The sequence below is a fragment of the Chanodichthys erythropterus genome, chromosome 20 (assembly GCF_024489055.1).
Source record: "Chanodichthys erythropterus isolate Z2021 chromosome 20, ASM2448905v1, whole genome shotgun sequence".
Taxonomy (NCBI): Eukaryota; Metazoa; Chordata; class Actinopteri; order Cypriniformes; family Xenocyprididae; genus Chanodichthys; species Chanodichthys erythropterus.
The window spans coordinates 3,019,994-3,092,082 of NC_090240.1; the positions used below are offsets into that span (position 1 = coordinate 3,019,994).

Here is a 72,089-nt window from a genome sequence, read left to right on the forward strand (position 1 = left end):
CAAATGGCAGCAAGAAGTGTATCACTTTTAAAATGCTTTGAGATCACCCTCTTATTTTTACCTGATTTGCTTCAAACTTCATCAGTGTAATGTCAATACACAGCAGATGTAGACCTATGACAGGATTTTTGATATTTGAAATATTGTTGCCATGGCAACAGGTCAAACTGTAATAATATTCTTGAGTGTTTTTGAGGCTCTTAACATGCTTCAAATTGCATGAAACTCGACACACACATCAATATTGTCAACCAGTAGACATGGACAAAGCCATAGAAATGGGCGTGGTGGAGGGGCTCAGTAGCGCCACCTTTTGACAAAAGTGGGGGTTAGTTTTTCCTACAGTCACCAAACTCGGTACACATATTATTCTCATCAAGCCGGACAATTTTCTAATTTACATTCATTAGCTCCGACCAACAGGAAGTCAGCTATTTTGGTTTGAATGTTAATTTTTTGAAAAAACAGGCTATGAATTTTATACTACTACTCCTACAGGGTTTATCCAATTTACACCAAGCTTTTTTTAACTTGTTGCTAACACATTGAAGTTGTTTAATTGCAAACGGATTTTGGATATCTCAAACGGTTTGGCCGTGGCGAGGCAACGAATTTATGGCAAGAAAAGGGAAACAAAGTGTTATAACTTCTGCATACATTAATTGATTTTGATGAAACTTTGGCTTAGTCTTCGTTGTACAAGGCTGATCACATGGATTTGACTATTGTGATTCAAAGTCATAGCGCCACCAACTGGAAGCAGAAAATGTGTCACTTTCAGCATACATTGAGATCACCCTCTTATTTTTACCTGATTTGCTTCAAAATTCATCAGAATAATGTTAAAACTTGGCACATGTAATCCTTTGAAAATGGGCAGGGAGGAGGGGCTCTATAACGGCACCTTGTAGTGCAGTAAATGTGGAGTGAATTTGACATAGTCCTTTGATGTTTAACCGTTTTAAGTGCCTATTGCCCGCTGTGCACAGTTGCCCTGAAGCCACCGGGGTGGCGGTGCCACCGGGCTTGGGCCCGCCATCGCTGCTCGCAGCTATATTTATTATTATTTTTTTTTTTTATTTTTTTTTTTTTCCCGTCTTCCGGGGCTTTTTGGGGGCCTTAACATGCTCAAAAACTCTTGAAAATTGGCACACACATTGGAATCCGCGGCCATTAGGACGCCGGAGAGGCTGGTACCTGGGCGTGGCAGGGGGGCTCGACAGCGCCCCCTTGAAAAAAGTCTGAAAATTTGGTCCATATATTAAACATGCTTGCACGTATTAGTATGAAACTCGGTACACATATAGACCTCATCGGGCCGAACAACTTTCGCGCTCTAAGTTAATCGCCACGCCAACAGGAAGTCAGCTATTAAGGGTTGTTTGAAAAACGCATGCTCTGGAATTTGATATACTCCTCCTAGACGATTAATCCGATCGCCACCAAACTCGGTCAGCATGAAGTCAAGACACTGATGATTAAAAATTGCCAGGGGATTTTTGATATCTCGAACGGTTTGGCCGTGGCGAGGCAACAAATTTATGGTGAGAAAAAGGAAACAGGAAATGTGTTATAACGTCTTAATACATATATTGATCTTTATGAAACTTCACGAGTGTGTTCGTTATAGGAGTCTGATCACATGGATGTGACTATTGTGAGTCAAAGTTATAGCGCCACCAACTGGCAGCAGGAAGTGTATCACTTTTTGAAATGTTTTGAGATCACCCTCTTATTTTTACCTGATTTGCTTCAAACTTCATCAGTGTAATGTCAATACACAGCAGATGTAGACCTATGACAGGATTTTTGATATTTGAAATATTGTTGCCATGGCAACAGGTCAAACTGTAATAATATTCTTGAGTGTTTTTGAGGCTCTTAACATGCTTCAAATTGCATGAAACTCGACACACACATCAATATTGTCAACCAGTAGACATGGACAAAGCCATAGAAATGGGCGTGGTGGAGGGGCTCAGTAGCGCCACCTTTTGACAAAAGTGGGGGTTAGTTTTTCCTACAGTCACCAAACTCGGTACACATATTATTCTCATCAAGCCGGACAATTTTCTAATTTACATTCATTAGCTCCGACCAACAGGAAGTCAGCTATTTTGGTTTGAATGTTAATTTTTTGAAAAAACAGGCTATGAATTTTATACTACTACTCCTACAGGGTTTATCCAATTTACACCAAGCTTTTTTTAACTTGTTGCTAACACATTGAAGTTGTTTAATTGCAAACGGATTTTGGATATCTCAAACGGTTTGGCCGTGGCGAGGCAACGAATTTATGGCAAGAAAAGGGAAACAAAGTGTTATAACTTCTGCATACATTAATTGATTTTGATGAAACTTTGGCTTAGTCTTCGTTGTACAAGGCTGATCACATGGATTTGACTATTGTGATTCAAAGTCATAGCGCCACCAACTGGAAGCAGAAAATGTGTCACTTTCAGCATACATTGAGATCACCCTCTTATTTTTACCTGATTTGCTTCAAAATTCATCAGAATAATGTTAAAACTTGGCACATGTAATCCTTTGAAAATGGGCAGGGAGGAGGGGCTCTATAACGGCACCTTGTAGTGCAGTAAATGTGGAGTGAATTTGACATAGTCCTTTGATGTTTAACCGTTTTAAGTGCCTATTGCCCGCTGTGCACAGTTGCCCTGAAGCCACCGGGGTGGCGGTGCCACCGGGCTTGGGCCCGCCATCGCTGCTCGCAGCTATATTTATTATTATTATTTTTTTTTTTTTTTTTTTCCGTCTTCCGGGGCTTTTTGGGGGCCTTAACATGCTCAAAAACTCTTGAAAATTGGCACACACATTGGAATCCGCGGCCATTAGGACGCCGGAGAGGCTGGTACCTGGGCGTGGCAGGGGGGCTCGACAGCGCCCCCTTGAAAAAAGTCTGAAAATTTGGTCCATATATTAAACATGCTTGCACGTATTAGTATGAAACTCGGTACACATATAGACCTCATCGGGCCGAACAACTTTCGCGCTCTAAGTTAATCGCCACGCCAACAGGAAGTCAGCTATTAAGGGTTGTTTGAAAAACGCATGCTCTGGAATTTGATATACTCCTCCTAGACGATTAATCCGATCGCCACCAAACTCGGTCAGCATGAAGTCAAGACACTGATGATTAAAAATTGCCAGGGGATTTTTGATATCTCGAACGGTTTGGCCGTGGCGAGGCAACAAATTTATGGTGAGAAAAAGGAAACAGGAAATGTGTTATAACGTCTTAATACATATATTGATCTTTATGAAACTTCACGAGTGTGTTCGTTATAGGAGTCTGATCACATGGATGTGACTATTGTGAGTCAAAGTTATAGCGCCACCAACTGGCAGCAGGAAGTGTATCACTTTTTGAAATGTTTTGAGATCACCCTCTTATTTTTACCTGATTTGCTTCAAACTTCATCAGTGTAATGTCAATACACAGCAGATGTAGACCTATGACAGGATTTTTGATATTTGAAATATTGTTGCCATGGCAACAGGTCAAACTGTAATAATATTCTTGAGTGTTTTTGAGGCTCTTAACATGCTTCAAATTGCATGAAACTCGACACACACATCAATATTGTCAACCAGTAGACATGGACAAAGCCATAGAAATGGGCGTGGTGGAGGGGCTCAGTAGCGCCACCTTTTGACAAAAGTGGGGGGTTAGTTTTTCCTACAGTCACCAAACTCGGTACACATATTGTTCTCATCAAGCCAGACAATTTTCTAATTTACATTCATTAGCTCCGACCAACAGGAAGTCGGCTATTTTTGTTTGAATGTTAATTTTTTTAAAAAACAGGCTATGAATTTTATACTACTACTCCTACAGGGTTTATCCAATTTACACCAAGCTTTTTTTATCTTGTTGCTAACACACTGAAGTTGTTTAATTGCAAACGGATTTTGGATACCTCAAACGGTTTGGCCGTGGCGAGGCAACAAATTTATGGCGAGAAAAAGGAAACAGGAAATGTGTTATAACGTCTGCATACATATATTGATCTTTATGAAACTTCACGAGTGTGTTAGTTGTAGTAGTCTTATCACATGGATGTGACTATTGTGAGTCAAAGTTATAGCGCCACCAACTGGCAGCAGGAAGTGTATCACTTTTTGAAATGTTTTGAGATCACCCTCTTATTTTTATCTGATTTGCTTCAAACTTCATCAGTGTAATGTCAATACACAGCAGATGTAGACCTATGACAGGATTTTTGATATTTGAAATATTGTTGCCATGGCAACAGGTCAAACTGTAATAATATTCTTGAGTGTTTTTGAGGCTCTTAACATGCTTCAAATTGCATGAAACTCGACACACACATCAATATTGTCAACCAGTAGACATGGACAAAGCCATAGAAAGGGGCTCAGTAGCGCCACCTTTTGACAAAAGTGGGGGTTAGTTTTTCCTACAGTCACCAAACTCGGTACACATATTGTTCTCATCAAGCCAGACAATTTTCTAATTTACATTCATTAGCTCCGACCAACAGGAAGTCGGCTATTTTTGTTTGAATGTTAATTTTTTTAAAAAACAGGCTATGAATTTTATACTACTACTCCTACAGGGTTTATCCAATTTACACCAAGCTTTTTTTAACTTGTTGCGAACACATTGAAGTTGTTTAATTGCAAACGGATTTTAGATATCTCAAACGGTTTGGCCGTGGCGAGGCAACGAATTTATGGCGAGAAAAGGGAAACAGGAAATGTGTTATAACTTCTGCATACATTGATTGATGTTTATGAAACTTCAGGAGTGTGTTGGTTGTAGTAGTCTGATCACATGGATGTAACTATTGTGAGTCAAAGTTATAGCGCCACCAAATGGCAGCAAGAAGTGTATCACTTTTAAAATGCTTTGAGATCACCCTCTTATTTTTACCTGATTTGCTTCAAACTTCATCAGTGTAATGTCAATACACAGCAGATGTAGACCTATGACAGGATTTTTGATATTTGAAATATTGTTGCCATGGCAACAGGTCAAACTGTAATAATATTCTTGAGTGTTTTTGAGGCTCTTAACATGCTTCAAATTGCATGAAACTCGACACACACATCAATATTGTCAACCAGTAGACATGGACAAAGCCATAGAAATGGGCGTGGTGGAGGGGCTCAGTAGCGCCACCTTTTGACAAAAGTGGGGGGGTTAGTTTTTCCTACAGTCACCAAACTCGGTACACATATTATTCTCATCAAGCCGGACAATTTTCTAATTTACATTCATTAGCTCCGACCAACAGGAAGTCAGCTATTTTGGTTTGAATGTTAATTTTTTGAAAAAACAGGCTATGAATTTTATACTACTACTCCTACAGGGTTTATCCAATTTACACCAAGCTTTTTTTAACTTGTTGCGAACACATTGAAGTTGTTTAATTGCAAACGGATTTTGGATATCTCAAACGGTTTGGCCGTGGCGAGGCAACGAATTTATGGCGAGAAAAGGGAAACAGGAAATGTGTTTTAACTTCAGCATACATTGATTGATGTTTATGAAACTTCAGGAGTGTGTTGGTTGTAGTAGTCTGATCACATGGATGTAACTATTGTGAGTCAAAGTTATAGCGCCACCAAATGGCAGCAAGAAGTGTATCACTTTTAAAATGCTTTGAGATCACCCTCTTATTTTTACCTGATTTGCTTCAAACTTCATCAGTGTAATGTCAATACACAGCAGATGTAGACCTATGACAGGATTTTTGATATTTGAAATATTGTTGCCATGGCAACAGGTCAAACTGTAATAATATTCTTGAGTGTTTTTGAGGCTCTTAACATGCTTCAAATTGCATGAAACTCGACACACACATCAATATTGTCAACCAGTAGACATGGACAAAGCCATAGAAATGGGCGTGGTGGAGGGGCTCAGTAGCGCCACCTTTTGACAAAAGTGGGGGTTAGTTTTTCCTACAGTCACCAAACTCGGTACACATATTATTCTCATCAAGCCGGACAATTTTCTAATTTACATTCATTAGCTCCGACCAACAGGAAGTCAGCTATTTTGGTTTGAATGTTAATTTTTTGAAAAAACAGGCTATGAATTTTATACTACTACTCCTACAGGGTTTATCCAATTTACACCAAGCTTTTTTTAACTTGTTGCTAACACATTGAAGTTGTTTAATTGCAAACGGATTTTGGATATCTCAAACGGTTTGGCCGTGGCGAGGCAACGAATTTATGGCAAGAAAAGGGAAACAAAGTGTTATAACTTCTGCATACATTAATTGATTTTGATGAAACTTTGGCTTAGTCTTCGTTGTACAAGGCTGATCACATGGATTTGACTATTGTGATTCAAAGTCATAGCGCCACCAACTGGAAGCAGAAAATGTGTCACTTTCAGCATACATTGAGATCACCCTCTTATTTTTACCTGATTTGCTTCAAAATTCATCAGAATAATGTTAAAACTTGGCACATGTAATCCTTTGAAAATGGGCAGGGAGGAGGGGCTCTATAACGGCACCTTGTAGTGCAGTAAATGTGGAGTGAATTTGACATAGTCCTTTGATGTTTAACCGTTTTAAGTGCCTATTGCCCGCTGTGCACAGTTGCCCTGAAGCCACCGGGGTGGCGGTGCCACCGGGCTTGGGCCCGCCATCGCTGCTCGCAGCTATATTTATTATTATTATATTTTTTTTTATTTTTTTTTTTCCCGTCTTCCGGGGCTTTTTGGGGGCCTTAACATGCTCAAAAACTCTTGAAAATTGGCACACACATTGGAATCCGCGGCCATTAGGACGCCGGAGAGGCTGGTACCTGGGTGTGGCAGGGGGGCTCGACAGCGCCCCCTTGAAAAAAGTCTGAAAATTTGGTCCATATATTAAACATGCTTGCACGTATTAGTATGAAACTCGGTACACATATAGACCTCATCGGGCCGAACAACTTTCGCGCTCTAAGTTAATCGCCACGCCAACAGGAAGTCAGCTATTAAGGGTTGTTTGAAAAACGCATGCTCTGGAATTTGATATACTCCTCCTAGACGATTAATCCGATCGCCACCAAACTCGGTCAGCATGAAGTCAAGACACTGATGATTAAAAATTGCCAGGGGATTTTTGATATCTCGAACGGTTTGGCCGTGGCGAGGCAACAAATTTATGGTGAGAAAAAGGAAACAGGAAATGTGTTATAACGTCTTAATACATATATTGATCTTTATGAAACTTCACGAGTGCGTTCGTTATAGGAGTCTGATCACATGGATGTGACTATTGTGAGTCAAAGTTATAGCGCCACCAACTGGCAGCAGGAAGTGTATCACTTTTTGAAATGTTTTGAGATCACCCTCTTATTTTTACCTGATTTGCTTCAAACTTCATCAGTGTAATGTCAATACACAGCAGATGTAGACCTATGACAGGATTTTTGATATTTGAAATATTGTTGCCATGGCAACAGGTCAAACTGTAATAATATTCTTGAGTGTTTTTGAGGCTCTTAACATGCTTCAAATTGCATGAAACTCGACACACACATCAATATTGTCAACCAGTAGACATGGACAAAGCCATAGAAATGGGCGTGGTGGAGGGGCTCAGTAGCGCCACCTTTTGACAAAAGTGGGGGGTTAGTTTTTCCTACAGTCACCAAACTCGGTACACATATTGTTCTCATCAAGCCAGACAATTTTCTAATTTACATTCATTAGCTCCGACCAACAGGAAGTCGGCTATTTTTGTTTGAATGTTAATTTTTTTAAAAAACAGGCTATGAATTTTATACTACTACTCCTACAGGGTTTATCCAATTTACACCAAGCTTTTTTTATCTTGTTGCTAACACACTGAAGTTGTTTAATTGCAAACGGATTTTGGATACCTCAAACGGTTTGGCCGTGGCGAGGCAACAAATTTATGGCGAGAAAAAGGAAACAGGAAATGTGTTATAACGTCTGCATACATATATTGATCTTTATGAAACTTCACGAGTGTGTTAGTTGTAGTAGTCTTATCACATGGATGTGACTATTGTGAGTCAAAGTTATAGCGCCACCAACTGGCAGCAGGAAGTGTATCACTTTTTGAAATGTTTTGAGATCACCCTCTTATTTTTACCTGATTTGCTTCAAACTTCATCAGTGTAATGTCAATACACAGCAGATGTAGACCTATGACAGGATTTTTGATATTTGAAATATTGTTGCCATGGCAACAGGTCAAACTGTAATAATATTCTTGAGTGTTTTTGAGGCTCTTAACATGCTTCAAATTGCATGAAACTCGACACACACATCAATATTGTCAACCAGTAGACATGGACAAAGCCATAGAAAGGGGCTCAGTAGCGCCACCTTTTGACAAAAGTGGGGGGGTTAGTTTTTCCTACAGTCACCAAACTCGGTACACATATTATTCTCATCAAGCCGGACAATTTTCTAATTTACATTCATTAGCTCCGACCAACAGGAAGTCAGCTATTTTGGTTTGAATGTTAATTTTTTGAAAAAACAGGCTATGAATTTTATACTACTACTCCTACAGGGTTTATCCAATTTACACCAAGCTTTTTTTAACTTGTTGCTAACACATTGAAGTTGTTTAATTGCAAACGGATTTTGGATATCTCAAACGGTTTGGCCGTGGCGAGGCAACGAATTTATGGCAAGAAAAGGGAAACAAAGTGTTATAACTTCTGCATACATTAATTGATTTTGATGAAACTTTGGCTTAGTCTTCGTTGTACAAGGCTGATCACATGGATTTGACTATTGTGATTCAAAGTCATAGCGCCACCAACTGGAAGCAGAAAATGTGTCACTTTCAGCATACATTGAGATCACCCTCTTATTTTTACCTGATTTGCTTCAAAATTCATCAGAATAATGTTAAAACTTGGCACATGTAATCCTTTGAAAATGGGCAGGGAGGAGGGGCTCTATAACGGCACCTTGTAGTGCAGTAAATGTGGAGTGAATTTGACATAGTCCTTTGATGTTTAACCGTTTTAAGTGCCTATTGCCCGCTGTGCACAGTTGCCCTGAAGCCACCGGGGTGGCGGTGCCACCGGGCTTGGGCCCGCCATCGCTGCTCGCAGCTATATTTATTATTTATTTATTTATTTATTTTTTTTTTCGTCTTCCGGGGCTTTTTGGGGGCCTTAACATGCTCAAAAACTCTTGAAAATTGGCACACACATTGGAATCCGCGGCCATTAGGACACCGGAGAGGCTGGTACCCGGGCGTGGCAGGGGGGCTCGACAGCGCCCCCTTGAAAAAAGTCTGAAAATTTGGTCCATATATTAAACATGCTTGCACGTATTAGTATGAAACTCGGTACACATATAGACCTCATCGGGCCGAACAACTTTCGCGCTCTAAGTTAATCGCCACGCCAACAGGAAGTCAGCTATTAAGGGTTGTTTGAAAAACACATGCTCTGGAATTTGATATACTCCTCCTAGACGATTAATCCGATCGCCACCAAACTCGGTCAGCATGAAGTCAAGACACTGATGATTAAAAATTGCCAGGGGATTTTTGATATCTCGAACGGTTTGGCCGTGGCGAGGCAACGAATTTATGGCGAGAAAAAGGAAACAGGAAATGTGTTATAACGTCTTAATACATATATTGATCTTTATGAAACTTCACGAGTGTGTTCGTTATAGGAGTCTGATCACATGGATGTGACTATTGTGAGTCAAAGTTATAGCGCCACCAACTGGCAGCAGGAAGTGTATCACTTTTTGAAATGTTTTGAGATCACCCTCTTATTTTTACCTGATTTGCTTCAAACTTCATCAGTGTAATGTCAATACACAGCAGATGTAGACCTATGACAGGATTTTTGATATTTGAAATATTGTTGCCATGGCAACAGGTCAAACTGTAATAATATTCTTGAGTGTTTTTGAGGCTCTTAACATGCTTCAAATTGCATGAAACTCGACACACACATCAATATTGTCAACCAGTAGACATGGACAAAGCCATAGAAATGGGCGTGGTGGAGGGGCTCAGTAGCGCCACCTTTTGACAAAAGTGGGGGGGTTAGTTTTTCCTACAGTCACCAAACTCGGTACACATATTATTCTCATCAAGCCGGACAATTTTCTAATTTACATTCATTAGCTCCGACCAACAGGAAGTCAGCTATTTTGGTTTGAATGTTAATTTTTTGAAAAAACAGGCTATGAATTTTATAGTACTACTCCTACAGGGTTTATCCAATTTACACCAAGCTTTTTTTAACTTGTTGCGAACACATTGAAGTTGTTTAATTGCAAACGGATTTTGGATATCTCAAACGGTTTGGCCGTGGCGAGGCAACGAATTTATGGCGAGAAAAGGGAAACAGGAAATGTGTTATAACTTCTGCATACATTGATTGATGTTTATGAAACTTCAGGAGTGTGTTGGTTGTAGTAGTCTGATCACATGGATGTAACTATTGTGAGTCAAAGTTATAGCGCCACCAAATGGCAGCAAGAAGTGTATCACTTTTAAAATGCTTTGAGATCACCCTCTTATTTTTACCTGATTTGCTTCAAACTTCATCAGTGTAATGTCAATACACAGCAGATGTAGACCTATGACAGGATTTTTGATATTTGAAATATTGTTGCCATGGCAACAGGTCAAACTGTAATAATATTCTTGAGTGTTTTTGAGGCTCTTAACATGCTTCAAATTGCATGAAACTCGACACACACATCAATATTGTCAACCAGTAGACATGGACAAAGCCATAGAAATGGGCGTGGTGGAGGGGCTCAGTAGCGCCACCTTTTGACAAAAGTGGGGGGGTTAGTTTTTCCTACAGTCACCAAACTCGGTACACATATTATTCTCATCAAGCCGGACAATTTTCTAATTTACATTCATTAGCTCCGACCAACAGGAAGTCAGCTATTTTGGTTTGAATGTTAATTTTTTGAAAAAACAGGCTATGAATTTTATACTACTACTCCTACAGGGTTTATCCAATTTACACCAAGCTTTTTTAACTTGTTGCTAACACATTGAAGTTGTTTAATTGCAAACGGATTTTGGATATCTCAAACGGTTTGGCCGTGGCGAGGCAACGAATTTATGGCAAGAAAAGGGAAACAAAGTGTTATAACTTCTGCATACATTAATTGATTTTGATGAAACTTTGGCTTAGTCTTCGTTGTACAAGGCTGATCACATGGATTTGACTATTGTGATTCAAAGTCATAGCGCCACCAACTGGAAGCAGAAAATGTGTCACTTTCAGCATACATTGAGATCACCCTCTTATTTTTACCTGATTTGCTTCAAAATTCATCAGAATAATGTTAAAACTTGGCACATGTAATCCTTTGAAAATGGGCAGGGAGGAGGGGCTCTATAGCGGCACCTTGTAGTGCAGTAAATGTGGAGTGAATTTGACATAGTCCTTTGATGTTTAACCGTTTTAAGTGCCTATTGCCCGCTGTGCACAGTTGCCCTGAAGCCACCGGGGTGGCGGTGCCACCGGGCTTGGGCCCGCCATCGCTGCTCGCAGCTATATTTAGGGCCCAAGCGAAAATTCGCGCAGGGCCCTCTTGTTCTTCTAAGGATTATTATTATTAGGGCCCAAGCGAAAATTCGCGCAGGGCCCTCTTGTTCTTCTAAGGATTATTATTATTTTTTTTTATTTTTTTTTTTTTTTTTTCCGTCTTCCGGGGCTTTTTGGGGGCCTTAACATGCTCAAAAACTCTTGAAAATTGGCACACACATTGGAATCCGCGGCCATTAGGACGCCGGAGAGGCTGGTACCCGGGCGTGGCAGGGGGGCTCGACAGCGCCCCCTTGAAAAAAGTCTGAAAATTTGGTCCATATATTAAACATGCTTGCACGTATTAGTATGAAACTCGATACACATATAGACCTCATCGGGCCGAACAACTTTCGCGCTCTAAGTTAATCTCCACGCCAACAGGAAGTCAGCTATTAAGGGTTGTTTGAAAAACGCATGCTCTGGAATTTGATATACTCCTCCTAGACGATTAATCCGATCGCCACCAAACTCGGTCAGCATGAAGTCAAGACACTGATGATTAAAAATTGCCAGGGGATTTTTGATATCTCGAACGGTTTGGCCGTGGCGAGGCAACGAATTTATGGCGAGAAAAAGGAAACAGGAAATGTGTTATAACGTCTTAATACATATATTGATCTTTATGAAACTTCACGAGTGTGTTCGTTATAGGAGTCTGATCACATGGATGTGACTATTGTGAGTCAAAGTTATAGCGCCACCAACTGGCAGCAGGAAGTGTATCACTTTTTGAAATGTTTTGAGATCACCCTCTTATTTTTACCTGATTTGCTTCAAACTTCATCAGTGTAATGTCAATACACAGCAGATGTAGACCTATGACAGGATTTTTGATATTTGAAATATTGTTGCCATGGCAACAGGTCAAACTGTAATAATATTCTTGAGTGTTTTTGAGGCTCTTAACATGCTTCAAATTGCATGAAACTCGACACACACATCAATATTGTCAACCAGTAGACATGGACAAAGCCATAGAAATGGGCGTGGTGGAGGGGCTCAGTAGCGCCACCTTTTGACAAAAGTGGGGGTTAGTTTTTCCTACAGTCACCAAACTCGGTACACATATTATTCTCATCAAGCCGGACAATTTTCTAATTTGCATTCATTAGCTCCGACCAACAGGAAGTCAGCTATTTTGGTTTGAATGTTAATTTTTTGAAAAAACAGGCTATGAATTTTATACTACTACTCCTACAGGGTTTATCCAATTTACACCAAGCTTTTTTTAACTTGTTGCAAACACATTGAAGTTGTTTAATTGCAAACGGATTTTGGATATCTCAAACGGTTTGGCCGTGGCGAGGCAACGAATTTATGGCGAGAAAAGGGAAACAGGAAATGTGTTATAACTTCTGCATACATTGATTGATGTTTATGAAACTTCAGGAGTGTGTTGGTTGTAGTAGTCTGATCACATGGATGTAACTATTGTGAGTCAAAGTTATAGCGCCACCAAATGGCAGCAAGAAGTGTATCACTTTTAAAATGCTTTGAGATCACCCTCTTATTTTTACCTGATTTGCTTCAAACTTCATCAGTGTAATGTCAATACACAGCAGATGTAGACCTATGACAGGATTTTTGATATTTGAAATATTGTTGCCATGGCAACAGGTCAAACTGTAATAATATTCTTGAGTGTTTTTGAGGCTCTTAACATGCTTCAAATTGCATGAAACTCGACACACACATCAATATTGTCAACCAGTAGACATGGACAAAGCCATAGAAATGGGCGTGGTGGAGGGGCTCAGTAGCGCCACCTTTTGACAAAAGTGGGGGGGTTAGTTTTTCCTACAGTCACCAAACTCGGTACACATATTATTCTCATCAAGCCGGACAATTTTCTAATTTACATTCATTAGCTCCGACCAACAGGAAGTCAGCTATTTTGGTTTGAATGTTAATTTTTTGAAAAAACAGGCTATGAATTTTATACTACTACTCCTACAGGGTTTATCCAATTTACACCAAGCTTTTTTTAACTTGTTGCTAACACATTGAAGTTGTTTAATTGCAAACGGATTTTGGATATCTCAAACGGTTTGGCCGTGGCGAGGCAACGAATTTATGGCAAGAAAAGGGAAACAAAGTGTTATAACTTCTGCATACATTAATTGATTTTGATGAAACTTTGGCTTAGTCTTCGTTGTACAAGGCTGATCACATGGATTTGACTATTGTGATTCAAAGTCATAGCGCCACCAACTGGAAGCAGAAAATGTGTCACTTTCAGCATACATTGAGATCACCCTCTTATTTTTACCTGATTTGCTTCAAAATTCATCAGAATAATGTTAAAACTTGGCACATGTAATCCTTTGAAAATGGGCAGGGAGGAGGGGCTCTATAACGGCACCTTGTAGTGCAGTAAATGTGGAGTGAATTTGACATAGTCCTTTGATGTTTAACCGTTTTAAGTGCCTATTGCCCGCTGTGCACAGTTGCCCTGAAGCCACCGGGGTGGCGGTGCCACCGGGCTTGGGCCCGCCATCGCTGCTCGCAGCTATATATTTTTTTTTTTTTTTTTTTTTTTCCGTCTTCCGGGGCTTTTTGGGGGCCTTAACATGCTCAAAAACTCTTGAAAATTGGCACACACATTGGAATCCGCGGCCATTAGGACGCCGGAGAGGCTGGTACCCGGGCGTGGCAGGGGGGCTCGACAGCGCCCCCTTGAAAAAAGTCTGAAAATTTGGTCCATATATTAAACATGCTTGCACGTATTAGTATGAAACTCGGTACACATATAGACCTCATCGGGCCGAACAACTTTCGCGCTCTAAGTTAATCGCCACGCCAACAGGAAGTCAGCTATTAAGGGTTGTTTGAAAAACGCATGCTCTGGAATTTGATATACTCCTCCTAGACGATTAATCCGATCGCCACCAAACTCGGTCAGCATGAAGTCAAGACACTGATGATTAAAAATTGCCAGGGGATTTTTGATATCTCGAACGGTTTGGCCGTGGCGAGGCAACGAATTTATGGCGAGAAAAAGGAAACAGGAAATGTGTTATAACGTCTTAATACATATATTGATCTTTATCAAACTTCACGAGTGTGTTCGTTATAGGAGTCTGATCACATGGATGTGACTATTGTGAGTCAAAGTTATAGCGCCACCAACTGGCAGCAGGAAGTGTATCACTTTTTGAAATGTTTTGAGATCACCCTCTTATTTTTACCTGATTTGCTTCAAACTTCATCAGTGTAATGTCAATACACAGCAGATGTAGACCTATGACAGGATTTTTGATATTTGAAATATTGTTGCCATGGCAACAGGTCAAACTGTAATAATATTGCCCGCTGTGCACAGTTGCCCTGAAGCCACCGGGGTGGCGGTGCCACCGGGCTTGGGCCCGCCATCGCTGCTCGCAGCTATATTTATTATTATTTTTTTATTTTTTATTTTTTTTTCCGTCTTCCGGGGCTTTTTGAGGATCTTAACATGCTTCAAATTGCATGAAACTCGACACACACATCAATATTGTCAACCAGTAGACATGGACAAAGCCATAGAAATGGGCGTGGTGGAGGGGCTCAGTAGCGCCACCTTTTGACAAAAGTCTGAAAATTTGGTCCATATATTAAACACGCTTGCACGTATTAGTACCAAACTCGGTACACATATTATTCTCATCAAGCCGGACAATTTTCTAATTTACATTCATTAGCTCCGACCAACAGGAAGTCAGCTATTTTGGTTTGAATGTTAATTTTTTGAAAAAACAGGCTATGAATTTTATACTACTACTCCTACAGGGTTTATCCAATTTACACCAAGCTTTTTTAACTTGTTGCGAACACATTGAAGTTGTTTAATTGCAAACGGATTTTGGATATCTCAAACGGTTTGGCCGTGGCGAGGCAACGAATTTATGGCGAGAAAAGGGAAACAGGAAATGTGTTATAACTTCTGCATACATTGATTGATGTTTATGAAACTTCAGGAGTGTGTTGGTTGTAGTAGTCTGATCACATGGATGTAACTATTGTGAGTCAAAGTTATAGCGCCACCAAATGGCAGCAAGAAGTGTATCACTTTTAAAATGCTTTGAGATCACCCTCTTATTTTTACCTGATTTGCTTCAAGCTTCATCAGTGTAATGTCAATACACAGCAGATGTAGACCTATGACAGGATTTTTGATATTTGAAATATTGTTGCCATGGCAACAGGTCAAACTGTAATAATATTCTTGAGTGTTTTTGAGGCTCTTAACATGCTTCAAATTGCATGAAACTCGACACACACATCAATATTGTCAACCAGTAGACATGGACAAAGCCATAGAAATGGGCGTGGTGGAGGGGCTCAGTAGCGCCACCTTTTGACAAAAGTGGGGGTTAGTTTTTCCTACAGTCACCAAACTCGGTACACATATTATTCTCATCAAGCCGGACAATTTTCTAATTTACATTCATTAGCTCCGACCAACAGGAAGTCAGCTATTTTGGTTTGAATGTTAATTTTTTGAAAAAACAGGCTATGAATTTTATACTACTACTCCTACAGGGTTTATCCAATTTACACCAAGCTTTTTTTAACTTGTTGCTAACACATTGAAGTTGTTTAATTGCAAACGGATTTTGGATATCTCAAACGGTTTGGCCGTGGCGAGGCAACGAATTTATGGCAAGAAAAGGGAAACAAAGTGTTATAACTTCTGCATACATTAATTGATTTTGATGAAACTTTGGCTTAGTCTTCGTTGTACAAGGCTGATCACATGGATTTGACTATTGTGATTCAAAGTCATAGCGCCACCAACTGGAAGCAGAAAATGTGTCACTTTCAGCATACATTGAGATCACCCTCTTATTTTTACCTGATTTGCTTCAAAATTCATCAGAATAATGTTAAAACTTGGCACATGTAATCCTTTGAAAATGGGCAGGGAGGAGGGGCTCTATAACGGCACCTTGTAGTGCAGTAAATGTGGAGTGAATTTGACATAGTCCTTTGATGTTTAACCGTTTTAAGTGCCTATTGCCCGCTGTGCACAGTTGCCCTGAAGCCACCGGGGTGGCGGTGCCACCGGGCTTGGGCCCGCCATCGCTGCTCGCAGCTATATTTATTATTATTTTTTTATTTTTTATTTTTTTTCCGTCTTCCGGGGCTTTTTGGGGGCCTTAACATGCTCAAAAACTCTTGAAAATTGGCACACACATTGGAATCCGCGGCCATTAGGACGCCGGAGAGGCTGGTACCCGGGCGTGGCAGGGGGCTCGACAGCGCCCCCTTGAAAAAAGTCTGAAAATTTGGTCCATATATTAAACACGCTTGCACGTATTAGTATGAAACTCGGTACACATATAGACCTCATCGGGCCGAACAACTTTCGTACTCTAAGTTAAACGCCACGCCAACAGGAAGTCAGCTATTAAGGGTTGTTTGAAAAACGCATGCTCTGGAATTTGATATACTCCTCTTAGACGATTAATCCGATCGCCACCAAACTCGGTCAGCATGAAGTCAAGACACTGATGATTAAAAATTGCCAGGGAATTTTTGATATCTCGAACGGTTTGGCCGTGGCGAGGCAACGAATTTATGGCGAGAAAAAGGAAACAGGAAATGTGTTATAACGTCTGCATACATATATTGATCTTTATGAAACTTCACGAGTGTGTTAGTTGTAGTAGTCTGATCACATGGATGTGACTATTGTGAGTCAAAGTTATAGCACCACCAACTGGCAGCAGGAAGTGTATCACTTTTTGAAATGCTTTGAGATCACCCTCTTATTTTTACCTGATTTGCTTCAAACTTCATCAGTGTAATGTCAATACACAGCAGATGTAGACCTATGACAGGATTTTTGATATTTGAAATATTGTTGCCATGGCAACAGGTCAAACTGTAATAATATTCTTGAGTGTTTTTGAGGCTCTTAACATGCTTCAAATTGCATGAAACTCGACACACACATCAATATTGTCAACCAGTAGACATAGACAAAGCCATAGAAATGGGCGTGGTGGAGGGGCTCAGTAGCGCCACCTTTTGTCAAAAGTGGGGGGGTTAGTTTTTCCTACAGTCACCAAACTCGGTACACATATTATTCTCATCAAGCCGGACAATTTTCTAATTTACATTCATTAGCTCCGACCAACAGGAAGTCAGCTATTTTGGTTTGAATGTTAATTTTTTGAAAAAACAGGCTATGAATTTTATACTACTACTCCTACAGGGTTTATCCAATTTACACCAAGCTTTTTTTAACTTGTTGCGAACACATTGAAGTTGTTTAATTGCAAACGGATTTTGGATATCTCAAACGGTTTGGCCGTGGCGAGGCAACGAATTTATGGCGAGAAAAGGGAAACAGGAAATGTGTTATAACTTCTGCATACATTGATTGATGTTTATGAAACTTCAGGAGTGTGTTGGTTGTAGTAGTCTGATCACATGGATGTAACTATTGTGAGTCAAAGTTATAGCGCCACCAAATGGCAGCAAGAAGTGTATCACTTTTAAAATGCTTTGAGATCACCCTCTTATTTTTACCTGATTTGCTTCAAACTTCATCAGTGTAATGTCAATACACAGCAGATGTAGACCTATGACAGGATTTTTGATATTTGAAATATTGTTGCCATGGCAACAGGTCAAACTGTAATAATATTCTTGAGTGTTTTTGAGGCTCTTAACATGCTTCAAATTGCATGAAACTCGACACACACATCAATATTGTCAACCAGTAGACATGGACAAAGCCATAGAAATGGGCGTGGTGGAGGGGCTCAGTAGCGCCACCTTTTGACAAAAGTGGGGGGGGTTAGTTTTTCCTACAGTCACCAAACTCGGTACACATATTATTCTCATCAAGCCGGACAATTTTCTAATTTACATTCATTAGCTCCGACCAACAGGAAGTCAGCTATTTTGGTTTGAATGTTAATTTTTTGAAAAAACAGGCTATGAATTTTATACTACTACTCCTACAGGGTTTATCCAATTTACACCAAGCTTTTTTTAACTTGTTGCTAACACATTGAAGTTGTTTAATTGCAAACGGATTTTGGATATCTCAAACGGTTTGGCCGTGGCGAGGCAACGAATTTATGGCAAGAAAAGGGAAACAAAGTGTTATAACTTCTGCATACATTAATTGATTTTGATGAAACTTTGGCTTAGTCTTCGTTGTACAAGGCTGATCACATGGATTTGACTATTGTGATTCAAAGTCATAGCGCCACCAACTGGAAGCAGAAAATGTGTCACTTTCAGCATACATTGAGATCACCCTCTTATTTTTACCTGATTTGCTTCAAAATTCATCAGAATAATGTTAAAACTTGGCACATGTAATCCTTTGAAAATGGGCAGGGAGGAGGGGCTCTATAACGGCACCTTGTAGTGCAGTAAATGTGGAGTGAATTTGACATAGTCCTTTGATGTTTTACCGTTTTAAATGCCTATTGCCCGCCGTGCACAGTTGCACTGAAGCCACCGGGTGGCGGTGCCACCGGGCTTGGGCCCGCCATCGCTGCTCGCAGCTATATTTATTTTTATTTTTATTTATTTATTTTTTTTTCCGTCTTCCGGGGCTTTTTGGGGGCCTTAACATACTCAAAAACTCTTGAAAATTGGCACACACATTGGAATCTGCGGCCATTAGGACACCGCAGAGGCTGGTACCCGGGCATGGCAGGGGGGCTCGACAGCGCCCCCTTGAACAAAGTCTGAAAATTTGGTCCATATATTAAACACGCTTGCACGTATTAATATGAAACTCGGTACACATATAGACCTCATCGGGCCGAACAACTTTCGCGCTCTAAGTTAAACGCCACGCCAACAGGAAGTCAGCTATTAAGGGTTGTTTGAAAAATGCATGCTCTGGAATTTGATATACTCCTCCTAGACGATTAATCCGATCGCCACCAAACTCGGTCAGCATGAAGTCAAGACACTGATGATTAAAAATTGCCAGCGGATTTTTGATATCTCGAACGGTTTGGCCGTGGCGAGGCAACGAATTTATGGCGAGAAAAAGGAAACAGGAAATGTGTTATTGTAACGATCACCGTCTGTTCCTGTCACTCCCCGGACTACACTTCCCACAATTCTCCCTGTCAGTCACATGTTCACTCCACACCAATCATCTGTCACTCACCTGCACACACTTCACACTAATCACTGATCACCACACCCACCTGCAGCTCATTACCTGGACTATAAAGGACTTCCACACACACCACCTCACGGCGAAGTATTGTTTCCCCAGTGTACAATTTCCGAGCGTTTATTCCCTGTTTGCCTGTCTGTTCTCGACCTTGTCTGTTCCCGTTTTTTGATCCGTTGCTGCCTGTCCTGATCCTTGCTTTGTATACCGACCTGTGAGTTATATCTGCCTGCCTTGTGACCTACCGCCTGTACCCTGACTACGACCCTGCCTGTCCTTTGCTGCTCCTGTTTGTTCCTGGTTGACCCTGCCTGTACGACCATTCTCATTCTTAATAAAACGCTGCACTTGGATCTCCTGCCTGAGCCTCCCATTCGTAACAGTTATAACGTCTGCATACATATATTGATCTTTATGAAACTTCACGAGTGTGTTGGTTGTAGTAGTCCGATCACATGGATGTGACTATTGTGAGTCAAAGTTATAGCGCCACCAACTGGCAGCAGGAAGTGTATCACTTTTTGAAATGCTTTGAGATCACCCTCTTATTTTTACCTGATTTGCTTCAAACTTCATCAGTGTAATGTCAATACACAGCAGATGTAGACCTATGACAGGATTTTTGATATTTGAAATATTGTTGCCATGGCAACAGGTCAAACTGTAATAATATTCTTGAGTGTTTTTGAGGCTCTTAACATGCTTCAAATTGCATGAAACTCGACACACACATCAATATTGTCAACCAGTAGACATGGACAAAGCCATAGAAATGGGCGTGGTGGAGGGGCTCAGTAGCGCCACCTTTTGACAAAAGTGGCTGGGTTAGTTTTTCCTACAGTCACCAAACTCGGTACACATATTGTTCTCGTCAAGCCGGACAATTTTCTAATTTACATTCATTAGCTCCGACCAACAGGAAGTCGGCAATTTTTGTTTGAATGTTAATTTTTTGAAAAAACAGGCTATGAATTTTATACTACTACTCCTACAGGGTTTATCCAATTTACATCAAGCTTTTTTTAACTTGTTGCTAACACATTGAAGTTGTTTAATTGCAAACGGATTTTGGATATCTCAAACGGTTTGGCCGTGGCGAGGCAACGAATTTATGGCAAGAAAAGGGAAACAAAGTGTTATAACTTTTGCATACATTAATTGATTTTGATGAAACTTCGGCTTAGTCTTCGTTGTACAAGGCTGATCACATGGATGTGACTATTGTGATTCAAAGTCATAGCACCACCAACTGGAAGCAGAAAATGTGTCACTTTCAGCATACATTGAGATCACCCTCTTATTTTTACCTGGTTTGCTTCAAAATTCATCAGAATAATGTTAAAACTTGGCACATGTAAACCTTTGAAAATGAGCAGGGAGGAGGGGCTCTATAGCGGCACCTTGTAGTGCAGTAAATGTGGAGTGAATTTGACATAGTCCTTCGATGTTTTACCGTTTTAAATGCCTATTGCCCGCCGTGCACAGTTGCCCTGAAGCCACCGGGCTTGGGCCCGCCATCGCTGCTCGCAGCTATATTTTAGAATAAATTTTAATTCCTTGGAGACGCGTCATGCAGCTGACAGACATAGGTATCTCGTTTATAGGCCTATCGTTTTTTTTTTTTTTTTTTTTTTTTTTTAATATATATTTTTTAAATATTCACAAACTTGTTAACTAGCTATATCATGAATTTACGATTGTAAAGTGAATGTGTTTTGTCACGCGATGAGTTTGCACGGCAGTTAGAGCTGTCGGATAGCCTATACGAAATCTTCCCCGAAATACATAAAAGTATGTGGCCGGTGAACTGGGAGAAGAATGGAGTAGCCTAAACTTTATTGTTTCATAAACAATGTGTATCTGATATGAATAAAACATATCAAATATTAAAAAAAGGGTTATTGTTGCAGCTTCCGTAGACATCAGTGTAATTTGAATTTAACAAACTATAAATGTCTTTTTTATGCAGTAGCCTACTTAATTCAAATGTGTATTTAAATGTCTGAAACCTAAAATAAAGCGCGATGAGGTTAAAAACACCGAATAGTTGTGATGCAGAGCGCGCGTCTGTCTCTGGATCAGCGCTAAAGCACATTTGAATTTAGCAGTGAATTTTTTTGCATTTTATTCTTTGCCATAATCCTAATCGAACACTGGGTGTATTACAGCTTCAGAATTATATTCGTATTGACTATAAACAGTGATAAGGTATAGCTAAGAGTGGTCCAGACCAACCTTACGAAAGTATGACTTACAGAAGGTATACTTAAATAAGAACGTTTCGGGAAACACGTATTAACGTTAAGGTACAGCTTAAGGTATAATTTAAGAACGACGTAGAGTTAAGAAGGTTTCGGGAAACCCAGCCCTGAACATTTTGTATGTCTCCAGTCTCCCTTATTTATACACCTGATTCAGATCATCATCTCTCAAACAGAGAGCTCCATGAACTGATCTGAGTGTGTCAGAAGAGAGACACAGCCTACAAAATGCAGAGCAGTGGGTCCCAAGGACTGGAGTTGAGAACCACTGCTTTATACCATATAATATTTTTAAAAAGGTTGTAGGTTTGTGTTTTTTGCTATTGGGTGATTACTATTAGCAAACTGCCTGTGACATTATCCAACTTCTATCAACAGGCTTTTAAGACTTGGAAGTTATGTTATGTATAAAGCATAACTTTTCCCCACATAAAGCAATTTTGTGGAATAATGCTTATAAGTTAACTGGAAATCTCTTTACAGAGTTGGATGGATAGAGCAATTCAATTTTTATCTGACCTTTTAGATCAGTCAGCTTAGATGCTTTCTTATGAAAACTTTATGAATAAATGGTCATTTCCTATTTATATTGTATTATTCTGTGATAAAAGCCATTCCCACAGGTCTATTGATGTTAATGAGAAGCCATATGTTGTCCCTTAAAATTTGTAGAATTGAATCTGTACATTTAAATGGGGTGGACATTAACACTAAAAAGACCACAAATACATTTATTGTAAATCTATTTTATAAGAAATTTATTAGAACTCTATTTTATAACATCCTTTAAGAGGGAAATGTTTCTGGAATATTTGTTTCTCAGAGATTATTTGGGGAGAATGCTTGGTTGGGAAATACATTTGAAAGTTCTTCATAATATTTATGTTCAAGGGCATGGATTTGGTTTCAACATTTTTTTTTTGGGGGGGGGGGGGGGGGGTGGTATGCTGGTATGCTGAATGTTGGTATGCTGCCTGTTATTATTTTTTAATTAAAAATAATAATAATCTGTTTTATAGCATTATTGGATAATTTATTTCTTCTTTATCTATCTATCTATCTATCTATCTATCTATCTATCTATCTATCTATCTATCTATCTATCTATCTATCTATCTATCTATCTATCTATCTATCTATCTATCTATCTATCTATCTATCTATCTATCTATCTATCTATCTATCTATCTACCATAACTTTATGAAATTTATGTATAATCATTCATCAAATTCTTTCGGGCGGTTACCAAAGATTTATGATGTCAAAAATACTTGCCCCTGGTCTAGACGGTTGTTGTCCAGCAGATGGCAGTGTGACGATGTTCAGCTGTTAGCTCATTGTCATTCATCAGCAGCAGAAGAAACAACCGGGAAACTGCTGGATAGGAATTAAACATCACTGACAGGTGAAAACATTTTTAAACACCTTATCATGTATTATTATCATCATTATTTACATAATTTACTCAAACGTGTAATGTTAGTGGTTGATCTAAATGAATCTGACTTCGGTAAAGTTGGTTTTATATTCGCACATTCGGACATCCGTATTCAATAGCCTTTGTCAGTCACACTACATTGGACATTCAGTGGACATTCACAAGTAAATATGCCATTAAAACAATACTTGCCTATTTTGATCGATTGTGAAAAATGTTGTAAGTTGACAATCGTTGGTTATCAATATCATGTCGCTGCTTAAAATTCGCAAACATTAATTTATTGCACATTTATTGGAAAGTCTGAATTTATCAGAAGTCCGAATGTGCAAATATAAAACCAACTTTACTTAAGTATGAATCTGTTGGTCCTGATATCTTAAATTGTATTGCGTTTGTAACATCCAAAATGAGAAACTATACTGATTTATGTATTTTATTTATTTCCATTTTGTGTCTGTATGTATGTGTGTGTGTGTTTGTAATACTCAGGGATCGATCGTTATGTCTCAGAGGAAGAAAGCGGTTTCAGCTTCTCAGAATAAAACTCAGAGAGTAAGTAATCACACTCACGTGTTTAAACAAAATATACTTATGTTAAGTTATGAATATGACAGTATATGATTAAATTGTTGCACAGTGTGAGAGATCACATTTGAACCGATGTATAATGGCAGTATATAATCATCTAAGGAGAAAACCAGCCATCAAGATCGTATTCTCAAACTGTTGATGTAGGTTTCAAATTATGTTTATAGCAACGCGCAGGTAAACAGAAGGAAACAGAATTTTGAGAGCTGCTTGAGTAATAAGTTAAACACTTTTATATCAACATATTGTCAATGATATTGTGAGATTGATTTAATGTGTGTGTGTGGAATGCAGCGCTCTCAGTTATTGCTGAATGAGGGTGATGAGGATGCAACCTTCAGCCAGATAACATCATCACAGGTCCAGAGAGCTCGAGAGAACTTCACATCTGATCAGATAGACCGCAAGGTATCTGTGAAGTCATTGATGATATTAATTTCTTTTTAAATCATATTCTGCATGTGAAACAGTCTGGTAATTAAACATCTGGGCTGGAGAGTTACTGAAAAGTTGTGAGTTAACCCTCTGTAAATGTAGATTTCGTACTGATGGAGTTAAGTATGAATATGTATGCTTACTTTTCTATAAGCTAGTGTGCTCCAAACTGCTACTTTCTTACAAGAGTACAATAATAATAATGATTTAAAAATAAATGTGCAAATAATATTATAATGTTGTGTAGTTTATCATAATATAGACACAGCCAGTTTTATTCATTGAGAGATTTATTCTTGAAAAAATATTTACCTAATAATTTTATTGGAGTCGTACACGCATGATGTACAGTTAGTCTATGCCATGCGTGTATTAATTTGAACCACGACAGCTATTATGGAGGTGGCTTGATGTAGAGCAGGAGATGCAGATAACTTGATCTTGACCCTTAAGAAACTTTAAATAATGCTCTCACGTAAACAAATCTTCTTCAAATGTAAAATTAAAATTGCTAATTACAACATTGAAATAAAAATATAAAACCTGTACTAGAAATCATGAATATAAAAATTGGGAATTGTGTGTTAAAAAAAAAAAAAAAAAAAAAAAAAAAGTGCACATTTTATTGATCTATTATAACTTTTATGTTGTTTAGCTTGGCTGTTTTCTTAAAGGTCCAGAAATCCATCAAGCTTTTCTTCAGGTGTCTTTTTTAATTATATGATGCCACTACTTTGCTGTCTTTCAATGCAGTCAATCGCTGCATTGCTGATCATGGTTTTGAGTATCAATACATCTGCCCTTTTCAGTAAACACGAGCGCACAGTAATCTTGGTTTGAAGAACCAAATTAGGCAGTTCAGTTATCACGATTAGAAGATCTGCCATCTGTCAAATCATCTCAGATGTATTAAGCGAGGTATGAAGAATGGACCCCATTTCATTGTTGATTCAGAATAATTGTGTAAAGTTAATCGAATATGAAATTAGTTCAATTCATTTATAAAAGCAGCTCTGCAGAAAACAATGTCATTGTCCAGCTTAGTTCAGCTCTCATCCAATAATGTCAGTGCAGTCAGATCAATAATATTGCTGAATATTAAGTGTTTCCAACTAAGCAAGCCAAAATGTTACAAAAATGTTAATCAGCAATAGTCATATTTTAATATATTTCTCTGCTTTATGCCAAGGTGGCAGAGGTGGTCCAATTCATCTTGATTAAAGACCAAAAAAAAATACCCATTCGAAGAGCAGGTTTGTATTCTATAGTCAGTATATTACACTTTATTAGATCCCTATTATAGTTCTGCTTTTTAGAGAAATAATTATTCATAATAGAAATATTCTATTTATATTTGAAACTTTTTTTTGTCTTTCCTGTCTTTTGACTGATTTCTGCAGATATTGGCAAACATGTGATCAAGGATTACAAACACATCTATACAGATATCATCAACAGAGTTTGCCGTACATTTGAGCAGGTACAACAGAATACCATGACTAAATGGTAGGGATGTCCAGATCCAATCACGTGATCAGAAATCAGGCCCGATCACGTGGTTTCAGACTCGATCGGAATCGGACGTTACCTCCCAATCAGGACTCGGATATAACTTGCATGTATTAGGGGTGCAACGGTTCTCGGTAAAAAATCAAACCGTACGGTTCTCCACTTACGGTTCGGTACGCACTTGCACCGCGGTCCATCTCGAATGACGACGCATCTATAGAGTGCCCCAGGGATGACGCGTTTTTTTAGGCAAAACCCAGAAGCGAGTTAGCATTTTAGGACCTCCGGTTCCAACGCCGTAAAGTCTATGGGTTTTTTGAATGGGTTTTTGCTAAATCGCCTGAAATAAGGTCTATGGTTAACAAAGCCTCTACATACTTTCACGTTTTGATCTATGACATAAAACACACCAGTTATAACCCACTTGTGATTTTTTAAAAACTTTTACTGTGTCTTAAAATCTGCGGTTGCTAACAAATTGCTAAAAGGGACTACTTCCTTTGGCGGGGACTTTAGACGTCATCATGACAAACAGGACATTTGGACAGCATTTCTCATGAAAAAGTGGATAAGTATTCACACGTGGAGACATTCGAAAGTGGATAGTGTATACACAGCGCGGATCATAATCAGTGAGCATGTTTTTAAATAGAGTTGTTTTCTAAATAAAGTTTGAGTACGCTTGGTGGTAACGACGTTGATCCGCGACCATGGTATGCTGTAGTCCGTTTATAGCCTACTGTTAGCCTTCTGACGACTTTATTTAGGCTTCAAAATCTATAAATGTTATGTTAACTTGTAAAGATTATCTTGATAGACAAAACGTGTAAGTGTCATAACCCTTTGTAAAACACCGAGCTTATTTTCTGCGATTTTCCAAAAGTCTATTGGAAAAATGAATAGGCTTTCAGTCGAGGGAACCCATGCGCCGCTAACTTCCGGGTTGGCCTACAAAAACGCGTCATCCCTGGGGCACTCTATTGGTTAATATGGTTAAAATAGCAACGTGGAAAACAGACAGACAGTTCAGATAATGTATGTTTCAGTCGATGGATGCGCAAAACGTTACAACAACGATAATCAGAAAGCGTGGACAAAACAGTCACGCTTTGTAAACTATTCAATGCGAGTGCCGTCTGCTCTAATGTCCAGTCATTTACGCCGTCATCATCCGTGTGTTGATAGTGCGAGCGCAGGTGAGGCCTGAACAGCAAACGTTACTATCTGTGTTTAAACTAACTTATTTAATCCTTGCTGATCTAAACCTTCAAGAACAAGACGCGAAAGAGAACTCGCACGCTATGAGAAGATTTGTGTGGCGCTCATCGCGCACACGCTTATTTCAGTCAGCGCGCAAATACTTCTCTTTCAAGTCTTGCGCTTCAGCGGACAAATTCATACAAAAAATATAGCTGCAAGCAGCAGTGCGGGGCCAAGCACCGAAGGCACCGCAAACAGAGCAACACAGCAAGCAGAGCAGCATTTCAAGCAGAGCAACACTGTAAGCAGAGCAGAACATCAAACAGAGCAGCACACCAAGCAGAGCAGAACATCAAACAGAACAGCACAGCATGCTGAGCAACACTGCAGGCAGAACAGCACAGCAAAAAGAGCAGCTTTTAAAGCAGAGCAACATGGCAAGCATTTCAAGCACTCAAATGTCTGAGCTGTAGTGCAGTGCGGAGCAAGAAGAGCAAAAACAGCAAAAATTGAATGTACATGAAAAACAGCTGGTTCAGAAGTAGAGGTGAGAATGAGCTCAAAATGACCAGAAGCTTCTTGGGATGATAGAGGAATTGAAATGACAACATTACAAACAATTTTATAAAGTCACCCCATGTGGGATTCGAACCCACAATCTCTGGATCATGTGTCTGTCTGTCCCTCAACTCTTTGCACCACTGAGCAGACAGTGTCACACAGTTGACAGAGTTCAGTAGTTCATGAGAATGAACTCACAATGAAGAGCAACACAGCATACATTTCATGCACTCAAATGTCTGAGATGTAGTGCAATGCAGAGCAAGAAGAGCAAAAATGTCTGAGATGTAGTGCAATGCAGAGCAAGAAGAGCAAAAAGAGCAGAAATTGAATGTACATGAAAAACAGCTGGTTCAGAAGTATAGGTAAGAATGAACTCAAAATGACCAGAAGCTGAGGTGAAAATGAACATAGAATTAATAAAAATAGATTTATTTCTAATTAAAAGAAGAAAGACTAGAACAATACTTGTTTGGATAATAAAGGAATTGAAATGACAACATTACAAACAATTTTATAAAGTTGACCCACACGGGACTCGAACCCACAGTCTCTGGATCATGTGTCTGTCACTCAACTTTTTGCGCCACTGGGCAGGCAGTGTCACATAGCTGTCAAAGTTTAGTAGATCATGAGAATTAACTCACAATGAAGAATTTTTATAAAAATGCACCATATGTTATATTTAAAAATTTTAGTTTAGATCATTCTCAGAAACATTCAATATCAGGAACAGAAGCAATTTGTACAAAATAACCAATTAACATGCTAAGCTAATTAGCATAAGACAACAAACACAAGCAAGGTCACATTCAGAGACGAATATCTCGGGAACGGTAGTGAACATCAAAAATCTGTTCGGTCATTTCTGTGCAGGTCGGTCCAAAGATCACCTGAGCTCATTTTGGACAAAATTTGTGGGAGGAGTAGTGAAAAAGCAGTTTTTCATTTATTTCAATATGGCGGACAGGTACATTTAAGGAAAATGACAAATGACACATCGTTGGAATTGGCACTAGCCAGGGAATAAAATGACATAAAGCATACACATTTTGGAAAGTGTTTTCAAAACTTATAAGCGTTTTTGCAAAAAACATTATATCCGTGGAACAGTAGGTGGCGCTGTGTGGAAACTTTTCAGGTACCTTCAGGACCTTCTAAAGATCATATGCCCCAATTTTTGTAAAGATATGTCAAATTGTTTAAAAGTTATTGCAATTTATGACAAAATTCAAAATGGCGGACATGTGGTTCATCCGATGTTGGCAAAATCTATATCCTCTGATTCGGCATGGTCCAAGGAATCCATAGACACTAAGATATTGATTTTCTGCCAAACTGTTCAAAAGTTATTGGCCAAAAGAGCAATTTTCCAGATCTCATGAACTGTAGGTGGCGCTATTCCCAAATTTCGCATGGAACCTCAGATCATGGTATTAATCAAGTGTACCTATTTTTGTTTCGATTGATCAAAGTTTGGCCGAGATAGAGCCTCTATACCGATTTTGGGTCGACCTCATTAACTTCATGACATAATAACTTTTGAACAAAGATGAATAAAAAAAATCTGTTCAGTCTCTTTTGTGCGGCTCAGAACAAAGATCATCTGATCAAAGTTTGAACAAAATTGGACAAATTTTGAAGGAGGAGTAGTGAAAAAACAGGATACTGTACTTTTCAAAATGGCTGCTACTGTAATGGGCGGAGACTTAATGTAATATGTTGAATAGCATCAGCATGAAAAACAGCAGAAATTCAATGTACATGAAAAACAGCTGGTTCAGAAGTAGAGGTAAGAATGAACTCTAAATGACCAGAAGCTGAGATGAAAATGAACACAGAATTAACAAAAATAGATTTGATTCTAATTAGAAGAAGAAAGACTAGTACAATACTTATTGGTATAATAAAGGAATTGAAATGACAACATTACAAACTATATTATAAAGCCACGCCACACGGGACTCGAACCCACAGTCTCTGGCTCATGTGTCTGTCACTCAACTCTTTGTGCCACTGGGCAGACAGTGCCACAATGCTGTCGAAGTTTAGTAGTTCATGAGAATGGACTCACAATGAAGAATTTTTATAAAAATGCACCATATGTTATATTTATAAAATTTAGTTTAGATCATTCTCAGACACATTCCATATCAGGAACAGAAGCAATTTGTACAAAATAACCATTTAGCATGCTAAGCTAATTAGCAAAAGACAACAAACACAAGCAAGGTCACATTCAGAGACGAATATCTCGGGAAGGGTAGTAAACATCAAAAATCCGTTCAGTCATTTCTGTGCAGGTCGGTCCAAAGATCACCTGAGCTGATTTTGGACAAAATTGGACAAAATTTGTGGGAGGAGTAGTGAAAAAACTGTTTTTCATTTATTACAATATGGCGGACAGGTACATTTAAGGAAAATGACAAATCACACATCGTTGGAATTGGCATTAGCAAGGGAATAAAATGACATAAAGCATACACATTTTGGAAAGTGTTTTCAAAAGTTATAAGCATTTTTGCAAAAAACATTATCTGTGGAACAGTAGGTTGCGCTGTGTTGAAACTTCTCAGGTACCTTCAGGACCTTCTAAAGGTCATACGTACCAATTTTTGTGAAGATATGTCAAATTGTTTAAAAGTTATTGCAATTTATGACAAAATTCAAAATGGCGGACATGCGTATCATTTGATGTTGACAAAATCTATATCCTCGGATTCGGCATGGCCCAAGGAATCTATTCACACAGGCGTCCTGAAAACCCAAAGAAGGGTCTGCTATTTGTCATTCTCAGTGTCATAGACACCAAGATCTTGATTTTCTGACAAACTGTTCAAAAGTTATTGGACAAAATAGCCATTTTTCAGATCTCATGACCTGTAGGTGGCGTTGTACCATGGTCCTGATGAACTGTACCAATTTTTGTTTCGATTGCTCAAAGTTTGGCCGAGATACAGCCTCTATACCAATTTTGGGTCAGAATTCAATATTCAATATCCAAATTGAATTCGGTATAGTCGGATTCGGCATGATCCAAGGAATCCATAGACACCAAGATCTTGATTTTCTGACAAACTCTTCAAAAGTTATTGGCCAAAATAGCCATTTTTCATATCTCATGACCTGTAGGTGTCGCTGTTCCCAAGTTTGGCATAGACCCTCAGACCATGGTCCTGATGAAGCTTACCAATTTTTGTTTCGATTGCTCAAAGTTTGGCCGAGATACAGCCTCTATACTAATTTCAGGACCTCGTGAACTTTGTGACATTATAACTTTTGAACAAAGATGAATAAAAAAAATCTGTTCCCCTTCGGGGCTTGGCCCCTAATAAAACTAACGGATACAATAGGGGCTATAGCACCTTTGGTGCTTAGCCCCTAATTATGTCAGCATGCCCGTCTTAGCGAGTATATGTACTGTATAACAGTATATGTACTGGATCGTGCATGTCTTAAAGGGAAAAAAACTATTCCTATTCCTGCTGCCTATTTTTAATGATACATCAAACAACAAATAACAAAGAAATCACTCACTGCTCTTGACTGAATAGTTTTTGTAACTTCAATAATGATTCATCTTTATTTATTTTATACAGTAAAGATTATATGCAGTGATATTTTATATTTTATTACTTTATCCAATTTCTGTACGTGAAAATTACTGTTAGATACCTGAAAAACCTGAAAAGCACTGTTCCTGGATCCTGGATCTGTTTTTTCGCTCTTCTTTATTCTTTTTTATGTATTATAGAAGTATCGGATCAGGACTCGGTATCGGTAGATACTCAAAATCAAATGACTCGGACTCGAGGGTAAAAAAACATGATCGGGACATCCCTACTAAATGGCCTTTTATGGGTATGAATTTGAGCAGAGATTAACTCATGTATTTGATGCAGGTGTTTGGATTAAAGCTGGTGGAGACTGATCCCAAAAATCACATTTATATCCTGATCAATAAGCTGGAGCCCATTCATGGAGAGCCTGTGAGCATGTAAGTAACACACACACTTTGGATAAACACTACTATAACACGCTTCCACGTACATGTATGCATTAGTGCTATCAACAAACCCCCCTCACCCCCCGAAAAAAAACAATATGCAGTGCTTTCAAAGGCTTCCATACTATGAAGATAGAAATTCACTAAAATAGCACAAATTCATCTTCTTTGAATCCTGTTTTCAAAATTTGCGTTTTCAGGCCCCCAAAATGCTTTTGTCATGTAAATGAACGGCCAAAACGCATAAAACGGAAAAAAAAATTACAAAAAAAAAAATAACTGACCCCAAAACTTTGAACGGTAGTAAATATTGTTATAAAAGATTTCTATTTTAAATAAATGCTGTTCTTTAACTTCTTAATCATCAAAGAATCCTGAAAAAAGTATCAAATCAGGTTTTAAAAAATATTAAGCAGCACAACCGTTTCCAACATTGATAAGTGAGTATCAAATTAGAATGATTTCTGAACGATCACGTGACACTGAAGACTGGAGTTATGACTGCTGAAAATTCAGCTTTGCATCACAGAAATTATATTTTAATAGATAGATACTTTATTAATCCATCGCAGGAAATTGTATGTAATGTATATTAAAATATTTTTCTGTAATTTTGATAAAATGTGTATGTTATAGTGAAATGCACAGTGTGTGCAGGGTGTGTGGCCTCAATAGCCCTGCAGTAAGCCTTGCCTTGTCTTGCCTTGAATGTGATTGTGGAATGTGCATGGTAAAAAAATTCAACTGAAATTGCATTAAATCTGGTTGTTTAAACCAAGATTATGCTGCAAGATGTTTTTTTTCCCCCAACTACATTTAAGTTCCCTGTTATGAGCTATCCTACGAAAAAAAAATTCCATGTTTATTCCCATTCATTTCTGTTCATTCCTGTTAATACCCATGGAATGTTTCCAGTCTTGTAAATTCATGGAATTTGCAACCCTAGTTTTAAGTCAAGTCACCTTTATTTGTATAGCACTTCGTACAATACAGTTTGTTTCAAAGCAGATTGAGCACATAATTGCGTGAGGAGGGCATATTCATTTTCCCAAATGGGCTGATTCTGAACAGACTGTATCTTTTGAACTTCCTGTTGCCATGAAACTATCAACCGGTATTGGTGAAAATGGACAAACTGACTGACTCTGAGCTGACCTTTTGTGAGATTCACTCAAACACACCTGCACTAGTCGCGCTGTTTTGTGCTACACTGTTTCTTCTATTCACACAGGCGTCCTGAAAACCCAAAGAAGGGTCTGCTATTTGTCATTCTCAGTGTCATCTTCATGAAGGGTGGTGTCATTAAAGAGAGTGAGTGCTTTGCCATTCACACAATCACATTACTCTTCAGTTTCGATGGATGGTTTGTTAATGTGTTTTCCATGAATGCTGTAGATCTGGTGTGGAATACACTCAAGAAGCTGCGGGTGGATCCAGGGTTTGTGGACAAGATTCTTTTGGAAAAAGTAATTTTACTGTTACTTTTTTTTTTTTTAATAATTCACTTGTGATACTTGTGTCTCATCACAGGGAGAAACATGACGAGTTTGGTGATATAAAGAAGGTGGTCACAGATGAGTTTGTACGGCAGAAGTAAGAGAATGTGTCTTTCTGCAACAAAATGATTGGTTTTCTTTAAATGGTACGGAGTAACCCCTCCTAATTTGACCCAAGCCCTCACTTTGAATACTCGTAACTCAGGCTACAAGTACAGCAACTGATGTGCTCAGAGGTTGTGGGTTTGAGTCCCAGTGAGAATTGGTGTGTTCAGAGCTGCTGTTCCTTAGACCATGAACAGGTGGTTTATATCACACCATAGACAATGAAGGGGTCTAGCAGAATGAAGGCAAAGAAAGATTCATAATCTTCATCAGATGACTCCTGACATGTTTCTTTGACTTCTGAACCATTCAAGCTAGCAAGACAACAATTATAACCATTGGCATTTTGCAACTTGGAAAGATTTCTATTTCTATTCAAGAGGGACTGTTGAAATGAGTGTACTGAGAGTGACTTTAGATAAAGCCTAGAGGGTAATGGTTAAAGACCTTTGGGCTAAAGGCCCCTTTGACAGCTTTTTTACATTGAGCATTTTCACACCTGCAGGTCAAGTTAGCAAAACTTTTTCATTTTCATTTCACATGTCTGTTTCAGATATTTGGAGTATGTGAAGATTCCTCACACAGAGCCGGTGGAATATGAATTCCGCTGGGGTCTGCGGGCAGAGAAGGAGGTGTCCAAACTCAAGATACTGGAGTTTGTTGGAGAGGTTTGTTCTTTTTTACTTATTACATTCACCCAGGGATGTGCAGAGAGTTTCTCATAGGCAGGGGATACATTTTAAATAAAGGGGAAATCTATAGCTATAATTTGACCACAGTATTATTGTTGATAATTTTTGCACGTTCTATTCATTTTGAAAATGGGCAGGGGCTTGTGCCATTAATGTAATTTAAAATAATGTTTAATGTTTATGAACGTAATTAGAGGTACATTGATAAATCTTTTTTTTTTTTTTTATAAAAAAACAACTTTGTAGGTTCACAAACAGTATTTTTGGCCACACCCACCCTTGTTTAACATTATTACCGTACTGTTTTGAATATAAGATGACCTTGATTATAAGATGACACCCCACCCCCCTATTTTTTCAAGATGTACATTTTGGAACAACAAATCTTGTATTTTATAAAGAAAATCTTCATAAAGAAAGTCTTTTTGCGCTCATGATCTTCGAACTTTACACTCTGACACACCATATATGTATTTCTTGGCTCACTCGTTTTACATGTATTTGACATCACCTATTGTAGTGGGTGTATTATTGACATGTAAAAGTCTAGACCCTGAATATAAGACAAACATGTTTTTTCAAATGTATCTCTAAGAAAAAAACATCTTACATTCGGAACAAAACAGTAGTGTGGGGCGCGCCTCCCCGGGGGACAAGTCAGGAGAGGCGTGGAGGAGTAGGGCTATATCCTGGTGACAAATGTCATTTGATTAGGGATGGGTATCGTTAAAGGGTTAGTTCACCCAAAAATGAAAGTTCTGTCATTTATTACTTACCCTCATGCCGTTCCACACCCGTAAGACCTTTTGTTAATCTTTGGAACACAAATTAAGATATTTTAGTTGAAATCCGATGGCTCAGTGAGGCCTCCATATGGAGCAATGACACTTCCTCTCTCAAGATCCATAAAGGTACTAAAAACATTTAAATCGGTTCATATGAGTACAGTGGTTCAATATTAATATTATAAAGCGACAAGAATATTTTTGGAGCGCCAAAAAAACCCAAAATAACGACTTATTTAGTGATGGCCGATTTCAAAACACTGCTTCAGGAAGATTCGGAGCACAAATTAATCAGTGTATCGAATCATGATTCAGATCGCGTGTCAAACTGACTTTGGCGCTCCGAACAGCAGATTCGATACACTGATTCATTTGTGCTCCATTATACTGATAATTTGCAAAACTACTGCGCTGGTGAGCGTTGTAGTCGTTGTAGTCCAGAGCTGCGCTTGGAGTATTTACAACAGTGTGAATCATTGAAGGAACCTGTAGGGGGAGCTTCGCAAATCTTACTGAGTTCCTGAGCTTTAACGACTACAACGCTCACCAGCGCAGTAGTTTTGCAAATACAGTACAAGAAATCTCGATGGAGATGGGTCATTTTCGAAATTGTCTTATAAAGTCATAATATATACATTGTTTTTGAATTACTATAAAGCATTTGTCACTCTCGCGTGAATGTGAACATGAGGCGAGATTGTGTCGGGTCGGTGCAGGTCAACTTGCAAGTGCTGTTTTCTGGCGTAGATGTGCCAGAGGGGGTTAGTGCACGCCTCAAACACACCACTACAAGTCAATTAACCATCATAAGGACTTAGAAAATTATTTATGAAGGTAAAAAAAGTTACTTAGTTCTGCTTTAAGTTTGGGTTTAGAGAGGAAGGAACGAGCACAGTTGTGAAGAGAATGAAGGTGTGCTGGACGAAACTAGTTTTTAATAGTTTTACCTCAGATATCTTCTTTATCATCCTTGGAAGCCAAAATCGAAATCAAAAATAAAATTTGCTTAATAATCACAGTCCTAAAGTGTAATCAGACGTTTAGTTGTTTAGTTCTCTCTTCCATCGTCACCATTAAATAGGGTTTAAATGTTGTGCGCCCGCTGTAGCTCCTCTGCGTGAGCGCAATCTCTCTTCTGGATTGCGAAAGCAATAATGCATCATAGACAAATGTCCTAATATTATTGCATACAGACACAGCTGGTGACTCTGGCGAGATAGAATTCACAAGATAATGTCTATATAGCAATAATAAGTGTACGTGTATTTTCTTCATGATTTCTCCAGTACCGATAGCAGAACCGTTAAACGTCAGAGCTTATCGATACACCGGTCTTTCAGAATTTAGCCCCGGGGCCAATTAAATACCGGGTTTTGGTACCCATCCCTACATTTGATAGAGATTTTATAATTGCGGTATGTAAATCAGTATATCCGCACAGGACTTAAAATTACTGACATTATAGAGTGATTGTAGGCGCGTGTTTGTCCTATTTTTAGATCCTTGGTTTTGACATGTTTATATTAAAAATAAATAAAATAAAATTCCAATCCATTTATTGTCCATTTTTTGTCAAAAGCAAACAACAACAAAAAATAAAGAAAGAAAATAATTGTCTATTTCATGCACTTTACAAAACAATCCATTCAAGTCCATTATGGTCATATGGGTAAATGACGAAATAAAAAGTGGAACATGCTTGTTATTAAAAGTGCAATAAACCACGCAGGAGAACTGAATTCAGTGCTTACATGCTGACAGGCGGCTTTCTGTGTGAGACCCACTTGAAGTGCGCACAGAAAGCCACCTCTCAGACAGCGTGCAATCACAAATTGAGTTCGGTGGCTTATTGCGCTTAAACTGTGAAATACACACATTTGTCATAATACCCGTCTACAGCACCTCTCACATGCACAAAATATACATATACATTCTTCTTTGAAACAGTCTGTATTGTATAAAGATATAGAATATATATAACACTCATGCATTTACTACTCAATACACACATTACACACACACATAATAACATTCGCATATTCACTAATTTTAAGTCTCACATACATAGCATCCACTTTGCTTTTGGTGTTTTTTTTTTTGTTTGTTTTTCCTTCCACATCATGCATTCAAATTGTGTAGTAAAATATAATATATAAATCGTGTAACCTCTGTGTAATGTTATATACCCTTACATCAGTGGTGCAATACTCCAGTTTCTAGAGGGCCAGAGCCCTGCACAGTTTAGCTTCAACCCTAATCAAGTCCTTCAGGATCTAGGTTTGGCACCCCTGTTTTTACGTATTTGACATTTTAGCACCCATTTAACAATAACCATTATAACCTCCCTATCTTGCCGTCTGCAAAAAAGAAAAAAACATGATGATCTATATAGTGATTTATATAGATTTTTTCCATGGATAACTTATACCTTTAATCCTAAATATGACCACAGCTTTTCAAAGTACAAATTAAATTGTTTACTACAAAGTAATAAAGTAATAAATAATACATTATTTAATTTTTCTCAGAGTTTGTAATTTAAATACTTGTGTATAATTAACCCTAATATTACTGCCTTGTATTAAGTTAATCTTAATAAACCATGACCTCTTTTTTTCAAATGTATTGTCCCAACCATGTTACATTTGGTCTTTTTCACCCCTGATATTTGATTAGAATCTATTGTCATGGGCTATTATTTAATAAACAGACTAAACGCACATTACTTTGCACATGGTTTTTAAAATAAGCTTCATTTCTTTTAAACAGTTTGTTTTGGTTGACATATGGCCCTGACATGTTCTTGACAGGATTTACCCTTAACTAATGACTGTTGAAAAGCCATGTTGTTTTATTCATAAGTGTAATGCATTTAATTTGAGCACATATATTATACTAATGTATCTGAATAAGTTCTAGTGAGTAACACTGTTGTGGTATGGGTCTGTTCTCTTGAAGCTTTTTGAGCAGGATCCTCAGAGCTGGACACAGCAGTTCAGAGAGGCCAGTACTGCTGGTACCAGCAGCCAGAGGACATCATAACATGTGTTTCCATCAAGTTTAGTGCTTTTCATTTATTACTGAAACATTTTTTTTCAATAGTTTTGTCTAAACACAAAAGTTATTACAATTAATATAGTTGAGTGTTTATATTTCTTTGTATTTTGTAAACAAAATAAAGTTATTTGACAATTCTCTCACTGCATTCACAGTGTTCTCTTACAACATTCCTGGTATGGTTTAGAGGTAATGTGGCCATAAGTGAAGGGTTAAGGCTCCGGTTGCCATAAAAACAATCAGTGTCCCGAGACACCCTTAGCATAAAAAGATTCAACAACTGAGATATAATCTGAACAAATATCACAGACATTTGATAAACAGAAATAGAATGAGTCCCAAGTGGGAGGTGGGGGGTCAATAACAAACAGTATATGGTGTGGTTTTATGTTTTTGATGTTATTTATTTAAAGGTGCCCTAGAATTAAAAATTGAATTTTGACATACATTGAGTCGCAAACTCCATTGTTTCCTCCTCCTTATATAAATCTCATTTGTTCAAAAGACCTCCAAAGAACAGGCGAATCTCAACATAACACCGACTGTTACGTAACCGTTGGGATCATTAATATGTACGCCCTCAATATTTGCATATGCCAGCCCATGATCGAGGCATTACACAAGGGCAGAATATCTGGATGTGCACAGCTGAATCATCAGACTAGGTAAGCAAGCAAGGACAACTGCGAAAAATGGCATATGGAGCAATAATAACTGACATGATCCATGATAACATGATATTTTTAGTGATATTTGTAAACTCTTTCTAAATGTTTCGTTAGCATGTTGCTAATGTACTGTTAAATGTGGTTAAAGTTACCATTGTTTCTTACTGTATTCACGGAGACAAGAGCCGTCACTATTTTCATTATTAAACACTTGCAGTCTGTATAATGCATAAACACAACTTCATTCTTTATAAATATCTCCAACAGTGTAGCATTAGCCGTTAGCCACGGATCACAGCCTCAAATTCATTCAGAATCAAATGTAAACAATATAACCGTATACAATACTCACATAATCCAACACATGCATGCAGTATGCATGACGAACACTTTGTAAAGATCCATTTTTAGGATTATATTAGCTGTGTAAACTTTGTTTATGCACTGTTTAAGGCAAGCATGAGCCCCGGGGACGGAAAGCGTGCGATTTAAAGGGACCACAACCTGAATTGGCGCATTTCTAATTATGCCCCGGTTAAAAAAATTAATTAAAAAAAAATCTATGGGGTATTTTTAGCTGAAACTTAAGACACATTCAGGGGACACCTTAGACTTATATTACATCTTTTAAAAAAACATTCGATGGCACCTTTAATGGTTTGGATGTTACCTTAGATCTTGCTCTACCACACCCATTTGACATTTATTTTATTTGTGCAGCAGATCTGCCAGTTCTTGCTGTCAGATGTTACTCCGACCTTACAGAAAGGCATTAGCAGGTTCTCAAACATGTCTGGGGGGACATATGGTTACACGTGGTTTGGCTCTGCGAGGATGATCAGCTGTCCTTCTGTCTCCCTGTAGCAGGACTATGGCAGGTTCATGCAGGTGATTATGTACACTAGGGATCTTTCCTGGTGTTTTTCAGAGTCTCTCAAGTGTCATCAATTATTTTAACCATGACCTTAACAGCCTACCACCTGTCTTATGGACTATTCCACAGGTGCATGTGCAAAAATTGTTTATGGTTCATTGAACAAGCATGAAAAACATTGATTAAACCCTTTCCACTAATTTTCTGTAAAGCTTATTTGGATTTTACAAATTTTTCTCTAATACAGTTTCCTGAAAAAAACTGTTTCTATTTTCGCCGAGATAAACGTTGTTTTTGTCAAAACCTGTATTATTTGAACTGTAAAGTTTAAATCAACTTTTTTAACAGCCATTTTATGGTTTGGATGTTACCATAGATCTTGTTCTACCATGCCCATATGACATTAATTTTATTTGTGCAGGTCTTAAAAAGCCTCAAATTTGATTTTAAAAATCCTGCAGATAGCCTGGACAGTTCATGTCAGATTTGTTGCTGATTTTAAATATTTAAACACGAGTACGGCAAGTCGTTTTTGAGATTTCTGGATTTCCCCATTCAAGTAGAGAGGACTTAGTCTTGACTGCCCGAAATAGCAGTCATATTTGCAATGCCTCTGGGCCACTGACTCGTCAAGTCAAGTCCCCTTTATTTATATAGCACTTTATACAATGCAGACTGTATCAAAGCAGCTTTACAGTGATAACTGTAGCTCTTAAAGAAAATGGTGTCATTGACCAGCTTAAATAAATTCAGTATTGATTCATTCCGTTGTAAAAATCAATAGTTATTGATTTTGGTAATTTATCTATATATCAGCACTGGGGAAAACAGTGATGTCATCGTCCAGCTCATGTCTGTTCGCATACAATGGTGTCAATGCAGGCAGATCAGAAACATTGTTGAATATCAAGTGTCCCCAACTAAGCAAGCCAAAGGCGACAGCGGCAAGGAACCCAAACTCCAACAGGTGACATCAGGTGACCAACAGGCAACAAAAATGGAGAAAAAAACCTTGGGAGAAACCAGGCTCAGTCGGGGGGCAAGTTCTCCTCTGGCCAACAGCGAACAGTGCATGATTATGATTCAGGCAGTGTTACAGGTAATAAGTCCGATTGGAATTGCAGCAGTCAAAATATTTAATCCAGTTCCATCTAGTGAACAGACTTTCCTTGAATGGGACTTTATCTGGGCTAACCAGTAATGTTCTTCCACATCCTGATTAAGTAATGCATTTCTATGTATCTACAGATAATAAAGTTATGAGATATCTTGTGATGGGACCATAAAAAACTCCAGAAAAGACTTGATTTAATCTCTCTGTGTGTAAGAGTTGGACGTATGCCAGGTCTTCAAAAAACAGAAGACTAGGAAAGCTTCAGGCCTAGACAGTGTTTCACCTGCCTGTTTAAAAGTGCGCTGACCAACTGGCCCCAATCTTCACACAGATCTTCAACAGATCACTGGAGCAGTGTGAAGTTCCCTGCTGCTTTAAACACTCAACTATCAGCTATCAGCTATCGATCATGAACTTCTCACAACCAAACTGACCCAGCTCACCATGCCCCCGGACCCCCCTAGAGCTGGTACATCCAACAAAGTTTTACAAATTATAGTGTCAAATAATATACATTTTCTGAACAAGAATACATCAACAAAAGCTCCTTTCATGTCAGTAAAGCTGTTAATAGAAAATTAAATTGTCTTTGGACAAATATAGATTTGGTCTAAGCCCCAAATGTTTACAATGTCTGGCTCCGCCCCTGATCATCCCATTTCTATTCAGCAGCCTGGTTATTACCATGGGAAAAGATAGGTCTCTCCCCATGATTTACGCATTGCAAGGAGTCCAATGTGAAAAAAACTGTTATTAACACCAACTTTCTCAAATTAATTCAAATATTTATTATTTGTAGTGTCATTATTGATGTCACGTACATTCACATCAGAAGAGACCAGAGCGACGAAAGTCATTATTTCTCAGCGAATTGGCCGAACAAAGCAAATTCACTGGCAGCGAAGCGAATTGGGCGGGCCAGAGCGAAAAAGAGAAGTTAAAAGTCAGTTAACCTTATGTAATGAGTTATGACGCGGTTCGGTGAAAACCAATTCTAATATATAGATTTACCAATGCCCCACGGTAACAGGCTAAATCAAACATTCCAAAGAGCGAACAAAGTGAATAAAGCAAATTCAACAACGAAGCTTCTTCAACGACCTTGGCGACGTGTTCGCTTTGGTCTCTCCTGGTGTGAACGTACAGTGAGAGCCATGTTGGGGCACGGTTAGTGATCACACTACATGTGTACCGTGTCCAGCTGAACCATGCCAGAATCCACCTGTGTACCATATCCCCGTACAGAACGGAGTGATCAGGGGTGTAGTGGTAAAATAAGAATTCTGTGATCACATTTTGTGCATAAACTATACTATGATGTGCATTTAGATCAATTGAGAAGTGGGTAAACTCTAATTCTGAAATTTCAGAGGTGGGTAAACCGTGTTTACTTGCGTTTAGCCTCCAATACAGCCCTGGGAGTGATTACACTGGTCAAACTCTTACACTGCTACACTGGTCTGGGGGCCACTCAGCGGGCAGGTTAACCGCCTCCATCCCACCATGCTACCACTCCCTAGTCAGAGGGCCTTCTGTAAGGCTGTTAACACGCCCCCCTTCCCCTCCACCCAGAAGCCAGGGGCCCCATGGTAGGGGCCCTTGTAATCAGATGGCCCTCTAAAGGTACACTACACCCTCCTCCCTAGCCTAGGGCCTCCTAGTAGGGCCCTCATAATCCGAGGGCCCTCTAAAAGCCCCCAAAGCCTCCATCCTCCCTATGGCCCCCTGGTAGCCAGAAGCCAGGACCATAATAGGAGGGCCTAAGAGGACCTTCTATAAGTAGGCTCCCATGCACCCATTTCCCTTTAAAGTTCCTATAGCAGGGCCGGGGGCCTCCTGAAAGCAAAGCAAACCGTTTCAACCGTGATGAATCCGATCTTTAAATAGATGTAACTGGATTCAATATTTTGACTTATGACCTGTAACACTGCCTGAATCATAATCATGCACTGTTCGTTGTTGGCCAGAGGAGAACTGGCCCCCCGACTGAGCCTGGTTTCTCCCAAGGTTTTTTTAATCATTTTTTTCAGCTGTTGGAGTTTGGGTTTCTTGCCGCTGTCACCTTTTGGCTTGCTTAGTTGGGGGCACTTGATATTCAACTAGGTTTTTGATCTGCCTGCATTGACACCATTGTATGTGAACTGAAATGAGTTGGACGATGACATCACTGTTTCCTCCAGAGCTGCTGTATAGATAAATTAACTAAATTAATAAGTAATGCTTTTTTTTTACACAGGAATTAATCAATACTGAATTTACTTAAGCTGGACAATGACACCATTTTCTTCTAGAGCTGCTGTGAGGCCAAAATTATTTGCCAGTTATCACTGTGAAGCTTGTGGCAGTATAGATATTGTCTGTACTGCCTCTGTTTATTTCATGTTTTTTGTCACCGCCTGTCACCTAAACTATAAGCATCAGGATTGGAGGAAAGGACTAATTAAGGGGAGCGTGAAGGTATATATGGGCGAGGTTTAGAGACTGGGGACAGGTTCAACTGACCAGAGACGTTGCGTTTCCTTTGGAGGCAGTTCTTGTGAGTGGATTTTACGTTTCCGGGAATCATGGCGAGGAGTTGGGGTGCTACCTGTTTAGCCTGTCGCTAGCGGGTGTTGTCATCGGCCGGTGAATGCTCTTCATCAAGTTTGGGAACTGGACTGGAGAGTTGTACTATATTCCTAATATTCGTCTGCTTGGTGGTACATAAAAAATAAAGACAGGCTGATGATACCGATGTACCCGAGTCACTTAGACACCCCCCGTGCTGCCGACTTGGTCAGTGTTGCTTTAATCACAGATATACATTTTTTCTTTCATCTCTCTCCCTCTGTCTCTCGCACACATGTATACACAGCATAATTTTTTTTCCTGATGTTTGTATATTTGTTTTGCTATTTGTTTTCAAAGTTGATTTATATTGAATAATAATTCAAAGTGTTTTTTTCTTTTCTTATTTACAATTTCCCTATTCTTTTGATGTTGAGTTGTTTTTGTTCGTAAAATTTGCAAACCTACTAATATTTCATTAAAAGACAAAGAAAGTTGCATTCAATGAATTGATATTGTTTATTATATAAATTTATGTAACGGATGTTTTTTTTGTTGTTTATTTTATCTATCCGAGGTGATTATATTATTATCTGTGGCAAGTGCATACTTGTCTGGTGCCCGAACTAAATTACTGATTGTTTACTCATTTATTTATTTATTTATTTCTTGAGGTTTTGGGGACTAAGAGTCAACTTAGGACTGCGAGCAGCCATTATTATAAGTGCTAATGTGGTCTCGTGGTTAGCACTTAGCGTTAACACGCTGAGGACCTTGGTTTGATTCCCCCAACGGACATTTTCCTTTTGTTGTTGGGAACCACCGTTACAAGCTGCTTTGACGCAATCTGCATTGTAAAAAGCGCTACATAAATAAAAGTGACTTGACTTGACTTACAAACTGGAGGTTGAACAGCTGGCTGTCTGGTGCAGTCACAACAACCACAGGATGACTGTGGACTTCAGGAGAAACCCCCCTGCATTCCCCCTTTTACCATCATGAACAGCACTGTGGAAGCAGTGGAGTCATTCAGTACCTGAAGTGGGACAATCACATTGACTTTCAGCTTTTAACACTGTTAAAAAGACCCTGCAGAGGTTGTACTTTCTTCGCCACCTGCCACAGGAGCTGCTGAAACAGTTCTACTCAGCCATTATTGATTCTGTCCTTTGTTCATCTGTCTGGTTTGGTTCAACTACCAAATCAGACATCAGGAGAATACAACGGACAGTCAGGACAGCTGAGAAGATTATTGGTTCCTCCCCTGCCCACCCTCCAAGATCTGTAAACCTCCAGAGTGAGAAACATGGCTAAGTAAATCACTTTCGACCCCACTCTCTCTTTGAACTGTTGTCCTCTAGTTGGCACTACAGAGCACCGACCACCAGAACAGCCAGGAACAAGAACAGTTTTTTTCCCCAGGCTAAATTTAGCCTGAACAATTAAAACTCTCGACTGTAAATTGTCTACCATAACTGTACATTTGTGCATAATATCTAAACTTGTACATCTGTAAATTACATCATAAATTGTACAGTTAACAACTGTACATTCATTAAAAAATTATATATATTTCTCTATATTTCTACTACTATATATTCCTATGTATGTCTGCACTATGTCTGTACTTTCTTCTGCACTAGAAGCTCCTGTCACCAAGACAAATTCATTGTGTGTAAATGTATTTGGCAATAAAGTTTATTCTGATTCTGTGTAAGACCAACTGAAAGGTGGACCATAAAGAAGAAGAACGATGGGGTGCAGCGACGGAGTCTGTCAAAATAAAACTAGAATAATTATTGTACATATAATGCATATAATATATGCATGCATCAAAATAGAAAAACAAATATGAATAATATTTATTTCCTTTCTTGGTCCCAAAGAATGCAAAATCATTATTTACCATTGCATTTCTTGTTACTCCATCTTCACTGCACTTTGTAGCTGCCCTTGCTCTCGTCACGTCATGTTGTGTGATGTTCTGGTACAAAAATGACATTAAAAAATACATAGGCTAGGCCCCTATGCACGATTAATCATTAAAAGATCGCAATCTCGATTCAAACACACATGCAATCTTATTCCTAAATGACAATGATGTATTATATACCTGGTAATCCACTGACTGATTGGGGTGGGCACGGTTGAGCTGGGTCAGTTTGGTTGTGAGAAGTTCAGACATGATGGTATTAAAGGCCGAACTGAAGTCCACAAATAAGATCCTTGCAGGCCTATGTTGCAGTATATAATGCGATGTATTAAACCTTTCTGTATTGCAAACATTAAATAATAATGAAAGTACTGAAAGTTTATAGTTAGGAAATAAACACTGATGTTGCGGCAGCGATCAAAATGAGTACACAAACTTTGAAACTAATGTTAGCCTATGCTTCAAATAAAGATTGTATCTAATTATGTTTTTATGCCAGTAAGTGGCGACCAGTGACTGTTAAAATTTATTTATTGTATGGACGAAACAAGACTTTATTATTTTCAAATGATGAATTACATAATGAATTCATTTAAATTAATAAATATTTGAAAAGACTCATTTAAAACACATCACACAAATACGTCGTGCTGCTCACGTGTACAGCTTCGGCCAATACTGAGCTGGTGTTTGGATGTAAACATGGAAGCCTGCACTGTGCTCACTATGTCAACTGCGTATGACAACAGTTCAGATTGTTAAATAAAGTCTTTTGTCTTAAAATTTTTGTTTTAGCACATAAAAAGTATTTTCGTCATCTCATATCATTAAGGTTGAACTATTGTAGTCACGCTGATGTTTTTTTCTGCACCTCAAAAGGAGCAATGACGTTGCTGCCTATGTGTGGTTTAGATAACCTCGGATTTCATCAAAATATCTTAATTTGTTTTCCGAAGATGAACGAAGGTCTTACAGAGCACAAATTCCCCATAGCCTATGGGTTACAATATTTGGCCATACATAACTATAAGTATTTTTATGAAAAAGAGTTTTAGCTAGGCCTTTTAAAAATCTACTTTAAAAAGGGATCAGTCCACCCAAAAATTAAAATAGGTCTACTTCAATAATTTATTCTCCTCATCACGTTGTTCCACAGCCATGAAGTTGAGTAATCTGATAACAGATTTTCTTTGGATGAATCATATTAATTTAACACATATTGCCCAGAGCCATAGAAAAGGTTTTTAAACAAACAGGCAACCAGATGATGGTCGAAGAAGCAACAATAAAAGCAAAAATGCACATTCTAAAGAAAGAAAAGGAGGCAGCTACAGCCACCGCAGAAGAAGCAGTGTTCGTGGCTGCTGTGGAAAAGGCAGATCTAGACTCTCGCCATGACATTGACTTCCACTCTCGCCATCCAACGCTGCACAATGGACAAGTGAGTATGTTTGGCAACACAGCTGTAGTGCATCAGAACCCGTATCTATGCACACATCTTCACAACCTGCCGTAGAAACAGTCAAACAAGAAATGAGTAATCTCAGAATCGACAAAGAAGATTCTCATCAACAAATAGCTCCTAAAAATATGAAACCTCAACTAGCAGTGGACACAACTCAACATATTCCTGGAAAGTTCCTTCTGTGCAGACACAGAAAAAGAGATATTTAGATCCACATGTAGATGCAACTGACCTGAGACAGCCTGCACAGCAGAGGTGGGACCATGTCAGCTCTGTGAAGCATACAGCAGCCATGCCAGATGTTGCAAAATACCTAATGCGAAGAGAAGTGGTTACCTCTGGTTTAACGGAGTTCGATGACCACCCGGAAAGCTTTTTTGCATGGAAAACTTCCTTTCAAAGCGTCATTGAGGAACTCACATTAACTCCAAGAGAAGAGTTAGACCTCTTGATTAAATGGCTCGGGCCAACGTCTAAGGAACAAGCTAAAAGAATACGAGCCATACACAGCCACAACTCAGCTGCAGGGCTAAACATGGTTTGGCAAAGACTAGAAGAGACCTATGGAACCCCAGAGGCAGTTGAGCATTCACTTCTGAAAAGGATAGAGGAATTCCCCAGAATCTCAAACAGAGACAATGTGAGATTAAGAGAGCTTGGAGACCTTTTGCTTGAACTCGAATATGCAAAAGAAGGAGGATACCTCCCTGGTCTAGCATATCTTGATACGTCACGTGGAGTGAACCCCATATTAGAAAAGCTCCCATTTAGTCTCCAAGAAAAGTGGATTTCACAAGGGTCTAAGTACAAAGAATACAACCATGTTTCCTATCCACCTTTCACCTTCTTTTCACAATTTATTCGTTCTGAAGCCAAAGCATCAGTGTCTGTAAGGAAGACTGGCGTGTTTCACTCAGAAAATGCTGTAACTTCCGTAGCAAGCCAATAGAGGAACATAAAACCTACCTCAGGGAGAAGAACATCTGCTTCAGGTGCTGTAGTTCGACCAAACATAGAGCAAAAGACTGTGATAAAGAAATAGTATGTAGAGAATGTGGCAGCAAGACTCACACATCAGCTTTACATTCTGGTCCAGCACCCTGGTTCTCAGAAGTTCCAGCAGATCAAGGCGAGGAGAAAGAGACTCATGAGACTCCTCCTGGAACTCTCCCTGCAGTAACATCAAAATGCACAGAGGTTTGTGGGGGAAACACCAACGCCAAATCCTGCTGTAAAATATGTTTAGTGAAAGTCTACCCTGAAGATCATCCAGGAAAAGTAATTAGGACGTATACAGTGTTATGCTGCGTTGACACCAGACGCGACTTGCGCGAATAAATCGCGCTATTTTGATACATACGCTATATACATTTTGAGTTTACTCGCTCATTCGCACATGAAAATCCCTTCACAACAGACGCGAATTTGCATCATGAGAGAGCTCTCCCGCTCCTTTATGTGTCCCAGACTCTCCCACTGCTTTCTGCGAATAAGCTCAATTGGTCGTCTTTAGTTGGCTTGTAGTCTTAATATGTATATATATATATAAATAAATATATATATATATATATATATATATATATATATATATATATATATATATATATATATATTGTAGCAAGTCCAAAAAGTGTTTTATGTTCTGTTCAGATAAATCTAAGTGATGTATATTCTTTTCTTACGTTATGGTTCAGCTTGTGTGGGGCTTTAAGGCTTTAAGGGGTGGGAGGTTCTCTCGGAAGTAGAGCCTGCGTGGTGTTGTGTGGGCGGGGTTCTGGGGGAAATGTTCCTGGTTAGTTCGCTGTCTGTGAGGCAAGAGCATCGGCCAAACAGGTGCTCACTTTAATAAAAGAAGACTAAGCTGTTAAGTGAGTTTCATCATTTTCTCCGTTCGTTACACTGGTGTCAGAAGTGAACTGATTAATCCAGTTAGTCTACGGAACTGCGTCGGTACTGTTCCTGCAACAAAATGCAGAAGCAGACTCAAGCAAAGATTAAGTCCGAGCCAGAAGCAAGCCGGATGTTTCGTGAGGCTCTGGGCGCTTCGGCGTGGGCTGCCGATCAAATTAAAACAGAGGAAGACTTCCTTGAATCGCACAAGGCGCGTGTGAAAGAGGCCACTAGGAGGATGGCTGCAGACGCTGGGCTTTCGTTGCCGGAGCCGAGTGCCGCCGAGCACAGCCGAACTTTTACGAAGACAACAAACAGACATGGCGGTGCGCTGTCTTCGGATGTAAACAGACATGGCGGCGCCCACGCAACCGCGCTGTCCTCGGATGTACACAGACATGGCGGCGCCCAGGGAACCGCGTCCGCGCTGTCTTCGGATGTAAATAAACATGGGCGGCGCCCACGGAACCGCGCTGTTTGCCAATGTAAATAGACATGGCAGAGGCCTCGGAGCTGCGTTGCTTTCAGACGTGAATGAATATGGCGGCGCCCGCACTGCCGCGCCTACGGTGGCAGTTAAAACCCCCAAATTCTCAGGTAAAGCTGACTGGGAAGCTTTTCATGCACAGTTTGAACTGTTGGCTCATGCTGGAAACTGGCCAGAGGACCGCAAAGCTCTTGAATTGGCTATGTGCCTTACAGATGATGCTCTGAACTGCTTATTATTGCTTAATCCTGATGAGAGACATGATTATAATGCACTTGTCGGAGCACTGAGACGACGTTTTGGACAATTTGAGCAGCCAGGGCTCCTGCGTTCTGAACTGAGTAGTAAACGCAGACAGCCAGGAGAGCAATTGAGAGTTCTGGCTAATGATATTGAAAGTTTGACCAGGCGAGCATATGCCCACATGCCACCATCGGTTCAAGGTGAGCTGGTGACCAATTCATTCAGGCCCTTACCCCTGTGGAGCTCCGTAGACAGACACAACTGGCCCACCCTCGAACCCTGCAGGATGCTTTGGAGATGGCGTTGGAGAGAGAGATTATTTGGGGAACTTGCATTCCGGAAGAGAGACATCAGAATACTGTGTCGGTGAGGTCTACTGACGTGGGGGAAGGGCTAAGTGAAAGACCAGCCTGGGTTTCCGAAATAACTGAATTGATTCGAGCTGTGACACTGCAATCTGATCAACGGCCCCGCACACGACCAAGGGTTTGTTGGGGTTGTGGGCAGACTGGACATTTAGTTCGTCAGTGTCCGAAGCTAGCTCGTAACCAGGGAAACGGGATGGGGTCCGCATGATCGGAGCCATGCGGACCCCCAACACTCAACCCCAATTTGAGTCATCACCAGCTGGAGTCGCAAGAAATGGGCAAGGGGAATTCAATCAAGGACTGTTGGGGGAGGGTGAATATGGGCCAAAAGAGTCTGTGGTTGTGGTGGGACGAACATGTGTTAGTGATTTTTGTCACGTGCCAATTTTGGTGGAAGGGGTTCCATGTTTAGCATTGGTGGATACGGGATCAACTGTCACTGTTATAAGACCAGAGGTAGTTCCAACCAATGCCAGTCTGGAACCCACCACGGTTCGACTACGCACAGTGACGGGTGAACTGGCGCCAATGAATGGTAAAGGCGTGGTTGCACTGACTGTAGGGGGAAAGACATTATGGCATTCAGTGTGGGTGGCTGCAGTCCAAGACCCTTGTATTCTTGGTCTGGATTTTCTCAGAAGTGCAGGTTGCCAGTTAGACCTGAGAGAGGGCCTGCTCCGTTTTGAAGGGGGTCCTGAGGTTGTCATGTCCACTAAAAGTAACGTTGATATGTCTTTTACAGGTCTGCTGGATGCAGCAGCTCCTCCTGAGGACTCTAGTTTGGAGCAACACACACTGCTCTTGCGAACCCACCCCAGTAGATGTGTCCCCCACTCCCTTACCCCACACCCCAGCTGTAGCCACACAGTCCCCTTTAGAGTCACCCCCGAGCCTCTCCATCAGGTATGAGCATGAGAACGGCGTTCCATTTCTGCCTCTCAAGGAGGGGGAGGGGTTGGTTGCTTTAAGGGAGCTGTGGCTCAAAAATTGTGAGGGCTTGGATGAGAGTCAGCGGGGGCAGTTTTGGGATTTGTTGGTTAATTTCCAACATTGTTTCGCATTTGGGGAGGGGGATGTGGGGCGAACACACCTGGCACAACACGAAATTGAGACTGGGGATGCCATGCCCATTAGGCTGCGGCCCCGGAGGCTCCCTTTTGTCTGTCAGGACGCTGCTGATAAGGCCTTGTTGGACATGCAGCGAGCAGGGATTATTGAGCCGTCCGAGAGCGCATGGGCCGCACCGGTGGTCATGGTGCCTAAGAAGGGTGGGCAGTGGAGATTTTGTGTTGACTATAGGCGCCTTAATGAGGTCACCAGGAAGGACTCGTACCCCATCCCTCGTGTGGATGAGTCGCTGGACCTCGTAGCTGGGTCGTCATGGTTCACTTCACTGGACCTGCGCACTGGCTATTGGCAGGTACCACTTGCTCCCGATGCCAGACCAAAAACTGCTTTTTGTACAAGTAGGGGGCTATGGCAGTTCAGAGTGCTCTGCTTCGGCCTCTGCAATGCAACAGCCACTTTTGCCAGGTTAATGGACAGGGTGTTATCGGGTATTCCGCGGTCAGAGTGTCTGGTGTACCTGGATGACATCCTCGTCCATAGCAGCTCATTTCAGGCCTCGCTGGAGGTTCTCAGGCGGGTGCTGGTTCGAATAAGGGAGTCTGGCTTAAAGCTGCACCCGGAGAAATGTCATTTGTTTAGAAGAGAGGTGATGTTTTTGGGGCACAAGCTTGGGGGGCAGGGGATTGGCACAATGGAAGAGAAGGTGCAGGCAGTGAGCAACTGGCCCACTCCTACAACCCCGCAACAGCTCAAAAGTTTTTTGGGGTTGGCCTCATATTACAGGAGGTTTGTGCGTGGTTTTTCCAGCATCGCCGATCCACTTTTCCACCTGCTGAAGAAGGACAAGTCTTTCACTTGGACTGAGAAATGTCAAAACTCGTTTGCTGCCCTGAAAAAGGCTCTGGTCACTGCCCCTGTATTGGCCCCCGCTGACCTGGCACTGCCCTTCATTCTGGACACGGATGCCAGCAATGTGGGCATGGGGGCAGTTCTCTCTCAGGTGGGGGTTGGCGGAGAGCAAGTGGTGGCCTACTACAGCAAAGCGTTCAACAAGGCCGTACGCAGATACTGTGTCACCAGATGGGAACTGGTTGCTGTGCTTTTTGCAGTCCGACACTTTAAGTATTACCTGTGCGGGCTACCTTTCACTGTACGCACTGATCACGCAGCTCTCCAATGGCTTATGTCATTCAAAGAGCCAGAGGGCCAGCTGGCACGCTGGATTGAGGAACTTCAGGCGTACAACATGAGGGTAGTACACCGCCCAGGGTCAGGCCATGCGAACGCAGATGCTCTTTCTCGTCGGCCATGCTTAGCTGACCAGTGTAGGTACTGTCACAAAAGGGAGGCCAGGGACAGAGAGCTGGAGAACCCAGATGCCAGTGGTGCTTCTGTGGTGTGTAAGCATGGCAATTTGCCGGCATGTTTGACTGTGGGGACAGTGGGAGTAGAAGACTGGAGGCGGCTGCAAGAGGAAGATGTGGACCTGCAGCCAGTAATCCAGTGGGTCCAAACTCAGCAGCGACCTCTATGGGAAGAAGTGGCCATTCTCTCTTTGTCCACAAAAAATGTATGGGCCAAATTCAAGGAACTGCGCCTGCGAGACGGGGTGTTAGAGAGGGAGTGGAAAGATCCCGCCACTGGAGAGGGAAGGTGGCAAGTGGTGGTCCCAAGGTCACTTCGGGAGGGGGTGATTAGGGCTGCACACGGGACAGTGGGGTCTGGACACTTTGGGGTTTCAAAAACACTCAAGCGTGTCAGACAAAGTTTTTACTGGGGGCTTGTGAGGAGAGATGTGGAGGATTTTTGTCGGCAATGTGATAGTTGCACTGCCCGCAAGGGCCCGTCTGGCCAGTCCATCGCTCCGCTGCAACAGTTCCCCGTAGGGGGCCCAATGGAGAGAGTGGGGGTGGATGTAATGGGTCCTTTCCCACGTTCGGAGAGGGGTAACAGGTTTGTGCTGACAGCTATGGATTATTTCACTAAATGGCCAGAAGCTTACGCACTGCCTGATCAAGAAGCCGAGACAGTGGTGAACGCATTGATAGATGGCATGTTCAGCCGGTTCGGGGTCGCAGAATCCATACACAGCGATCAAGGCCGGAATTTTGAGTCACGTGTCTTCTCAGTGATGTGTGAAAAATTAGGGATCCATAAAACAAGGACCACCCCTTTGCATCCCCAAAGTGATGGCCTCGTTGAGAGGTTTAATAGGACACTGGCGGAACAGTTGGCCATTGTGTCTGCCAAACATCAGCAAGATTGGGATACGCACTTGCCATTTATCCTAATGGCGTGCCGATCCGCCGTCCAAGACTCAACCTCTTGCACACCCGGCCTTTTGATGTTGGGACGGGAGATCAGAACACCAGGGGAAATGGCTTTTGGGAGGCCACCAGAAACTCCTGATGTGCCACCGGGCCCTGAGTATGCTAGGAAACTTCAGGACTCGCTGGAAGCTGCTCATAATTTTTCAAGGAAGCAGTTATTAAAATCAGGGACCCGGCAAAAGAGAAATTACGACCTAAAGGCAAAAGGGCGGCATTTCACAGCAGGAGAGCTGGTGTGGGTGTACAGCCCTCAGAGGAAGAAGGGCAGGTTGCCCTAAACTTGACTCTCAGTGGGTTGGGCCATGCAGTGTTCTGGAGAGAATCGGAGATGTCGTTTACCGAGTTCAGTTGCCTCCAAAGGGTAGAAAGGTAGCCATACACAGAGACAGATTGGCACCTTATAGAGGAAGTGCCACCGTGGCCCCAGCTCCAGCCTCCCCTACAGTTGTGCCTTCTCCAGAGGGCCCAGGACCCCAGTTAAGCTGTTCCAGTCCTCTGGCAGACCCATGTGTAGCTACACCAAATCTTGAGCTGCAAACCTTGCATTCAAATAGCTCTTCTTCTGTTACCCAAGAAGGCCAGCTGCGGCCTCAGAGAGTCAGGAGGCCGCCAAGATGGTTCAGGGACTTTGTTCGTTCCCTCGAGGTCGAGGAACTTTGTGAAGGGGGAGCAGTGTAGCAAGTCCAAAAAGTGTTTTATGTTCTGTTCAGATAAATCTAAGTGATGTAAATTGTTTTCTTACGTTATGGTTCAGCTTGTGTGGGGCTTTAAGGGGTGGGAGGTTCTCTCGGAAGTAGAGCCTGCGTGGTGTTGTGTGGGCGGGGTTCTGGTGGGAAATGTTCCTGGTTAGTTCGCTGTCTGTGAGGCAAGAGCATCGGCCAAACAGGTGCTCACTTTAATAAAAGAAGACTAAGCTGTTAAGTGAGTTTCATCATTTTTTCCGTTCGTTACAATATATAGCTCAAATTGAGTAAAGACCGTTTTTTACAACTTATCAGATTGTCCGATCCTTTTTATTTCTGTTTCTATAAATGTATGAAGATGTATCAGATTGTCCGACCTCCTCACTCACTATCTTTCAAACACGATCCTTTTTATTTCTGTTTCTATAAATGTATGAAGATGTATAGCGATGATTTTTTCCTCCATTGTTGTTTCGAATTTCTGCCTCAGCTCGCTAAGTCACGTCACTACTAGAGCAAGCTCCTGATTGGTTAACGCGGTGTGGAAATTCGCCAAAGTTCAGATTTTTCAACTTGCGCGATTCAATTGCGTCATTCGCGACGCTTCATTCGCACGAATCGTGCAGCAGGATGTCAATTCGCGCCTTTGCATTGACTTAACGTGTAAATCACTCGCGCTTACCGCTTCATTCGCGTCCGGTGTGAACGCACCATTAGATGACCAGAGCAATCGTTCACTTGCACGCCCTGAGTTCTTCAGCCACTTTGACCTCTATGAAAAAGCGTCTCCCTATACATTAAAGACTTGCTCTGGAGTTATGGAACCTCAGGGAGGAGAGCAACGAACTTTGTGGTGGAATCCTATGATGGAACGATCAAAATCAAGCTTCCAACCCTTATTGAGTGTGAAATGATTCCAGATGACCGAACCGAAATCCCCACACCCGAAATAGCTCGCCATTTTCCCCATCTGAGACATGTAGCAGATAAGATACCACCACTTGATGAAAATGCGCAGATCCAATTATCCTGCTAGGGAGAGACATTTTGCAAGTGCATAAAGTGAGGCAGCAGTATAAGGGAGATCATGAAGACTCCTTTGCCCAACGTCTCGATCTCGGGTGGGTTATAGTAGGAGACGTTTGTCTAGACCGGGCTCACAAACCACCCAGTGTCAGAGTGTATAAGACACACACTGCCTAATGGACGGACATCCATGTTAAGTCACTGTCCTAACAAAATTCAAGTGAAAGAGACACTTAAGAGAAAAAACCCTCACCAACCAAGAATTCTGGAATGCAAATTAAAATGTGAGGAGGCAGAAAAACTTGGAGCCACGGTCTTCGACAGCCACCCGGATGATGAAAAGGTAGCTCTGTCAGTTGTTGATCAAACATTCCTTGACATCATGAACAAAGAGGTTTATATGGATCAGGCGAACAACTGGGTAGCACCGCTGCCATTCTGCAAACCACGCCGCCGTCTTCCGAACAACAGAGAGGTGGCTCTGCGACGACTTTTATCTCTCCGACAAACTCTAGACAGACGCACAGACATGAAAAAACACTTTCTGGAGTTCATGAAAAAGGTATTTGAGAATGACCACACAGAACTAGCATCAGAACTTGAGGAACATCAAGAAAGGTGGTACTTACCTCTGTTCGGGGTCTACCATCCTCAAAAACCAAATCAAATAAGAGTGGTTTTTGATTCAAGCGCCAAACATGATGGTGTGTCCCTGAATGACGTGCTGCTCAGCGGACCAGACTTAAACAATAATCTGCTTGGTGTCTTAATCCGTTTCAGGAAAGGGAACATCGCAGTCACCGCTGATATTCAACAGATGTTCTACGCGTTTGTTGTTCAAGTGGATCATCGTGATTATTTGCGGTTCCTTTGGTACAAGGATAACGACTTGAACAATAACATCACCGAATACAGAATGAAAGTGCACATATTTGGCAATAGCCCCTCACCATCAGTTGCCATTTATGGTCTAAGGAGAACTGCACAAGAACATCAGGATGAATACGGCACAGACAGTAAGGAGTTCGTCATGAGGAATTTCTAGGTGGATGATGGATTGATGTCAGCTCCGACAGAAGAAGAAGCTATCAGCCTTCTGAAGAGGACTCAAAAAATGTTAGCAGCATCGAACTTAAAACTCCACAAAATCACTTCCAATAGCAGCAAGGTCATGTCAGCATTTGCTCCTGAGGACCTTGCAAAAGACTTAAAAGACCTCGACTTTGGTGCAGATCCTCTCCCACTTCAGCAAAGCCTTGGAATGATATGGAATCTGGAGAGTGACAGTTTCAGTCTCCAAGTATCCCATGAAGAGAAACCGTTCACAAAAAGAGGCATCTTATCAACAGTTCAGAGCCTCTATGATCCACTGGACTTCGTAGCTCCCATCATAGTTCAAGGAAAAGCTCTCATCAGAGAACTTTCGTCCAAAGAATATGATTGGGATGATCCTCTCCCATCAGACAAGCAAGAGTCCTGGAAGTTGTGGAAAGAGTCTCTCCTGGAACTAGAGAAGCTACACATCAAAAGAAGGCATGTGCCTATTCCTCTTGTCTCATCTCAAAGTCGAGAACTCTGTTTATTCTCTGATGCTTCCACTCAGGCTATCGCTGCAGTAGCCTATCTGCATGTCACCAATGTTGGAAACCAGTGCCATGTAGGATTCATTATGGGCAAAGCGAAGTTAGCACCGCATACAGCCCATACCATTCCACGTTTAGAGTTGTGTGCCGTTGTCCTGGCAGCCGAGATGGCGGACACAATCTGCTGAGAAATGGACATTGAGATGCATGCTGTGAGATTTTTCACTGATAGCAGGATTGTTCTCGGGTATATCCACCTCCAGAAGATTTCATGTTTATGTTGCCAATCGAGTCAATCGCATCAGGAAATCAAGTCATCCACAACAATGGCAGTATGTTGCCACCGAACAGAATCCGGCAGATCATGCCACCAGACCAATGTCTGTTGACATCCTCAGGGCCTCTAACTGGTTCTCAGGATTCAGCTCTCAAAAAAGAGTCCACTGAGAAACTTAAATCCTTTCATCGCCGAGGATGGACTTGGAGGACGCCTCACTAATGCTGACTTACCCAGAGATGAAAGACATCCTGTTTTACTGCCAAAAACTCATCACATTGCAACTCTCATAGTGAGACATTACCATGAGGAAGTTTTCCATCAAGGTCGTCATCTTACTGAAGGAGCCGTCCGGTCAGCAGGAGTGTGGATAGTGGGAGGTAAACGTCTGGTGTCTAGTGTCCGCTATAACTGTGTGACCTGCAAAAAACTGAGAGGAAAGTTAATGGAACAGAAAATGGCACCACTACCAGCTGACAGACTCGCTGCAGAACCCCCTTTTACCCATGTCGGCCTGGACGTCTTTGGGCCATGGAGCATTGTCACTCGGCGCACTTGTGGAGGTAGATCTGAAAGTAAGCGATGGGCGGTGTTATTCACATGCATGAGCACGAGAGCGATACACATCAAGGTATTAGAATCCATGTCCACTTCAAGTTTTATAAATGCTTTACGACGATTCTTTGCTATCTGTGGGCCGCCCAAACAGCTTCGCTTTGACAGAGGCACAAACTTTATTGGAGTGTGCAAAGAGTTCAAATTCAACACCAGTGATCCAGAACTGACAAGCTACCTTGACAAGCAAGGATGAACGTGGACTTTCAATTCTCCCCATTCATCTCATATGGGAGGTTGTTGGGAAAGACTGATAGGAGTAGCACGTCGTGTTCTGGAAGGGATGTTACTGCAATCTCGAAACACGAAACACCTCACTCATGAAGTGTTGACGACACTGATGGCAGAAGTCGTGGCCATTCTAAATGCCAGGCCATTGATCCCAGTGTCAACTGACCCTGATAATCCGTCTATATTGACACCTGCGATGATTTTCATGCAAAAGATGATTCCAGTGACAACACCTCCAGGTGACTTTGATCATAAGGATCTTCACAAAAATCAGTGGAAACAAGTACAGTGTCTGGCTGAGAGCTTCTGGAAACGTTGGAGACAGGAGTATCTGGTGACTCTGCAGAAACGTCGCAAGTGGACTGATGACAAGCCTACCATACAAGTGGATGATGTAGTTCTGATGAAAGACAGTCAGGCTAAACGTAACGACTGGCCAAGTGGACTTGTGGTAAAGACATTGCCTAGCAAAGACAACAAAGTACGCAAGGTTGAAGTTAAAGTTGTGAGGCAAGGATCAACAAAACCTACATCAGACCCATCTCGGAACTTGTTTTTCTTATGTCTAAGGACTCATTAGGTGAAGGGCATTCTGATAAATCACAATAATCTTCATAAATGTAACTACTGATTGATTGCATATTAATTTGGTTGATTAGTCTTTGAGTAATTAAACGATGTTGATAGTGGTATAATAATATACCAGGCAAGGAGTGTGCTGCCCTCTGGCGTTTAGTTATAGTTCCTAGTTGGACTCGTTTCAGTGACGGACCTGTTAGAGCAACAGCGCAGAAATCATTCACGAGTCTGCTTCATTACTCAGCTTGGTCAAATATGTGTCTGTAAGTAATTACATGTCAGAATTGTAGTTCTTGTATGATGTATATGTTTACATTCAGTAATGTATTTTACTACGTTCGTGCAGGGCCGGCGCCAGGACACACGGACTGGGGGGCATTCATAATTCTGGAGGGGGCCGTGTGTGTGTGTGTGTGTGTGTGTGTATATATATATATATATATATATATATATATATATATATATATATATATATATATATATATATATTATATTAAGGTGGTTATTTTAGAGCATTATTTTAAATTCCCCCGCAGTGTCTTATTAACGAACCAAATGTAAACACCATATGGACAGAAACCAGATGAGCCCAGAATATGAACGCAACACCTTTGATTGTTTTCCTCCCGTAAAAAAAAGACAGTGCCATTAAAAGTACCAAACTTAGTAAACACTATATCAAAGCATAATATACAGAAAAATTGGTTTGTGCCAAATTTGATCTTTTAATATCACTTATGCTACATTGGCAGTATGTTGCCACCGAACAGAATCCGGCAGATCATGCCACCAGACCAATGTCTGTTGACATCCTCAGGGCCTCTAACTGGTTCTCAGGATTCAGCTCTCAAAAAAGAGTCCACTGAGAAACTTAAATCCTTTCATCGCCGAGGATGGACTTGGAGGACGCCTCACTAATGCTGACTTACCCAGAGATGAAAGACATCCTGTTTTACTGCCAAAAACTCATCACATTGCAACTCTCATAGTGAGACATTACCATGAGGAAGTTTTCCATCAAGGTCGTCATCTTACTGAAGGAGCCGTCCGGTCAGCAGGAGTGTGGATAGTGGGAGGTAAACGTCTGGTGTCTAGTGTCCGCTATAACTGTGTGACCTGCAAAAAACTGAGAGGAAAGTTAATGGAACAGAAAATGGCACCACTACCAGCTGACAGACTCGCTGCAGAACCCCCTTTTACCCATGTCGGCCTGGACGTCTTTGGGCCATGGAGCATTGTCACTCGGCGCACTTGTGGAGGTAGATCTGAAAGTAAGCGATGGGCGGTGTTATTCACATGCATGAGCACGAGAGCGATACACATCAAGGTATTAGAATCCATGTCCACTTCAAGTTTTATAAATGCTTTACGACGATTCTTTGCTATCTGTGGGCCGCCCAAACAGCTTCGCTTTGACAGAGGCACAAACTTTATTGGAGTGTGCAAAGAGTTCAAATTCAACACCAGTGATCCAGAACTGACAAGCTACCTTGACAAGCAAGGATGAACGTGGACTTTCAATTCTCCCCATTCATCTCATATGGGAGGTTGTTGGGAAAGACTGATAGGAGTAGCACGTCGTGTTCTGGAAGGGATGTTACTGCAATCTCGAAACACGAAACACCTCACTCATGAAGTGTTGACGACACTGATGGCAGAAGTCGTGGCCATTCTAAATGCCAGGCCATTGATCCCAGTGTCAACTGACCCTGATAATCCGTCTATATTGACACCTGCGATGATTTTCATGCAAAAGATGATTCCAGTGACAACACCTCCAGGTGACTTTGATCATAAGGATCTTCACAAAAATCAGTGGAAACAAGTACAGTGTCTGGCTGAGAGCTTCTGGAAACGTTGGAGACAGGAGTATCTGGTGACTCTGCAGAAACGTCGCAAGTGGACTGATGACAAGCCTACCATACAAGTGGATGATGTAGTTCTGATGAAAGACAGTCAGGCTAAACGTAACGACTGGCCAAGTGGACTTGTGGTAAAGACATTGCCTAGCAAAGACAACAAAGTACGCAAGGTTGAAGTTAAAGTTGTGAGGCAAGGATCAACAAAACCTACATCAGACCCATCTCGGAACTTGTTTTTCTTATGTCTAAGGACTCATTAGGTGAAGGGCATTCTGATAAATCACAATAATCTTCATAAATGTAACTACTGATTGATTGCATATTAATTTGGTTGATTAGTCTTTGAGTAATTAAACGATGTTGATAGTGGTATAATAATATACCAGGCAAGGAGTGTGCTGCCCTCTGGCGTTTAGTTATAGTTCCTAGTTGGACTCGTTTCAGTGACGGACCTGTTAGAGCAACAGCGCAGAAATCATTCACGAGTCTGCTTCATTACTCAGCTTGGTCAAATATGTGTCTGTAAGTAATTACATGTCAGAATTGTAGTTCTTGTATGATGTATATGTTTACATTCAGTAATGTATTTTACTACGTTCGTGCAGGGCCGGCGCCAGGACACACGGACTGGGGGGGCATTCATAATTCTGGAGGGGGCCGTGTGTGTGTGTGTGTGTGTGTGTGTTTCTATATATATATATATATATATATATATATATATATATATATATATATATTATATTAAGGTGGTTATTTTAGAGCATTATTTTAAATTCCCCCGCAGTGTCTTATTAACGAACCAAATGTAAACACCATATGGACAGAAACCAGATGAGCCCAGAATATGAACGCAACACCTTTGATTGTTTTCCTCCCGTAAAAAAAAGACAGTGCCATTAAAAGTACCAAACTTAGTAAACACTATATCAAAGCATAATATACAGAAAAATTGGTTTGTGCCAAATTTGATCTTTTAATATCACTTATGCTACATTGAGCGACGTTAAACGTTTTCTTTATAAGTTTTCTATGAGGAAAACGCTCATGAATTTAAACATGAATTACACGTTGCGTTCAAATTCTGGCCTCAAATGCTTTTAGGTTAGGCTACTTTATTATGATGTTTAGTGAGTTTGGTCTGTTAATATCACTTCTTAATAGGCTACATTAAGCCACTTTAAGCGTTTTCTATAACGATGGGAGGAAAATTGGCTTAACGTGTTATTAAACGCATTGTGATCATTCAGGACTCATCTGATTTTTTTATAGGCCTACATAGTATTTAATTAGTACAATGTTTAGTGAGTTTGGTATGTTAATATCATTGCTACAAGCCAAGTTAAGCTTTTTTTCACGTTAAGCGTATATAATGTCCCATTGGCGACGCGTCATGCAGCCACACTGACAGGTATAGGCTATCGCGTTTATTTCGTTTTTCCTTTTTATTTTTAAATATTCACAAACTTGTTAACTATATCATGAATTATTGATATATTCCGATTGTCAAATATGTGGAAGTGAATGTGTTTTGTTGTTTATAATGATCATGTTGATAAAACAGAGGATCAGTCGGATTTAGGCTACATCACGTAGCCTAAATTCATCAATTTTTCCCGAAATACATTAACCCAGCTAACCAAAATATGTGACTGTTACGTAACTGCAACGTTATTTGGTGACCAAACTTTCATCGTGGTGGCAACCGGAAAAGTGAAAGGTGCCTATACGTCGCCACAACGTAACTTTGTGATGTTGCCAGTTGGTAACTGCGACGTCGTGGCAACGTTGTGTATTCTAGTTGTGTGTTGGTAATCAGTTGGTAATTTTTATATTTATTTTATTTTTCTATGGGCGGACATGCAGTAGTTTAACCTAATTTATGTCCTTTTGCCCAAACTAAGCTTGAATGTTTTCCCGGTTGCCATGGCAACTCTAACGGCCACCTGCACTAACGTAATCATAACAATAAAAAAAGGTTTTGCGTCTTTCCAAAGTTAACTTTATACATTTTTATAAAAGCCATTTATTCGTTGTCACCTCTGAAAAATAAATTCTTCTCTCAGAAAAATTAACGTAACACTCTTATCAACATACTGTTACAGTATACAGGAGACAGACACAGATGTAACAGGTAATGGTTGTTTATTTGACCACAGTAGAGCAGAGGAACACACACAGGTGAGTGAACTAGTTGTAGAGAGGTTAGAGCTGGTGATATGAGGTATAGTTACTGTCCTTTCTTTTGCAGATGGATACACGCTGGAGCTTGGAGATCGCTGGAGAACTTGGAAGCTGGCTGGAACACACTCACACAGCAGACGAGGCACACAGAGGGAAGGAGGCACGCAGGAGACAGGTGAGTATTACGAAGAGGTACACTCAGTCCTTGAGGTACACATAACAATGAGTAGATGCGAACGAGACCGGACATGGAGTGCTGTGTGCGTGTGTGCTTTATAATACTGTTGATGAGTGGAGTGATGAGGTGCAGGTGGCGGTGATCAGTACTCTGGAGACAGCGTGCGTTGTGATTGGGTGACATTGGAACCTGACGTGTCTGTGACAGTACCCCCCCTCCACGGCCCACTCCAGAGGGCCGAGGACCCCGACGCCGTGGTGGTCGTCCTCTTCCCCGTGGTGCCGGTTTCTCAGGGTGACTGTCGTGGAATGTCTGGAGTAAGTTGGGGTCTAAGATGTCGTTCCTTGGGACCCAGGAGCGTTCCTCGGGGCCGTATCCTTCCCAATCCACAAGATATTCCAGCTGACCACCACAACGCCGGGAGTCCAAGATCTCACGAACCTCATACGCAGTTCCGTCCTCCAGGATGAGTGGAAGGGTGGGTTCGGCGGGAGCCACGTCAGGTCCTGTGGGAAGAACAGAAGGGTGGTGAGCTTTCAGCAGTGACACGTGGAAAGTGGGGTGTATACGATACCCTTGTGGAAGACGGAGTTGATAGGTGACTGGGTTGACCTGCTTGAGGATGGGGAACGGGCCAATGAACCTGGGACTCAGCTTTCTGCAGTGCAGATGCAGTCTAATGTCTCGGGTGGATAGCCAAACCATCTGACCAGGCTGGAAGACTGGAAGACCCTCTCGCTCTCTCGGAACCAGTAATCCACTGCCGGAACGTTGGAGGGTTCCCCATCCCAGGGGAACAGTGGGGGTTGGTGGCCGAGTGCGCACTGGAACGGTGTGAGCCCTGTAGTTGACTGCCGGAGAGAGTTTTGGGCGTACTCGGCCCAACCCAGGAACTGGTTCCAAGAGTCCTGGTGGTCATGACAGAAGGTACGGAGGAAGCGGCCAATCTCCTGTACCTTCCTTTCCGTCTGCCCGTTCGACTGCGGGTGGTATCCGGAAGTCAGGCTGACGGCCACACCTAGGAGGGAGTAGAACGATTTCCATACTCTGGATATGAACTGGGGTCCTCGGTCGGAGACTATATCTTCTGGAATTCCGAAGTATCTGAAGACTTGGTTGAAGAGTATTTCGGCGGTCACCATGGCAGTGGGTAGTCCTGGAAGTGGGATCAGACGGCATGATTTTGAGAAGCGATCCACAACAACTAGGATGGTAGTGTTTCCTTCTGAGACAGGGAGATCAGTAATGAAATCCACTCCTAGGTGTGACCATGGGCGATCTGGAACGGGCAGCGGAAGGAGTTTCCCAGCTGGCAGATGACGAGGAGACTTGGAGATGGCACACTCCCGACAGCCCTGCACGTACCTTCTGACATCCGAAGCCATCCCTGGCCACCAGAAGCGTTCTTTTAGCAACGAGAGGGTCTCATTGACCCCCGGGTGACCAGTGCCAAGTGACGTGTGAGCCGAGTGAATGGTGGGAGTGCGTCGTGTCCTTGGAATGTACAGCAAGCCAGGTGGACAGCCCGGCGGAGGATTCGTGGAGGCATTGGAGGAGGGGATGGTCTCTTCTGACCAGGTAATTGGGCTCACGATGAGAGAGCTCGGGATGATGGGTTCAGGTTCCTCGGTCTGTTCGTCAGGAGCATGAAGATGGGAGAGAGCGTCAGCCTTTACATTTTTGGTATCTAGGTGGTAGGAGATGGTGTAATTGAAGCGTGAGAAAAACATGGCCCAGCGAGCTTGTCTAGGGTTCAGTCTCTTAGCTGACCGAAGATATTCAAGGTTTTTATGGTCAGTCAATACCAGGAACGCGTATTTGGCTCCCTCCAGCCAATGCCTCCACTCTTCCAAGGCAAGCTTAACAGCAAGAAGTTCCCTGTCACCGATGGAGTAGTTGACTTCCGCCGGGCTGAGCATGCGGGAGAAGAAGGCGCATGGATGGAGTCTACTTGGCATCCCCTGCTGCGACAACACCGCTCCCACTCCAGTTGTTGAGGCGTCCACTTCGACGACAAATTGTTTCTCTGGGTCTGGATGTACGAGTAAGGGAGCGGTGGTGAAGGCTTCTTTGAGTTGGTGAAAGGCGTTGGTGGCTGCCGGGGTCCAGGACAGAGACTTGGGCTTATTGCGGAGCAGGCTGGTAAGTGGATGGGCGATGGAACTGTAACTTTTGATGAACCGTCTGTAGAAGTTGGAGAATCCGAGGAAGCGTTGGAGTTCTTTTATGGTTGAGGGTTCTGGCCAGTTGGTAATGGACTCCACCTTCCTCTCATCCATCCGGATGCCACTGTGGTCTATGTTGTAACCCAGGAAAGAGAGGGAAGGTTGGTGGAATGAGCACTTCTCTGCCTTGAGGAACAGGTTGTATTGACGAAGACGGGCGAAGACCGCAACTTGTCGGCGATGTTCAGCCTGGCTCCGGGAGTATATGAGTATGTCGTCGATGTAGACTAGGACAAAGCGGTGGAGAAACTCCCGGAGCACCTCATGAATGAAGTCCTGGAATACGGAGGGGGCGTTGACCAATCCTTACGGCATAACCAGGTATTTGTAGTGGCCAGTAGGGGTGATGAAGGCGGTCTTCCACTCGTCCCCCTCACGTATCCGGATGAGGTTGTACGCGCTGCGGAGGTCCAGCTTCGTAAACACAGTGGCACCACGGAGATGTTCTAGGGCCGCTGGGACAAGAGGAAGGGGATACCTGAACTGACTGTCATTTGTTGAGGGAGCGATAATCAATGCATGGCCGCAAACCTCCGTCCTTTTTAGCCACGAAGAAGAAACTGGAAGCAGCAGGGGAAGTAGACGGCCTGATATAACCTAGGGCGAGGGCTTCCTTGATGTAATCCTCCATGGCCTTCTCCTCCGGGATGGAAAGACGGTATATCTTACCCTTTGGCACTGGTTCACCCGGAAGCAGGTCAAGGGCACAGTCCTATGGCCGGTGTGGAGGCAGCTTGGAAGCCCGTTACGGGCAGAAGATATCACTGAAGGGGGCGTAACACTTGGGGATATCGACAGAGCATTGTTCGACTGGGCTTTCGATGGATATGGCGCAGAGAGTGAGGTCAGGCGGAGGAGTTGGTGGAAGAGGAAGTTCAGCCAGACAACGAGAGAAGCATGTGTCGCCCCACTTCAGGATTTCGCCCGTTTTCCAGGAGATGGTAGGGTTGTGCTGCTCCAACCAGGGGCGCCCTAGAACCACGTCAGCAGTGGAGTCCTCCAGAACCAGCATATTAGCCTCTTCTCGGTGTAGTAAACCAACTTGCAGTGTTACAGGTCCAGCCACGGTGCGGACGCGCTTGTGGCTCAGGGGTCTGCCGGTTATTGAGCTGATCTTGTAGATGGTCGGAGACGGAGTGGTCTTGAGACGTAGTTGACGACTGATGGCGCCGGAGACGTAGTTGCCGGCTGACCCCGAGTCGATGAGCGCGACCACTGAAAGGGAGACAGTAGCGGCAGTAAGATTGACGACAGTACTGAGTGGTTTCATCTTATGAGTAGCAGGAATAATAGCACTCACCAGGGGTCGTGGCGGTCGTGTGGGGCATGCTGCAATCACATGCCCAGGTTCTCCACAGTAGAGACAGAGATGAAGGGTCTGCCGGCGGCGGCGTTCTTCAGAAGATAAACGAGAGTTTTCAACTTCCATTGGTTCTTGGGCTGGTTCTGGGGTGCTGACGGGTTCGGATCGGCAGAGGAGCACGTTGGAGAGGGACTGGTCCTGGTGCTCCTGGATGCACGCTTGCATGCGAGTGGCGCAGCGAATGGAGAGCTGGATGAACTTTTCAAGGCCGATGCATGCAGCGAGATGCAGCCGCACCCGAGGTTCCAACCCTTGACGATAGGTGGTTATCAGGGCTTGTTCATTCCATCCACTGATTGCTGCAAGCATTCTGAATTGCAAAGCATAATCGTAAATAGACATTGATCCTTGTTTTAAATTATAACGTTTCTCACCAGCTGAAGAATCCATGATTGGTTTCCCGAACACTTCCCGGAAGTGGGAAATAAACGCAGAGTTGGATTAAGTTACAGCGCACCGTTGGGGCCAGATGGAATCAGCCCATTTTAATGCTTTGCCGCTGAGCTGAGAAATGATGAACGCTATCTTAGATGTGTCATTAGGGTACAGGTGCAGCTGCATCTCCAGGACCAGTGTGCATTGCAGCAGAAATCCTCCGCCGATCCTGAGAAGGGTGCCGGTTTGGCCATGGGCTGTACTGTGGCAGCGAAGGAGGTCTGTTGACATTGTCGGTGGTATCCACTGGTGCAAGTGAAGGGACAGTGACTGGAGATGGCGGTGGTGGATGGATGGTTAAAGTGCGCCGAAGCGCATCCACAAGTTCCTGGAAGGGGTCCGGCTGGCTCATACTGGGTCTGCGGTGCATAGATTGTGCATGTGTAGCAGTGTAGCAGTTAGTTTGGTGATACTGATGATGTTTGTTTGATTTCTATACATTAAGAACAACTGTAGTTCATCATGTAAAAGTGTGATATAGTGGGTACTATTTACTGGGTAACTTTATATTTGATTGTGTAATAGACACAACAGATGTTACACTTTTGTAATGTTTATTTGTTCTTTTTATGTTTATTTTTCCAGTCTTACAGACTTAAATGGAGAAAAGATTAAGAAATAAAACTGAGGAAGAAAAGAGAACAAAAGATAAAACATCAATCCTCAACAAGACATCTGGAGTTTCTCTTCTTCATTGCTGTTAACTATCTGTCTAGCTGTACAAAGCAGACGTCGTACATGCAAGGGCAGAATAATATATATATATATATATATATTATTTTTTTTAACTATTTTATTTTTTATAACAAACAAGCTGCGATGTCATGTTTCCTCTGCTTTGTTGTGTGTGCGTGAGGCACGGGCGCGATCAAACAGCTGTCTTTGCAGGGGACTTGCCTCATCGTCATGGCAACGGTTCGTAGCCAGGTCAGATTACGTCAGAGTTGGTTGCCGTTTGTTGGAAAACGGTTCACACTGCGCAGACATTCCACGACCCGACAAACGCCAATTAAACATGTTCTGTCAGGTGAAAACAAACTCCGACCAACGCCAACAAACGCCAACAGGGGTTTAAGTTGATGAATTGATCGATTATAGCACAAAGGATGGGTGGCTGAAACCATGAGCACTTCTGTCTTGGCAAGGTGGAGTTGAAGGTAATGGTCATCCAGGTGAAAGTCGGAAATTTCCATCAAGCAGGCCGAGATGCACGCAGCTACTAGTTGATCATCTGGCTGGAATGAAAAGTAGAGATGTGTATCAGGATAGCAGTGAAAGGAAAAGCCATGTTTCTGAATGATTCTAGTTACAATTACAACAAAAAATACTGTACTGAACAGCAGCATGAAAAGATGTAAACAAAGGATTTGTTGTATAAGAATAGTACTCTTTCCAAACCTGGACTGCAATGCTGCTGTAGATCTCCACGTCTTTCCACATGACCTGAAATCATAAAAAAATAAAAATTAGTTGGCTATTTGGTGCAAATTCTTGGGAAAATGAGATCCGTAGATAAAGTTGATGAAAAATTATTTATTCATTACAATTAAATTTAGCCTCACACGCAAACTTTAATCGATAATGAAAATACTTAATAAAACTAAAAGGTAAAATAACCATCATAAAGGAGTAGTCAATAGTTAATAATACATTTAGAGTATTGTAAAATCCATAGTATTGTATCTAATAGATGAAAATCAAAAATAATTAAAACATTAAGACATTTGCAGATAAGAGAGAAGAAGCAGAAGCCCAGGAGAGCAAAGGAGAGAAAAAGCTGAATTACCAACAACTCAGTCCATATTATACCATAAGCAAACAGGGAGATTCCCAACCCACTCAAACTGATGTTTTTGTTAAAATGAAAAAGGTTAATTTCACCCATTACATCGTCCACTGGTCCAGTGTCAAAAATAGTTGTTTTAACCCTTAGGGAATTTTGCAAATCTTGCACTATTAAATGTCAGCAGACAATAATTCTGAAAAACACCACTTCTGCAGTACTTGGCAGGCATCCAATACCTAACCACAAACGTGTCACCTGTCACACTGGAACACTTGAACAATTGAACTTAACAAGCATACTCTGAAATATAAAATAAGAGTAACCATAAGGGTACAATAACAAGTAAATACTTGAAAATATGATAAGAATTAATATATGAAGTATGAGTACATAAATATAGGAAATCAAAAGTGAAACTGATAAATCATAAGCCTAAACGATTAACATATTAATAAAAAGGCATGGATATAATATTGACCATTGGATGCATCACTATAACATTCATTCAAACATGCCAGCATATGTTTTAATGAGACAATGCAAAACCTCAACCTTGTTTGATCTGGAATTTTATATCCAACTATCAAATGTATCTTATGATTCAGTAATGACAATTTAACAATTAGGCCCATCATATAAGTTGTGCAGGCTGCAGAGTGGCGGTTAGCCACGTTAAGAGTTAATCGTTCAATTCGAGTATCAAAAGAGATTAAAATAATAACTTTACTATCACATCTGAACAAAGACATTTAACACTTAATGGACTTCATGTATAACTAACGTTAATCTTTTTTGGTTTAAAACAGATGGAAAATTGAAAGATGCCTGCTGCAGTTGTTTTGCTTTCAACGGCAGTTACCTTATGTTAAGTGTCTGAACACCGTTTAGAAATAAATAATAACATCAGTTTTGAAACTAAACCACACAAATGTGTAGCCACACGATATAAATATTACACACATGTAGAATTAAACTCTTACTTCAGCCAGTGATCGGTTCCGCCAGGGACGTGCACAAACATTTTGGGGGGCAGGGGCTCAAGTGGAAAAAGGGCACTTCTCATAATTATTTATTTAAAAAATAATGAACCCTTAAATATATTAAGACAACTTTGACTTCACTTACACTCACGCAATTGTTTTATACTGTTTTATACCTAACTGCTGTGTGACAAGGTCTACAGCTAACAAGCTAAAAAACCCAGAAATAAGTTTTTATAAGCTGTCGACCCCAAAAACCAATGTTAAGGACAAAACAGTGGAAACAGGCAGTAAGACAGAGCACAACGGGTCATATTACTATATGAAATGCATTGGAGGGGAACGTAATCGGCGACAGGTGAAATAATTCTTTGACATAGTTAAAAATAATGAATGGTTTGTTGGTTTGTTTAGCATATGTTGTCGCCGATTACGTTCCCCTCCAGTGTATGTCTTATGGTAATATGACCCGTTGCGCTCTGTCTCACTGCTTCTATCCACTTTTGTGTCCTTAAACATTCCTTTTTTGGGGTCGACAGCTTATAAAAACTTATTTCTGGGTTTTTTTTTAGTTTGTTAGCTGTACACCTTGTCACACAGCAGCTTTTAGGCATTGTTCTATTTTTTGTAATAAGTCAGAAAAGACACGGAGGCAGCCTCACGCAATATCACTCTTCGCTGATCTCCGGCTGAAGCCTTCGCCGCCTGGAAGAACAGTAGGGGTTCAATCTTCAGCTGGCTGGCGGTAGCAGCCACTGACAGGTCACGTGACCTGGTGGCAGCTGCCAGTCTGATTCTGGCAGGTCACGTGACCTGCCATTGGTGCTGGTGGCAGCTGCCAGTCTGATTATGGCAGGTCTGTCAGAGGTTCTGGTGGCTGGCAGAGTATAACACGTTCCCTTTATCTCTGTCGCTGCATGGAAATACATAATTGTATTATTAATAATATAACATTATGACTTTATTCTTTTGTATAATTCACGTTTTAGATGGGTTTATCTCAATTAAAGCAGTAAAATGACCGTGATCTCAACTGGTGGAAAATGACTCATAGCCCAGCCAGCCACTGCTGAGACGCGAGTATAACGCGCTCTCTAATCACTCTCGCTGCATGGAAATACATAATTTTATTATTATTAATATCATATTATGACTATATTGTTTTGTATGGTGGACGTTTTAGATGGGTTTATCTCAATTAAAGCAGTAAAATGACCGTGATCTCAACTGGTGGAAAATGACGCATAGCCCAGCCAGCCACTGCTGAGACGCGAGTATAACGCGCTCTCTAATCACTCTCGCTGCATGGAAATACATAATTTTATTTTTATTAATATAATATTATGACTCTATTCTTTTGTATAATTCACGTTTTAGATGGGTTTATCTCAATTAAAGCAGTAAAATGACCGTGATCTCAACTGGTGGAAAATGACGCATAGCCCAGCCAGCCACTGCTGAGACGCGAGTATAACGCGTTCTCTAATCAGTCTCGCTGCATGAAAATACATAATTTTATTTTTATTAATATAATATTATGACTCTATTCTTTTGTATAATTCACGTTTTAGATGGGTTTATCTCAATTAAAGCAGTAAAATGACCGTGATCTCAACTGGTGGAAAATGACGCATAGCCCAGCCAGCCACTGCTGAGACGCGAGTATAACGCGTTCTCTAATCACTGTCGCTGCATGGAAATACATAATTTTATTTTTATTAATATAATATTATGACTCTATTCTTTTGTATGGTGGACGTTTTAGATGGGTTTATCTAAATTAAAGCAGTAAAATGACCGTACTGAAAAAATGTACTGTACTGAAGCAACTTGATTATTCATATTTATACACAATTTTTAATGCTAAAAATTACTATTACTAATAAACTACTTTTTTCGTGTTAATGTAAGTGTCAAATATAACACAGCATGCTTTCGGGGAACATTATATTATGATTGATTTTCAAAAAATTGAGCTATAAAAGCCTGATGTATAAATATGATGCTCAACAACAAAAAACATGCACATACTTTTGAGTATCATATTTCATACACACATGCACTGGGACTCATGATTTTTATTTATACTGTACAAACTGTACATCCTCCCATATATATATATATATATATATATATATATATATATATATATATATATAAATATATATATATATATATATATAATTAGAAATGGACAAATACATGTTACTCAAACGCCTGTTGTTTACATTAGCATTAAAAAATGTAAACATGTATTTTATTATTTTTAACATTAAAAAAAGAGTTATGAATAATTAGGTAAATCAAAGTTGCTGCATTCCACAAAATTTTTATCTTACACTTACTTACAAGCTAACACTCAACAACAACTTTTTAAACATGCAAGTCCCCTCCAAATATTGTAAATATGTGAAACATATTTGTGAAACAAGTTTTCTCAGAATATGAGCAGATTTACAGGTGGTCATGTTGCTTATGCTGCCTGTGACCTTAAAAGAAATGAACAAAGTCAATGTATCTAAATATTTACATCAAACACATCTTTTTAAAATGAAATCAAGAAATGAGACCTAAACTTCCCCACAGCCGCTAAAATGATTGTATCCGATTTATGATTAATGTTGAATTATTATTATGTCGTATTATTAGAATAATTCACGTTTTAATTGCCTTTTTTATGCTATATATTATTGCATAACTCGTGTTATTACAAAACATAAAATCGTCACAACTATTAGCAGTATGCATACAAATTAGGGAAAGTGATTAGAGAACGCGTTATACTCGCGTCTCAGCAGTGGCTGGCTGGGCTATGCGTCATTTTCCACCAGTTGAGATCACGGTCATTTTACTGCTTTAATTGAGATAACCCCATCTAAAACGTGAATTATACAAAAGAATAGAGTCATAATATTATATTAATAAAAATAAAATTATGTATTTCCATGCAGCGAGAGTGATTAGAGAACGCGTTATACTCGCGTCTCAGCAGTGGCTGGCTGGGCTATGCCTCATTTTCCACCAGTTGAGATCACGGTCATTTTACTGCTTTAATTGAGATAAACCCATCTAAAACGTGAATTATACAAAAGAATAAAGTCATAATATTATATTAATAATAATTAAATTATGTATTTTCATGCAGGGAAAGTGATTCGAGAACGCTTTATACTCGCGTCTCAGCAGTGGCTGGCTGGGCTATGCGTCATTTTCCACCAGTTGAGATCACGGTCATTTTACTGCTTTAATTTAGATAAACCCATCTAAA

The 72,089-nt window shown here is 40.9% G+C and overlaps 1 protein-coding gene across 1 annotated transcript; it reads left to right on the forward strand.

Moving 5' to 3' along the window:
- Window positions 1-23,269: 23,269 nt before the first annotated feature.
- On the forward strand, window positions 23,270-38,057 carry ndnl2 (necdin-like 2). The gene is made up of 11 exons (XM_067370945.1): window positions 23,270-23,360; window positions 23,886-23,948; window positions 24,279-24,392; window positions 25,609-25,672; window positions 25,820-25,899; window positions 31,592-31,686; window positions 32,927-33,006; window positions 33,091-33,133; window positions 33,226-33,288; window positions 33,850-33,964; window positions 37,732-38,057. The coding sequence occupies exons 2-11, from the start codon at window positions 23,898-23,900 to the stop codon at window positions 37,813-37,815; spliced, it is 789 nt and encodes a 262-aa protein (XP_067227046.1). The 5' UTR covers window positions 23,270-23,360; window positions 23,886-23,897; the 3' UTR covers window positions 37,816-38,057.
- The last annotated feature ends 34,032 nt before the right edge of the window (window positions 38,058-72,089 follow it).

What these genes read in the sequence shown, in the direction of transcription:
- ndnl2 (XM_067370945.1), top strand. Translation starts at nt 23,898, where the DNA reads ATGTCTCAGAGGAAGAAAGCGGTTTCAGCTTCTCAGAATAAAACTCAG. An exon ending in TTTGCCGTACATTTGAGCAG is followed by an intron (nt 25,900 to 31,591) that starts GTACAACAGAAT and finishes TATTTGATGCAG; the next exon opens with GTGTTTGGATTAAAGCTGGT. An exon ending in GATGAGTTTGTACGGCAGAA is followed by an intron (nt 33,289 to 33,849) that starts GTAAGAGAATGT and finishes TGTCTGTTTCAG; the next exon opens with ATATTTGGAGTATGTGAAGA.